The 72,089-nt window shown below is 38.4% G+C and overlaps 1 protein-coding gene, 4 long non-coding RNA genes and 1 pseudogene across 5 annotated transcripts; 1 reads left to right on the plus strand and 5 right to left on the minus strand.

Annotated features, from left to right (window-relative positions):
* Positions 1-16,340: 16,340 nt before the first annotated feature.
* Positions 16,341-18,977, minus strand: LOC113293602 (annotated as a pseudogene).
* An 18,228-nt stretch (positions 18,978-37,205) lies between these two features.
* LOC113293628 lies at positions 37,206-37,981 on the plus strand. Its single transcript, XR_003332409.1, has 3 exons — positions 37,206-37,339; positions 37,461-37,606; positions 37,689-37,981. It is a non-coding gene; the product is annotated as an uncharacterized LOC113293628 (long non-coding RNA).
* A 635-nt stretch (positions 37,982-38,616) lies between these two features.
* Positions 38,617-40,849, minus strand: LOC113293603. The gene is made up of 3 exons (XR_003332389.1): positions 40,550-40,849; positions 40,351-40,445; positions 38,617-38,997 (listed from the first exon to the last, which is right to left on the minus strand). It is a non-coding gene; the product is annotated as an uncharacterized LOC113293603 (long non-coding RNA).
* Positions 40,850-40,896: 47 nt separating this feature from the next.
* Positions 40,897-43,226, minus strand: LOC113293604. Its single transcript, XR_003332390.1, has 6 exons — positions 43,121-43,226; positions 42,964-43,031; positions 42,027-42,319; positions 41,785-41,856; positions 41,615-41,694; positions 40,897-41,352 (listed from the first exon to the last, which is right to left on the minus strand). It is a non-coding gene; the product is annotated as an uncharacterized LOC113293604 (long non-coding RNA).
* A 2,265-nt stretch (positions 43,227-45,491) lies between these two features.
* LOC113297377 lies at positions 45,492-46,221 on the minus strand. Its single transcript, XR_003333456.1, has 3 exons — positions 46,088-46,221; positions 45,822-45,967; positions 45,492-45,739 (listed from the first exon to the last, which is right to left on the minus strand). It is a non-coding gene; the product is annotated as an uncharacterized LOC113297377 (long non-coding RNA).
* Positions 46,222-58,283: 12,062 nt separating this feature from the next.
* LOC113296310 lies at positions 58,284-59,156 on the minus strand. Its single transcript, XM_026544620.1, has one exon. It carries the CDS (start codon positions 59,154-59,156, stop codon positions 58,284-58,286), a length of 873 nt encoding a protein of 290 aa, XP_026400405.1.
* Between the last annotated feature and the right edge of the window lie 12,933 nt (positions 59,157-72,089).

A 72,089-nucleotide genomic window follows, 5' to 3' on the forward strand; every position in this document is an offset into this window, starting at 1 on the left:
TTCATGACCAAAAGAAAAATACATACCAACTTAATTTAGATGCAATCTAATAGCCGAAGCTAACAACATTCATCAAGGAATTTTAAGATACAAGATAACCCCTATAAAATTCCACAGCTGCACTCCCCGCAAGATATTACCATTAAGCACAAGTTCAAAAGAACTCTCCCCCATTTGATGTCATTCCCGAGAGAACAACAAGAGCGACCTTAATTTCGAAAGAAAAGAAGGATTTTTTTATTGGACACCAAAAACCATAGGGATGATTTTCTATATCCAAAGCTCAACCAAATTAATCACAAGTAAACCCATGATTAATTCAATTGGAATATGCAACTAAATCAAACCACAAAAGTGATCAATTTAATTGAAAGTGCTCAACATAAGTAAACTCACGGAGCTACGACTAAGTCAATCACACGGAGATGACTAACTTAACTGTTCAAATACTCAGCATAAGGAAAACCTTACGGAATGTATGACTACATTAACCAAAGAACATGATAGTGTAGCCTTTCATATACTCAACACAAGAACTTGTGAAATATATGAAAAATCAACTAGATTAATTACAATAGAACCTATAATTAATCTAATTGGAATAAAAATAACCAAACTAATCACCGAAGTAATCAATTTAATTATTTTGGGCTCAACATAAGAGAACTTATGGAACCCCGACTAAGTTCATCATAGAATATGACAACCTTAACCGTACATGTACTCGACATAAGAAAGAATACTTTTGGAGTATTAACTAAATAACCAAACTAGTTGATTAATTTAGTTCCTAATGCTCGACATATAGCATCTTATGGAACAACCAACAAAGCCAAGGTAAATCGACTTAGTTGTAAGGTGCTCAACATAAGACACACAATGGAGCCTTCACGGTAAAACATAATAAAATGGATCAATGAAGATCAATATTGTGGATAACATACACGGATCTATTCTATTTTCCATCATAACAACATAATAGACTTTATCCTTGTTGAACAAAAGATTTTATCCTATTTTCCATCAAATACATGATTACATAGGCATAACTTTTGTATATGTCAAAATTCCATTCATCCTTTCATCAATACGAATACCGATTCATGAACGACTTTACTTTTGACTGCAATATGGGACCTTCAAGTTCACGGACGTAAACAATACATATCCCATAAAAATATTGCAATATCACAAACCATTAAAATACTGCAATAAACATCATCCTCAAAATATTTTTAGAATTTAATACCAATAAACCTAAAAATAACATAAGAAGATGAAAACAAAAATAGCTATGTGTAGTCACAATCATTGTTATTCAAAGCACTAGTTATTCTTCCAACTAATCCAAAAAGAAGACTTACTAGGTATTGTAGATCTTTCTCAGGGCATCTACAGAAAACTCCTTCTTGTTATTGAAAAACTCATTGATTATAGACTTCTTCTTTATCATCCTTGAGGAAGTAATTCCTTTGCATAGGTATATGTTGACTGCTTCTACTGCATTACTTTTTTAGAGTGCTTCTAGTTGCAGGATCCATGAAAACGTATGAGAAGAAGGAAGAAGATAAAAATATTTAAAAAGGTCACATTCTAATCCTTGACACAGTCTTCCACAGTTTAAGGATCCACAAACAATATTGTTAGCAGGATATTTAACAAACAAGGGTGATAAAAATACTCATGTAGAAGTATGTGACAGATTATCCATCTAAGAACGATAAGAAAATAGCTAGATAATCACAGATACTATCCACAGAGTATACCTATTCAATTCTCACACAACTAGGATTTTTGGTGGGTGAGATATCAACCTTGTGATTAATTAGCACAAGTATGGGCACTCAGCTCATTAAATGAACATTGATTTTGTTTAGCTTTCCTTCTTTGATTATCACTCAGTTTAGAAAAATAAGACATAGCACGATCTGCATATCCTTCTGAAGGCTTTCTCTGAGGACTAAATCTAGGGCCTCTTGAAATTCAAGGGAATCAGAAAAGATGGGAATCCATTTTATGGATTTAGATTTACCAAGAACCTTCTTATAAGCATTGGAAATACATTCATCAGTAATATGAGAGTTAGAATGTACATGTGTCATGTGATGACTTCTAGGAAGAGTTCCATGTTTATAAGGTTCTTGTTTTTCTGTGGATATACGATTCACTGCGGTAGTCGACTGACTATTTGTTCCATTGATAGTGGATAAAAAAATTACGAAGCTTATAAATTTGTTTATTTCTGGCAAAACAACGGATAGCATAGTGATTTCCTTTTCCACAGAAGGTACAAATTCGTGGTGGGGAAGCAACAACTGGTACTTGTTTAAACTTCATAGCCACCGGAAAAGATTGTAAGTTATGAAAACTTTTCTTGACACAATCTTCTTCTGGAGAAAATTTCATTCTGTACAGTAACTCATGAGAATTAGTTAGTGCAGAAGAATTTTTCTCTAAGACAGAGTTTTCCTTTTCCAAGGATTCGCACTGTCCATGGGCTAAGACAAGCGATGCTTCAAGTTTCTCCTTCTCAACACGAAGTATGTCTAGATCAGATGAATGCGTCTTGATCAAACAATTTTCTCTAATTGAACCTTCTTTGACCAGCTTTTCAAGATCACAAATCTTTTCACGCTGTATATTGTTTTCTTGAAGAAGTTTCTCAATTTCCTTAGAGAATGACCCTATAATGTTGTAGAGTACTTTCTCACGATCAATAGACCTTTCGAATTCATCCATGAGTTGTACATGATCCTTGAGATCAACAAACTCTGTAGAATTTTTTGAAATTCTGGTGAGCTCCATTTCAGCTATTGCCATTATGTCCAAATTCTCATTGGAGGAAGAATGACCAATACATGATGGAACAGTCTTCCTACCTCGGGATTCGGAAGAATAATCTAAGGAGTGACCCTTTGAGGTATTTCCAAGACGCTTGACAAAGTTGACAGCATTAGGAGGCATTTTGGTATGCGTATGAGATCATGTCCACATACTCAGATTGCTAAAAACACAGACTGATGAGGTCTTAAATGTGTTTGCCTGCTCTGATACCAATTGAAAAGGCGGGGGTCTAACAACACCACCCAATATTTTTCTTAGCAATCTGTATGGACTAACTCCGAAATACTTTGCTAGAGAATCAACTAGACAGTCAGACTCAATCTAGATAAAAGTATCTCAAGGAGTTAATATCTCTCTCTTGATTTGATTTTTACTCAAGCTAAAAACAATAACGAGTCTTTATCAAATACAAGGAATACTTGGACGGTACCAAAAACCAATGTCCGAGGATCAATCAATACCAATCAACAACCAAAGGTTGGATTTCCAATTGATGATCACGAACGCACAACCTGTATTATTTCAATTATATAAAATATAATGCGGAAAAGAAATAACACAGACACCAGAAATTTTTTTAACGAGGAAACCACAAATGCATAAAAACCCCAGGACCTAGTCCAGATTGAATACACACTGTATTAAGCCGCTACAGACACTAGCCTACTGCAAACTAACTTCGGACTGGACTATAGTTGAACCCCTATCAATCTCCCACTGATACAAGGTACAGTTGTACTCCTACGCCTCTAATCCCAGCAGGATACTGCGCACTTGATTCCCTTAGATGATCTCACCCACAACCAAGAGTTGTTGTGACCCAAAATCACAGACTTGATAATAAACAGATCTGTCTCACACAGAAAAGTCTATAAAAGGATAAATATGTCTCTCACAGATAAACCCTAGGTTTTGTTCCATCTTTAGATATAAAATCAAGGTAACAGGAACCAATTGATAATTCGGTCTTATATTCCCGAAGAACAACCTAGATTAATCAATCACCTCTCTATAATCCTTCCTGACTACACAAGCGGATTGTCGAGGAATTACAAACAGTGAGACAAAGATGTTTGTGACTTCTTTATCTTTCCTATCGGAGAACTCTCACGATCTCAAGCCAATCAATCGATTGTACTCGTACGGTAGAAGATGCAAGATCAGATCAAACAACTACGATAAAGTAGTATCGGTCTAGCTTCACAATACCAATGAAGTCTTTAAGTCGTTAACCTGATTTTAGAGAAGAAAATCAAAGGTTAATGAAGATCGACTCTAGCGAGCGCACTAGTAGCACACAGACGTGTGGGGATTAGTTTTGCACAATACTAGATGTCTCCTTTATATAGCCTTCAAATCAGGGTTTTGCCTTAGTTACAAAGAAATCCTTATTCACCGTTAGATGAAAACCTGATTTAGATTCAAGCTAATATTTCTCAACCGTTAGATCGAAAACTTAGCTTGTCACACACACTTGGGTAGACGTTTACTGGGTTCGTGAAAACCATGCCCAAACGTGTATTGTATGTTGGTTCAACATAGTAACCCAAAAGGTTAACCATATGATCATTTCATATTAACCTTGTTCTTCTTCACCATAACTAGTTCAATTGACTCAAATGAACTAGTTACAGAGTTGTTCAATTGCTATGAGATCTTATGTAACTACACAAGACACAATTGAAGCAAAGATGATTCGGTTCGATTGAATCGTCTCATGAACATTATAGTCACGGTTTTCATTAAGCATTCCTTAGTAATTTAATGCATCTTTAGATCATAACCTCTTAAGTTCATAAACAAGTTCGCGGACTTAAGTTAATCAGTTGAGTTTTCCAAACTCAGCAGAAATTCTCGGAAAGAGAACTTCCGCCAGTTCGCGGACCGGGCTCGCGTACTGAGTTCGCGGACTAAGCACACAAACTAGTTTTGGAAAATCCAACAGAAATTCTCGGTCGAGCACTTCCGACAGTTCGCGGACTGAGTCTCTGAACTAGGTTCGCGGACTTGGCAAGCCAATTCCACAATCCTCCCGATTTCTCTTTATCAACAAAGTTCGAAAACTTCGGTTCAAGGAATACATGGTTATGTAATCTAAACTCTCATTTCAATCATTGAGACATTCTCAGAGGACGCTATGTATCCGTTATTCACAGACCGATTCACGTCAGAGCAATTCTCAAAGTGATTGAAACTTTTCATGACTTTCGTCACTAGGTGAAGATAAACTTGATCAAAGCGAAACGCTTTACCAACACACGATTTCGAGATAAAAGATAAGCAATGAATGCTCAGCTCGAAATGTCAAATGTGTATGATCTAGTATATATAACATACGACTTTTGTCTCATAAGAAGTAGGAGATAGAAGAGATAGACTTTTGAGTGATATATAAGTTCAAGTCTCCACATACCTTTTTGTTGATGAAGTTCAACGGTTCCTTGTATAGATCTTCGTCGTTGTATGATGAATCGCCATGAAGTCCTTGAGCTCAACTACACTTTTCTATCCTAGTACGAGACTTAGCTATGTAGGCTATAAATCAAGACTTATAGTTTTGATCACTAACATTGACAAACATGCTTGAGATAGCAACGCATGCGAGGTTGACCGAGCTATGATCTAACACTAACCATTGGTTAACTATTTGTGAACCAACTAAGTGTACAAGTTTATGTACGGTTACTCAAACATAAATGAATACATTTCATTTGTGTGTGACAAGCTAAGTTTCGATCTACGGTTGAAAGATATTAGCTTGGTTGAATCAGGTTTTTCATCTAACGGTGAATATTGAATGCTTTGTTACCAAGGTAACTTGGATTGCAAACCCTGATTTGAAAACTATATAAAGGAGACATCTAGCAACTGGAAAAACTAATCCTCACACCTCATGTGTGATACTAGTTGGTTTTTCTAGAGTCGATTCTCCTTTAACCTTAGGTTTCTTCTCGAGACCCTGTAGGTTAACGACTGAAAGACTTCATTGGGATTGTGAAGCCAGACGAAACTACTTCTCTTCTAGTTGAGCTATCTGATCTTACCATTTTCTATCGTACGAGTTCAGTTGAATAATTGACTTGAGATTATATCTCCGATAGGGCAAGATATAAAGAAATCACAAACATCTTCGTCTCATCGTTTGTGATTCCGCAATATCTAGTTTCGCTACCCTACGATTTAGATTATTATGAGGTGATTGATAATACTAGGTTGTTCTTCGGGAAAATAAGTCTGGGTTATCAATTAGTTCCTGTTCACCTTGATTTATCAAAAGATGGAAAAAAAACTCATAGGTTTATCTGTGGGAGACAGATTTATCTATTATCATAGACTTTTCTGTGTGACACAGATTAGTTTATTAAAGTCTTTCGACTTTGGGTCGTAGCAACTCTTAGTTGTGGGTGAGATCAGCTAAGGGAATCAAGTGCGTAGTATCATGCTGGGATCAGAGACGTAAGGAGCGCAATTGTACCTTGAATCAGTATGAGATTGATTAGGGTTCAACTGCAGTCCAGACCGAAGTTAGTTTGTAGTAGGCTAGTGTCTGTAGCGGCTTAATACAATGTGGTGTTCAATCTGGACTAGGTCCCGGGGTTTTTCTGCATTTACGGTTTCCTCGTTAACAAAACTTCTGGTGTCTGTGTTATTTTTATTCCGCATTATATTTTGTTATATAATTGAAATATCACAGGTTTTGCGTTGTATCGATCAATTGTGAAATCCAACCTTTGGTTGTTGATTGGAAATTGATTGATCCTTGGATATTGGTCTTTGGTACCATCCAAGTTTATATCTCTAGTGTTTGATAAAGACTCGCAGATTTACATTTTCTTGAGTAAAGATCAAATCGAGAGATAGAGATATTAACTCCTTGATATACTTTTTATTAAGATTGAGTCTGACTGTCTAGTTGATTCTCTTAAAAGTATATTAGATTTAGTCCATACAGATTGCTAATCGAAATATTGGGTGAGGTTGTTGTACCCCCGCATTTTCAGTATCAACAAGGTGCAATTTTGCTTCCTCAAAATATTTAAGAAAATCATGAACCACTTCAGCAGAAACCATTTCATCATGCTCAACATCTTGATGAGTATGTGCATAATAGCATGAGACATCAGAATAATCATCAGGATTTTGATCTTTGACGTCGTTAGCATCTACTAGGATTCTTTTCTTTTTCCCTTTGGAACTGTAACCATACCTTTATCAAGAAACCCTTTTGTAAAATCACAAGTGTGAGAAGGTGATGACATCCTTGATATGAGAAAAATAACCTAGAGTGAGATAACTCAACTTCAATAGGTTAGGTATATAAACGGTTTCTCAGGGAGTATATTTTTAGGGTTTTTGTAGTCGGTTCGTGACACATCACAAGGTACCCGTACGAACACAATCTTAACCCATAAGAGGAAACTTATAAACAGGGACTGTAAAATTCTTTTCTCCAAGTAAAAGAATACAGTAAAATTTTGCTATATGAAATTTTTCTTTCACAATTCTTAGCTTAATAATTTTTTTTCTCTTAGGAGGAAAATGTAGAGCAAAAGAAAAGCAAGCTCAGCATAACTTAATCTTCCAAAATTTTAAAAGGTGGACACTAGAAGAAATTCTCGACACTACATAAATACTTATGCAAAGATGTCTGAAGACGGTAGTCTAGATATGAACGATAAGAAAATAGGTCAACTAATCGGAGAAAACTTTACGAATAAGTATACCTGATTATTTGCACATCTTACTCAACAGGATTTTTTTTACGAGTAAGGTTTCAAACCTTGTGATTAATTTTACACAAGTATGATCTTTATGCTCATCAAATGAAAACTGTTCATGGTTAACCCTCGTTTTCCTTTTAATTTTTGGAGGAAACCCTTTTTGGTGTGAGAGACTAACGGGGGTTTACTCACTATCATCAAAGTAAGAGACTAACGGGGGTTTACTCAATAAATACTTTTTGTGGTTTCCAGAGATTTTAATGGATTTCCAAAGTATTGTATTACTGGTTATATACTTTATAAAACTCCTTGTATGTATATGTTACTCGTTATATACTTGTAAAATCTCGTTAAAAGTTTGTGTTACTCGTTAGAAACAAGAAAATTTAAAGAATTTGCATACTTACCAATTTTTAAGACTTTGAATGACATTTATGTGTATTTTTGCCTTAGAGAAAGTCTTGCAAAATATGAAAGATTTTGGGAGACTTCTACAAAATATATATATATATATCCTAAACAACATATGATACGATCAAACTCTTTTGATTTTGAAATGAAAATTTCAATTGATGGCTAAAGTGTTTCAGATATGATGGGTGCTCAATTTAATTTGCAATCAACGATTTTCAAGAATTATTTTTGATAGGATAAATTTTATAAAACTCTACAAATCTCTAGATTTGTCATCTTTGGTTGTTATACAATTCTCTAGAAATTTGTTTTTCACAACTTTTTAGAACTCTACAAATCTCTACAGGAATTAGGCCAACTCTGCAAGTATTTTTCCAACTCTGTAGAACTCTCCGAAAGTTGTTATTTTTCATGACTCTTTTCAAGTCTATACAAATCTACAAAAGTATTTATTGAGTAAACCCCCGTAAGTTTGAATCTTTTACAGAAGAAGTTTGTTTGGAGGATTTTGACAGCCTGTTGATAAGATCCTTGTATCCTTCAATTATCAGATTTAGGTTGTCCTTCATATCTCCATTGTGGTTTTCACTTTCTGGTACCTTTCTCACATTTTGAACATCATCCCCTACCTTAATTTGAGGAGGACATTTCTGAAATCTTCTTGACCGATTTGTGTTAACGCTACTATTACAAGTTCGAACGTTAGAAGAGCATATTGAGCTGACTTTCCTGGAAGGATTCACAGTGTGAATACTAAAACCAATTGGTTTAGACGTCCGAATGTCAGTTACACCTTTGAGGATTAAATCTAAGGTGTGTTGAAGTCGACCAAAATGTGTTGAAGTCGACCAAAATAGTTGTCATTCAACCTCAATTTTCCCTTCCGTTGAACACGTCCTTTTGAATCACAAAAGAGACATATTTTCTGATCACCGAAGTGAGTAGAGTGAGTAGGGTTAACAACATTGTTAGAAGATTTATTTCTTCCGTGAGATGTGGTGATTCGTTGATTAGTGGAAGGTGCAACCATATCGTTAGCAATAGGAAGGGTTTGCAATTTAGCTTCTGAAACTGGGTTCAGAGAAACATGATTACATGTAGTCACGTTTTCTAATAACACAGTTGAGTCGGACGCAATTGGTATAGTGGACTCCACAGAACAACCTTTACACTGAATATAGAGATTACTCAAAAAGCGTTCGATTTCCAAGGCATCCTCCTTGAGTTTAGCCTCGAGTAAGGTTCGAGATGAACAAACTACAACATTTTTCTCACAGAGAATTCTTAATTGGTAATCACGATCCTTAACCATACTTATAATCATATTTACTTTGTGTTTCAGCCTATTGATTTTAATTTCCTGGATCCTAACAAGTTTTAAAATCGCCGGACTCTCTTAGGCTGCTTCCCTTTCTACTTCACAGTCAGACTCGTCAGTAAGATAATCAGGGTAACACTTATCAATACTTGTTTGTTTCGTGGGAACAGAATGTTCATCTATATGTGAGATTGACAAGTCTTTCTTTTCAATAGATTTCATAGAAACAGAACTTTTATTTCTGGTGATACGTTTGTCAGAGATAACACTTTTGTCCATAGAATCAGATTGTTACAAACACAGACTTATGAGGTCTTTAACGTGTTTGCCTGTTTTGATACCAATTAAAAAAGCGGGGTATAACAACCACACCCATTAATTCGTTCGGCAATATGTATGGACTAACTCCAATATAATTCCTAGAGCACCAGCTTATAAAGCGAGCTCAATCAAGAAACCAAAGAGTTATATCTCAATTTCTCAATACAATCTACAATCAAACAGATAGAAATATGTGAGCCTGATTGATATGAGAAATAACTTGGACGGTACCAAAGGCCAATGCCCAAGTGTCAATCAATTTATATCAACAACCAAAGGTCGGATTTACCAATTGATTGAACTACGCACAACCTGTGATATTTCAATTATATAAACAAATATAATGCGGAAAAGAAATAACACAGACACCGGAAGTTTTGTTAACGAGAAAACCACAAATGCAGAAAACCCCTGGCATCTAGTCCAGATTTGAACACCACACTGTATTAAGCCGCTACAGACACTATCCTACTACAAGTTAACTTCGGACTGGAATGTAGTTGAGCCCTAATATCACACCGATTAAGGTACAGTCGCGTTCTTACGCCTCTGAATCCCAGCAGGACTCTACGCACTTAATTCCCTTAGCTGATCTCACCCACAACTAAGAGTTGTTACGAACCAAAGTTGAAGACTTATAAACAAATCTGTCTCACACAGATAAGTCTATTCTGATAGATAAATCCATCTCCTACAGAAGTACCTATGAAGTTTTTGTTCCGTCTTTTGATAAATCAAGGTGAACATGAACCAATTGATAAGCCGATCTTATATTCCCGAAAAATAGCCTAGAAATATCAATCACCTCACAATAACTTAACTATATGGTAGTAGAAGAAGTTATTGTGGAATCACAAAGAATAACATGAAGAGATTTGTGATTACTTTTTATATCTTACCTATCGGAGATAAATCTCGAGTTAATCTTAGAGAAGATAGTACTCAATACGATAGAACAATTAAGATCACATCACGCAACTACAGAGAAAATAGTTGGGTCCGGCTTCATGAATCCCAAATGAAGTCTTCAAGTCGTTAACCTATAATGGTTTTGGAAAAACCTAGGTTAAAAGAGAATCGACTCTAGTCGCAACTAGGACACAGGAAAGTGTCGGGATTAGGTTTTCCAGTTGCTAGAGTTCTCCCTTATATAGGCTTTCAAATCAGGATTTGCTTTCAATCAAAGCTAAGATAGCTTAGTAACAAAGCATTCAATATTCACCATTAGATGAAAACTTGATTTAAGATTCAAGCTAAATCTTCTTAAAACCAAAGAAATATATCTCCATTGTTAGATGGTCTTAGCTTGTTACACACAAATGAAATATACTTTCATTTAGATATTGGTAACCCGTACCTAAACGTGTATATTGAGTTGGCTCAATAATAGTTAACCAAAGTTACCCATATGAACACTTTTGTCTTTACCACATTCATCTAACACTTCTAGATCAACTATGATGATCAATCAAACATGAAAGATAATCAAATGAATCTAATTGTGTTTCAAATAGAGTTGTTCAATTCTTCACTATTTCACATAAATACATATGAACCAATTGAATCAAAATCAGATTGATTCATGAGAATCAATTCATGAATATTAAGCCACGGTTTGCAAAGATTGCATTACTTAATTCATAAATGTATTTGTTCATGAGTATGAAAACATACTTATCCGATTTTATAACTTTAACCACTAAGTTTGCAAACGGGTACGCAAACTATAGCTTCCGGACTTTGGTCTTGTCCAGCAGTTTGCAAACTAGTATGCATACTGCTGTCCCGGACCTTAACTCCGGTAGAATTGTTCACATACTGGTATGCAAACTTGGTTCCCGGACTTTAACAGTTAAAACCGTCCGCATACTGGTATGCAGACAAGGTATCCGGACTTGAATCATACCACAACAGTTTGTATATTGGTATGCATACTGTGTTGTATACAGACAAAGGTTAATTTGTTCTAAATTCTCATTTCAATCATTGAAACATCCTTTGAAGACGACAATAGATGTCTCACACAAACTATTAGCTTATAAGTAATTTTTCAAGTGATTGAATGATCAATATGAAACATTCCGAGTCGGCATCAAATGATTGTCTCACACAAATCATGTAAGTTGTTTTAAGGTGATTTTCACATGATCATCTTTTGACTTATTATTTAGTTTCCAGCAAATAAATTATTTCCAACTAAACTCGTCAAGAATATGATGAACGTAGCTAAAGCAAAAATCTTCCAACACATATTTCGAGAAATAGATAACCGAGTTAAACCCAGATCCAAATATGAAACGTGTATAATATAAAAGTCTATATAGCTATACGACTTAGTCTCATTAGGAGACATAATAGAATAAAATTCTGAGTGATAGATAAGTTTTAGTCTCCACATACCTTTTGTTGATGAAGTTCCTCCAAGCTCTCCTCAGTAGATCTTCGTCTTCTATCAATGAACGCTGTGAAGTCTAAATATCAACTACACATTGTATCCTAATCCGGGACATAGCTATAAGTAGACTAGAAATCAAGACTTATAGTTTTGATCACCTAAACTTGACAAACAAGCTTGAGATAGCAACGCTTGCGAGTTCGACTGAGCAATGCTCTAACACCAACACTTGGTGAGTTAAACCGAGCTATGCTCTAACACACGATTTTCAGTACTCTGATTATGTTCACTGGCTAGAACAATAACCTTTCAGTTTACATTGTATGCATACTCTCTATTACTTATTCCAAGTTTAGTCAGGTTTCTTTGATTACGTATAACAAATCTTAGTAATGCCGCCTTTTTGTGATGAGTTTCAACAGTACTGAAAAGAATTTATCGAAGATTAAAGATATCAATCTTAGTATCCAAACAATTTTGGTCAAGAAGATATGTGATTCCAGTACGAGATCAGATAGCTTCTTCTAAACATTTGACTTCTCTCAAATCCTCATATTCAGATTGGTTGATATAATCATCACCATCTGAGACAACCTTACTCATAACTTCTAAAATCTTAGCTTGAGTTATCGTTTGAGGATGCATATTCTTGTACATACTCTGAAACTCAAGAGTCAAATACTTATACTAGACCTAAACTCAGCACATACCAAACATACGTATCAGACTTATATAGAAGTGATTTCCAAGATAAGTCCGATTAGATTCAAAAATATTCTTAAGTGCAGATTTTGTTTCCTTCCACAAAGAATATGTAACCTTTTATTCATTTCGAATTTTGACAAAAGAAAATGAAAATGTTTCATCAGAATGAACATGTGTATAATGGACAAAGTCTAGTAGGAGAAGATAAAATCCTCTGAAGAAGCAGACTCAAACAATTAACTTCAAACAATATTGTACATGAGTACATTATTTAACTTCATATCAAGATTATCCTGGTTACGTAACTATCGCAAGATAGGTAACTGACCTCACTTAAGAAAATACAGAATGTATTCTCTATATTGAATAAGAGATTCTCGAAATGGTATGTGTAATAACTCTATATTGAATAAGAGATTCTGACAGGATTTCAGATGCCCGGTTACTTGTGTTGACTAACATCATATTCGATTGGGCACTTCTTAAGGATGTACATTCCAGAAAATTTTAGTTAGTGTTGGGGTGAGGTAAATTTTTCTCACCAAACATTGCTGGACAATCTTTTTTTATTGTCTTTGAAGGATTAATCTTGAATCCTTGTACATCTTTTGTGAGAAAAGGATTCATCTACCACACCACAATGGTTGCGAGAAGTTATATCTGAGATGACTTTCTTTTTAAAGCATTGCTCGGTTGAACCCACAAGTTTTGCTATCTCAAGCTTGTTGTTAATGCCACGTGATCAAAAATATCTCGATTTCTGGTCTACTAGTCAAGTTCGGATAGGTTAGAATTATACTTGAGTATTAGAGATCACACTTGAAGACTAAGTCAAAAATATCTCGATTTACGTCGCTTAAAATGGAAATTTGGTTCACTTACTAAACTGTGGGTAAACATTTATGAGACACATACTAACGTCTCAAAATTTAATTAAGAGACGTTTATAAGCGTCGTTAAATTCGTCTCAAACCATTCCCTACGCGAAAATTGAGACACTTGTATGTGTCTCAAAAAATCATGGCAATACTTATATATGTCTCAAAACCGTCGTTTTGGTGTAGTGAACTTCTGTATCGGGTATGTGAAGACTGAACTATTCTATTTTACTCACTATATCATCATTCTGTCTATTGAGACTATGTCGTATGACTTATAGTAGATTCACAAAGAAGATGTTTTGAGCCAAGCTTGTCTTGTGAAAAATCTCAAAATATGATTTAGCGATTAGATGTTCAAAGGTCCTTAACAATATTAGTTTTATGAATTAGTTTGTAGATCAATTGAAAATTTCCCATGTAAATGATTATATCACTTGGGAATGTTTCAAGCATCATAAGTGAGAAATATGAACTTACTAAAATTTCTACTCAGGGTAGATTGGCGAACCAGATCACAAACCGTAGATATATGAGATATAGAAATACAGGAAGGTTGGCAAACCAGTTCGCAAACCACAAGTTCAGTTGGGAACAATTCACGAACCCGGTTGGCGTACCATGATGAACTGAATTTTATAAGTTGGATAAATAGGCTAGCAGTTGGCGAATCCGGTTCACGAACTGTGGTCAACTAAGTTCGGTAGTCTAGTAGGGTTGGAAAACTCGGTTCACAAACCGTAGCATCCTGAATCGTAAACAATCCCTACGGTTGGCAAACCATTGTACCAACTGTCCCGATAATATTTAGAAGATGCTTAAAGACTTATTATTTCAATATATTTAGCATTGCTAGAACTCTCTTAAGCACTTCTAAGACTTCATTGATTACATAAACACTTATGTGTTTGTATCATGATTAATTTCTTAAATGTTTAAATGAACATCAAATAGCTTTTAGTTTTTTTTGCTAACTTGCCAAATCGAACAGTCATTATACACAGTTCCGTAACTGAACCTATGTATATAGTCTATTATAGTTTGAAATCCTAATTAAAAAAAAAAGAAAAAAAAAAGTTACAGTTAAATCTCATTAAAAGTGTAAAGGAAAGGAAAGGTCTTAAAGACGAAGAGATAGCACTTGACCAAACTTTATATGTCGGATTCAACTTTCTCAAAAGATTCATTATAAAAAAAAAAAAAAATACTCAAAAGGGTATGCAAATAATTGAAACCTTAGTCATCTTTACTCAAATTGGATCCCAATCACGCATAATCCATTATTAAACACTAGTATTGTCTTAGAATTGATATCTATAATATTTTCTTAACACCATATGTATATTTTGATTATGTTTCCATGAAAACATATAATGCTTGCACTAAAAAAACGGAAAAAGCTGAGATCCCAATGAGTGGACAAAGTAGTTGTTGTTTCGTTTTTTCATTGAAAAAGTTAAGGTTATTATGAGTGGATTTTTTTTAACTGTTTATAGATTGGTGCAATTCTGAGAAGGAAATCACTGCCAGCACCATAACAATCCAAAAGAAAAATGAAGAGAAGAAAGAAAAATAGAGACAGCCTGACACTCTCTTCGTAAGTACAGCTTGTTATCAGTTATGATATTGCAACTCTGCTTGGCTCAGCTTGGCAAACACAGCTTGACAGGGGCGGAACTAGAATTCTCATTTTCCCCAGGCTTGACTGTCATTTGACCCGGGCTTAAGCCTAAAATCTCCAAAGAATTTAAGGTCCAACAAAAATTAGGTAGTCAAAAAATGGCCGATTGGGCTTTCGGGGGTGGCTCCAGCCAGGGGAAGCCTGGCTGTAGTTCCGCCCCTGCAGCTTGACCTAAGACACTCGCCGATTTACTGAAACCTCAAATGCTTCCAATCCATGCACATATGAAGACTTGTTCAACCAAAGCTAGCTAACATCTTGTAGTATACAGTAATGTGAGCCGGGTGATACCGGCTTCACTTGGTCGAGTAATTGGTGTTTCAGAGAACTATACGATAGTGGGTCACTGACGATAAACTAATGAATTAGTTGTTATATGAACGATAGAGTTAGGGATTTAAAGCAAAAAGTAGGTAACATTTTCAATGTTGTCCAGCACCAATAATTCTCAGACTAGTATTTGAGTTTCACTTCTTACATTTATATAAACCCCTCCAAGAATCAAAACTTACTCACTCTTGATGTTATTAGATCTCACTGGATCTAAAATTTACACATCCAAGTACAAGTTTTTTGCTTCTCAAAGAGAATGGAGTTAGTCTGGCAGGAATCTGCGCATGGGTCTTGAGAAGCTTGGAATTTGGAGCGAGGATAGCTAACTCCTTCCTCCAAATTCCTCAGTTTGCTATGGTTAGCCAGTCATTTTCATCTACTTTCAGTGCGTTTCTACTAAGTGTACTGGAGTAACGATTTCGGCTATTTTATAGCGAACCGGCAAGTCACAGTTCGGCAATGGGTATTCGGCTATGGGTCTTTCCAGTTTCCATTATTTTTTTCTTCCTTTTTTGTTTGCTTTCCATTACTGAATGTAGTTTGTTCCTCCATGATTTTCTTGTGTGTGGTGAAATGTGAGCATAATTATCTGGTTTATTTTCATTACAAATCTGTATCTTTGAGTTGGTTCCTTGCTCAGCAACTACTACCTCAGGACCGCGTTTTCATGACAGACAGAAGTAACGCTAAAACATTGGTCCTCCATGACATTAAAATGAAGAATGGAATCTCTATTAATTTCTTTCTTTTGATCGACATGGAATCTCTATTTGTTGATGAAGAAAAACTTAGCATTCATAAACTATGACTCCCTAGCTTTCAGTAGATACTTAAAATGAGTCGCAACAAACAGAGTAAAATGTGGTGAGGAGTGATCAAAGAACTTCAACAGTGTCATACTACTAAACAGTAAACAGTACATTAACCAAGTCATGGTAAGTAGACAAACAATCGTTAACAAAACTATTACGAAATTTGCCGTGGAATTGTTCTTGGTCAGATTTTCCAAGAACTTATACCTGCTTTTAAGAGAGAAGCATAAAGCAACTCATTCCATGTGTCTGGTACCCCAGGCAAACACCAATGACTGCAATCCTGAGACATTTCAGCTGCAACCTTTTCTTCGGATGTATTATATTCTTTTCTGCATCCTTTCGATAGTCTGTGAGCTTACTGATATTTAGATATAAAACAGGTGTATGCATCCGTTGTAACACGCTTTCCAGTACATCCATCTTTGTAGGGTACTTCTCTAAGTAAGTTTCATTCAAAATTGGCTCAGTTTCTTTGTGGCATTGCCCACCCGAATTCCACTGACCACTTCTGCATATTTACACCCATGACAAAATGTATTGTCAGTTATCAGAATTCTACAAACTTCTGGAGAAAAAAAAAGCTACCACAACAATGGACTAGTTAGACTCAAATGGATCCCAATTACCTGAAATGAGTAACTGAATATCCTCTAAATAGAACTAGGGTCCGGTTGACGTCGATATTCTTGTCAATCCATCTAGCCCAGGTAGAGAGAGCCTTGTTGTACGCTTCGATTGCTTGGAGTTTTGGGTATACATGACTGCCTTCTTGGTAATAGTTTTCTCTGTTAAAAAAAAACAAAAAACACCATAATAGCGATAATTATGAGGTATCAAGATGAACAATAACACGGCAAAATCTTGGATTTGAGGTTTTTATGGTCTCAATCTCAGTATCCCAAGATTGGACCTCACCCTCCAACAAGGATTTCGTAATGTTGCCGGCAACACCATACAACGGAATTCTTAATGGTTTCTTCTAGCTACGAGAATGATTATACTCACCCTTTAGAAGTTTTGTCATGAGTCCACCAATGACCTGAATTGAAGACTATAGTATCAGCGTCATAATATACCGACGATATTTGGTCAATTAAATCCAACCGCAATGTCTCCGTCGACACGTTTTATCCTCTACATAAGATTGTCTAACTAGAAATGGTGCATTCACAAAATCTATAGAACAGTTGTAGTCCTGCAATATGCAGACAACATAAAGATTAAAAATTTGGGAATTAACATAACAAGATATTGACAAACCCTTAAGATAGATAGAATTTTCACCTCATATCTGACAGAATAAACACCGTTCTTCTTGAATTCTGTCTTCCCTGAGATTTCAAAAACTCTACTCTTATCTACAATACTATACCTAAGTATACAAACTAGAGACTCCCACATATTTCTATTCAAAGAATCTCCTACAAACACCAGTCTTTTTCCTCTCATTCTTTCTAGAAAATCAATTGCGTTTAATCTGCCACAAAAAGAAAAACTCAATCAAAGAGCTCATCATCATTTTTAACAATACCTCCCTGAGTTGCATAGTTGAGGCCACTGGTTCAAGTCCCTAAGCAGACCCTGCCACCCTGGGGGAAAAAAAATAATTACAAAATGCATGAAAAAATGTATTACCTTAGGATATTGCAACCGCTAGGTTGCCATCTCCATTTCAAGAAGTCATAATCTGGTCTTCCATTAAGATGACAATCAAAATCTTTATCAATATAAGGACAAGAACTCACTGGATAATAAGTAGTATTTTCTTCATCAAACTTAACCCATTTCCCCTCAAAAATATCACAATTACTTAAATCATCCACATCACCATATCTTGGAAATTTATCCTTCTCAGGAAACATTATTCTATGGGTTCCATCTGAAACCCTTTTTTCTGTATCATCATCATCTCCAGCTAAATTGATATTTTGATTAGTTAAAACAAAAACACTTGAATTTTTCTCATGGGTTTTGTCTAAAACTGATAATTCACCACTTGTATGAACGAAAAAGATTGAGTTTTTGTCCTTCTCAGTGAGATTTAATTCATGCGTACTTTGTAAATTCAATTCTATATAATTTGTTTTCTTTTCAGTAGTTTCAGTTGAATTGTGCAATTCTGAAGAATAGGTAGTTGTTGAAAATAAAAATGGCCATGAAGAATTTGAATAATTATTAATAATGGTTCCATCAAAATCTGTAAATGGGTTATTCGAGAAGAAAATAATTAAAACAAAGGCTGAAATTGCAACACCAATACAAAAAACAGAAATTACTTTTCTTTTTGAAGATAAAACAGAACAGAATTTCTCTAATAATCCAGATTTCTTCGAGCCCATGACTATGAAGAATTACACAATACTATATAATTTTGGTAAAGAGTTCGATTTTTATGAGTATTACATTATTTTGCTGAGTAAAATGGAGAAAGAGAGTGAAGAAATGAGAAATGTGTTTTTCCGGAGAAACCGAAGAAAGTGTGAGGATCCCACAAACATTTTTTGTTTTTGAAAATTGGAATCAACGGAAGCGGGAAATTTACAGAAGTTGCAGTGGCTTCCCCTATTTTGTTCATGGAAACGGCTGCACTAGGCGTAAATATGAAATTAACCTTTTTACTAAAATAAGGAGTTCGAAATTAGTTTCGGTGATTGATAGAGGCCGTACGAGTTTATATAAAATAAAATAATCCGGGATATAGACGATGGATATAGACGAAGACCGTGCAGATCCCGGAGATCTACTCAAAGAAAATTATCCCCGAAGGTGGGAAATATTTGTAAGATGGATCCGCAAATAGCGAAGGCAGAGACATTGGGATTGTATTCACCTTTGTAGGAGGAGCAAGGGTAGTATACAACTTCAGGTTAGAGTTCGAAGCCACAAACAATGAGACCGAATACGAAGGAGATGTGATTGGATGATACTGGGTATAGAAAATCATCAATGTTGTCAGGACTGAAATGGGTAATGGAGGGTTTAAAATTAAATTGCAGATGGATGGTGGGAACATGCGAGAATATTTCAGTATGGAAGGATGTGTGGATAAAAGACAACGCATTGGGTGACATTTTCCCCGAGGATGAATACACAAACTAGAACAGTGAAATGAAGGTATCTGATTTAATATGTAATGGTGAATGGAGGATACCACAAAGAATGTTAGAATATTTTACAGTGGAGGAGTTACCAGTGATAGGAGGCAATGAAGATAGGAGGATATGGACTGGTGCATTAAGTGGAGTCTTCACAGTAAATTCAGCAGTGGATGTGTAAGAATTCACTATGATAAAGTGGAATGGGCTAAAAAGATATGGAATCCTGTACTACATCCTACTACTGCTAGTAATGTGTGGAAGATGGTAAGGGGTATATGTGCTACAGATGAGAAAATGCAGGAGAAGGGGTACAACTTATCTTCCAAATGGTATTTGTGTGGTAAAGATAGCGAGAACCTAGATCTTATACCGTGGCAATTACAGTCAAATAATCTGGAAGTGGCTTGACAGTATGTTTTTATTCTTGAACCCTCTTTCATATACAAATATAATGAATTGGGCTAAACACAAGAGTAGTGCAGTTCAGGAAGTCTGTATATTAGCTGCATCAATTACAATGATGGAGCTATGGTTCTTTAGAAATAAAATTGTGTTTGGGGAGGAGAAACCAGATATGAATAGAATCAAAAAAAGGATTATGTAATTTACTAAGGAATGTGCAATAAGGATGAAAGGGGAAATGTAGGAATGTAGTTATGATTTTCAGGTACTCAGAAACTTTGAATTGAAAAGACGACCATTGAGAGTGCAGAAAAAAATGGAGCTGAGATTCTATCTTCCTGCATTGAACCAGATTCTTGTGTGTTATGGTGGAGCTTCCAGGGGGATCCAGGGAATGCTGGTTGTGGTTTTGTGTGTAGAGATAATAAAGGGGAATTTTTATTTGCTGAGGCAAGAGGATTGGGCATAGCTACAAATTTTATAGCAGAAATAATGACAATAATACTGGCTACATAATGGGAAGTTCAAAAGAGTGTGGAGAATCTTTTGGTGCAATCTGACTCTTTTGGCTGCAATGAGTGCTTTTATGATTGGAAACTTGCCGTGGTTTATTCAAACTAGATGGAGTAAGGTAAGAAGTTGTACAATAAGAATTACTTTAGTTAGTGCTACAAGGAAATAAATTTTAGTGCTAATAAAATGGCAAGAAAAGGAGCAGGTCTGGAGAGGGGGATTAGTCAACAATTCCAAAATAAACCTGATTTTTTAAGTGCTTTGGAAAATACAGAGAAAAAGTATTACAGAGTCTGTTAGGAAATGGCCCATCAGTTATGGGCCTAGATTTTTTTTTTCTCTCTGTTTTTGCATTAGCTTTTTTTTTTATTTCTATTTTTTCTTAAGTTGTGGATTCTCTTTAGTAATAAAATTTATATTGATCGAGCAAAAAAAAAACAATTGGATGATACAAGGTTGACCAGTGACTCGCAGCTTGTTATTCATCAAATTCAAGAGATCTATAACGCAAGTGATCCCACCAAGCAAAAGTATTTACAGCTCGTGAAACAGTATTCAACTCGCATACCCAAAATCATCTGGAGGCACATATGTAGGAAGGATAATCGATATGTTGATGTCTTGGCATTCATCTCATCCATGACACTAAATCAAGAAACGAGGTTCATTAAGATTGAACAATTAAAACTTCCATCCATAGACGCATGAGATGAAGATATAAATGTGATGATTTTGGAAAACCAGAAAGAAGAAGAAAAATTGGGAGATTCAGACTGGCAAACTCCAATTTACAAGTATTTCGAGATGGGAGATTTACCTCGTGACAGATTATTAGCGAATAAAATCAAAAGTAAGGAAAACAACTATGAGTTGCAAGAAGGTGTCTTGTATCAAAGATCTTTCTTGGATCCATTATTAAGATGTCTATCAAGAGAAGAAGGTGTCGAAATATTAAAGACAATACATTATGGGGATGCTGGTAACTATAGTGGGACGAGATCACTGGCAAAAAAAACTAAAGGGTGGGGATATTTTTGGCCTCACATGCATGAGAATGCGAAAGATTTCACAATAAGATGCTAAGAATGTCAAAGGTTCGGAAGGAGAATTCATGCACCTGCTACGAGCTTAAATTCAGTATTAAGTGTGTGGCCCTTCGTGATGTGGGTATTGAAATTAACCTTTTTACTACTAAAATGTGGAGTTCGAAATTTTGGTAATTGCCAAAGGTGGGTACCCGTTTTAATGAGGCGGTACCGGTTTATACAAAACAAAATAATCCGGGCCGTTGAATCTTTGGATTGGTATTCGCCTTAGTAATTGTGATTCTCGTCTGTAGCAATCATGGCAACTTCCGTTATTGTCTCAAATTTCATTTTTGCGTTTGACTTTTTATTCAACCCTTCATGACCTTTATCGTTTATTGTTTCTCACTTTTAGATTTTTTGTTCTAGTTGTTGGGGAGTGACACTGAAAATTATCACTTGCAACTCGCCTATTGGAGTTGTATGGCCATTGTTAAAGGCAATGATGAAATGGAGGTATCTGGGGTGCTCGACTGCTGCAAGAAATTCCAATACCTGTTCGAGAGAAAACAAAATGTTAAAAATATATTTTGGAGTTTTTTTTTTGAATTAAAGCTAGACCTTCAGTTACATTACCGTCTCACTTGAAGCTAGAAAGGCATCTAGTGGTGTAGCTTTTAGAGCAAGGACTATGGGGTTGAGAATTCATTTCAAAATGAAAGACTTGATCAACTTTGGTCATATTATGGGTAAAGGGAAATCGTCATTCACGCCAAACTCAAGCAATATCTTTTTCAGCCGATTGAGTGAGTGAAATTTTCCATTACACGACATACTCTTAGTTGTGTGAATTAAACAAAAAAATGGAAAATAGTTTGACGTATGAAACTAAATAGTAAAAAATATATAAAAAGTTAACAGTTTGTCGTATAGTCTAATTATCCCTCTATCCCACTGTGGATTTTACACTCCTTCACCTATATTCTCTTTCATTTTGAATTCTAAAACTGTCTATCGCATGGTCCTTGTTCTTAGGAACTCAAGCAGTCATCAGACCATGGATTTCTTTTTTAAGAACTAGGGAAAAATATACATATACATATATTTATATAAATATACACACCCTTTATAATATCTTCAACAATACGAAGCTTTAATGAAATAAAACAAGACTAAGTATTTATAAAATCAACCTGTTTATCCTGCAACCACCTAGCTAACTTATCTTCATGAGTATCATGGTCTCTATTTATATATGAAACAAACAATTGTAAAAACTATGCATAATCTTTTGTACATCCTTCAATATAGGTTTAGTTCTCCACGAGCAGCTCAAGCTTTAAGAAAAGATACAACATCTTTACAGTCATTTTGCAAAATAAATTCTTCGACATTAAGCTGAACACCTCATTCTATGGCCTTGTTTACTGCGAGAGCTTCTATACTCCAAGACTAGTGATGATTTCTGAGAAAATATGAATGTTGGAAATTATACCATTACGCCACCTGATAATACCTAACCATAGATAGGAAACATCACTTTTTTAAATGAAGCATTAACATAAAAATCATCGGAGATATGATTTCCTAAAACAGATTGACTCTTATCCACAATACAAGTTTTAGCATGTTTTTGTCTAACACTATTAGGCTAACTGACTTGTAACTCTTCCAAAGATTTATTAATACTATATAGATGCAAACTATAGGGTCAACTTTACGATGTTCAAACACAAAATAGTTTACAAATTTCCAGATATGGTAACAAAAAAAATAACCTAACACAAAACCAGAAACCATGACTTCCAGTAGATACTTCAAACTGAGGATAGCTAGAACAAAACATCTCCCTGCTACCCCAAAAGCACAGATTTAGGCTAACATAGATGCTTCAAAAGACAAGTCTTTCATTCCCATCGTTATGGATTTGGAAACAAAAATCTTCTAGCAGTGGTTTATTTTAGGGATTTTCATATGTTCTGTCATTTTGAGTGTCAAAATCAGAAATGCATCGCAATTGGATCTTCCAGTCATGGGTACACGTGATTGTTTGAGGATGAAAACTGTTTCTGCTGATTTTGGTAATTTCGGGTGTGTGGGTGAGAAACAAATCTAAACCCTAAACAATGTACTGCACGGGAGTACTTTTGATTCGAGAGATCAATTTGTACAATCCTGGGCTAAACCAAGAAATAGCCGTTCCAAGCTTGCTTCGGTCACAAAGTGAAGGAGAAGGGCTTAGGGAGGGAAGCGAAGAAAGTGTTGAGACTAGAATAGTTGATTCTGGAAGTGTGGGTGTTTTGTGACTTGTATCAGAAAGTCGGACTGGCTAGCTGAATGAAAAGCCATCAGATGATTTCTGGATGTTGTATTTTTCTTCTGACCAAAACTTGTTGTTTGGTGGAAAATAGGTGAGACCTATTTATACAAGTTGCAACAAAACGTACCCTGGTCTCGTGGGAAGTGGAAACGATTGAGTGGTGGAAGAAGGGAGTAACAGGTAACGCCTGAAATTTATGCTCCCATAATGAAGGATATGTTTACACCATTATTTCTTGTCATTACTAACCGCCCCGCTTTATGACACTTTCTGTAACGGGCATATTGCACGCCGCCTGCTGTAAACCGCCAGACCAATACCCTGATGAGTATCCCCCAGTTTGTGACATGTTTTGATGTCTCGAGTGTTTTCGTGGAAAACATATAGCACTTTGCTACGTGTGGCAAATTTAGAATTGAGAGGTTTGCCGTAGGTAAATAGCATATGTGATGCTAGGCTCTTTTTGGCTAGTCGAAGTGGCGTCAACATTAGTGCATGGTGGCATGCCAGTAGCTGTGGCATGGTGGCATGCCAGGAGCTGCGGCATGGTGGCATGTCAGTGGTTGCGGCATGGTGGCATGCCAGTGGTTGCGGCATGGTGGCAGGCCAGTGGCATGCCAGTGGCTGCGGCATGGTGGCATGACAGTGGATGCCGCATGGTGGCATGCCAGTGGATGCGACACGGTGGCATGCCAGTGGCCGTGGCATGGTGGCGTGCCAGTGGTTGGGGCGTGGTGGCATGCCAATGGCTATGGCATGGCTACATGGCTCGTGCATGCCTTCGGCGCGGCTGTGTAGCCATAGCCATTAAAACCTTGGCACGTCGGTGTGGAAATCTTGCTTAGGGTTTGGCTTGTCGAAACCCTAATTAACATATGTAGCACGTCGCATGGGGTGAGTAGCCATGTTTGGCGCGTTTCCATGTGCATCTGGCATGTGTGCCTGGCGTGTGCGTTTTTTTTTGGGAAACCAATTGGCTTTGCGGCCATCCAGCGCGGTTTCCTTCTTTTCATTGTTGTGGCGAGTTTAAGGTAACCTGGTTGGTTAATGTAAGAGGGCCGGCCAGGCATGGGTGTGGCTACACTTCTGTGTGAGTGTGGCGGATTTAAAGCGACCTTATTGGTCGATGGGAAGTGGGGCCGGAAATCTAGGGGATGGTCACACTTCCAGTGCATTGTGGCGGATTTAATCGCCTTATTTTGGCTAAGCATAGTTTTTCGACCAACAGGGTCTAGTGTACTGCGCGAAGCGCGAATGAGTTATCACAATAATCGGCTGGATTTTGTATGCTGCCACAAAAATCCCTATCTACAGAATGCAGTGTGCTTTCCGTCTGAGCATTTCGTGCGATGGCCTTAACTTTGGTACTTGGAGGTCCATGCCACTCCGCTGCGAGTGAACATAAATCCGTCATGCCATACCGATATTAAGGGTTCTGCCGGGGAACACAGCACAGGAAGGTACTCAGCGAGTCTTGCATTGGCGAGGTGCCAAAATTTACAGAGTGTTTGGGATGGTTGCTACATTCGCCAGTCTGGATAACTTTCATGTAAATATATTGAATGGCTCAATAAATACACCGGTGGAGAGGTTAGCACTCACGGCACCGTTTCCTTGCAGAGTGACGTCAGATGCAAGGTTTTACGATTTTAACCCTAAGCTAAAAACCACCATCAACATTAAGTCCCCTGCTTAGCACGTAACAGTGGCATTGTTGCGGGGTAAGCATGAGATGGTGACAGACAAGAGTAAAATCGAAAGAGTAAAAACGTGAAGAGATCGCCAGGGAAATTCAACTAACCTTTTGGTGGAAGGCATGAGGAATCTGTGACCCTTGTGTTGGCGGCTTTTGTATAAATTCGTCTTGGCCATGGGATGTTGGCACCAGTGCGGCATCTTTGGCTACTAGTTAAGAAATGGTTCACGACGCTGGTGGCTAGGCTTGGCCGCAGAGGTGATGCTGGCTAGCTGGAGTAGCGGATGGCGCGGCTAGATTGGCATAGCGGATGGCGCTTGTCAGGAGCAGAAAAGTTGGTGCTGAGAAGGATGCAAGTGTATCGACTACCGAGCAGAGAAGCTAGCGCTGGGAGGATGCAAGTTGTTGGTGCTGGCTAGAGACGCGGGATGTTGGCGCGGGCTTGGACATGGAATCAGTGGCGTTGCTTGGACGTGGAGCCGTTGGCGTTTCTAGCTTGGCTTGGGCGTGAATGTTGTTGGCGCTGGCTTGACATGGAGCCATTGGCTCGGCTCGAGACGCGCGCTTGGAGTGAAAGGATGGCGCGGGCTAAGTCACAGAATGGTAGGGACGGCTGCTGACTTGGATGTCAAACACTAATTATCTGTATAAGAAAATATCTAATCCAATTGGTATCACGCGTTTGAAGCCTTAATTCACGGCTGGTAAAAGGATTTTCCTTCATCTTCATAAATCCACTGAATATAAGAGGTGATCTTGAATCCTTCGTTCATTCAGATCATCATAAAATCGCGTCCACCCTCTTTACAGGTACTGTCTTGTGTTTCTTCTCCTAGTTCCCATTTTGTCTTCTTCATCATGTAGATTGCTGGTGCGGATATATATAAAAAAAATTGTAGCATATAATGGGATCTTCCAGTGACGATCGTACCTCTGACTCTTCGGAGAGGAATTTTGAAATCGACAAGATCCAACTTTCTTCTCATGAGGAGGTATTACAGAATTGATTCTCTGTTCCGTGAGGCTGACGAGATTATACATGGCATATCTCTCTCCCATCTATGCAAAGTGCGGATGTGTGTTCAGACTCTCATGGCTTCGATGGACATGGAGGAAAAGTGGAGACGTGATGAAACATCTCGGCGGTTTGGGAGATCTCAGAATAATAAAGCTTCTCTACAACCCAGTGCTAGGGCTGAAAGATTCGCCTCTCGGTTGAAACGGCGGAAGACTGAGTCCATGAAACTTTTAGGCGAGAGCCAGTTTAATTACCTTGTCCATGATGGTATCGTAATCCTTGACCTTGATGCGGATGAACCGGGACATCCTCAAGAAACTGCTGGAAAAGCGCCCGAGGAAGATGTCGACACGGTTTACGAGACCGAAGCAGCTTCTGGAGTGGACGCCGAAGCTGCTGTCGGGAACGTTGAAGCGACTGCTGAGGATGTCGTCGAGGCGGACGAGGAGGCGGAGGAAACATATGTTGGATCCATCGGAGAAGCCATGGAAACATACGCTGGGACTAGCGTTGAAACAAATGCGGGATAGGATGTGGAAGTTGTTGTTGCCGAAGCGGCTTCTGGATGGGATGCCGAAGTTGCTGCTGCTGAGGCGGCTTCTGGATGGGATGCCGAAGTTGCTGCTGCTGAGGCGGTTTCTGGATGGAATTCCGAAGTTGTTGCTGCTGAGGCGGCTTCTGGATGGCGTGCTGATAGACGCATTTATGTGTCTAATTTGTCCCAATTGTTTATATTGTTAGTGCTCGATTTTGTACTTATTTGGTTATTTTATGTCTTTGTAGGTGTTTTTGGAGAAATAAGCTTTTGCGGCGAAATTGGCTAAAAAGTGGTTTTTGCGCTCGTGGGAGAAAATTACTATACGGACTCTCACTTTGGATAAGGGGTAACCTAATTACTAAGGGGCACCCCATTTCAGGGCATTTACTAAAGGGACACCGGAACTGGATAGGGGGGGGGTCATCTTCAAAGTTTCAAAACTGGATTTTGGCGGAAAAAAAGGCAGCAGCGTCAACAGTTTTGGATCAAGGATTTGAGCGACCTAGGAGGCGATTCAATGGGCAAATTTGGTACCCACGGACTCTACAAGACATAAGGGACCTGTTAGAAGCGATTAGACCCATCTAATTGGGCTGGATAAGTCAGAAAATCCACACAAAGTCAAGACAGTGCACACGGTTTCTGTTTAGGGTTTGAGATTATTTTGAGAGATTTATGGGATATCTTGCGTGGGATATACATCAAAACAGTTGGGTAAAAGTCCTAGAAGATATTTGAGACGAGAGAATAGCTAGAAACATCCTGTAACGCAACAAGAAGAAGATTATTCTTCAAACAACCCGTAAAGAATAATGGAGATTTCCAAGGGGTTTGATCGAGTTTCAAGGGGATTTAAAGCCTATAAATAGTTGGTTTTATGTCAGAGAAGGAGGATGAAGAGTTAGGGGTCGATTGGGAGGCCAGCAGAGAGGCGCAGGAGGAGTTGCAGGAATTGTACCTGCTGCTGCTGCTGCCATTAACAAAGCTCGAAGAATACGAAGAACAGACTCTCCAGGGCAGACTTATTTTTAGCAGCATCAACAGCAGCAGCGGAGTGTCGTTCTTTTACTGCAGTTCTATGGTATCGTTCTTCTCTGGACGCTTATAGAGGGTCGTAGTTTCACTGTTTTATATTTTCACTCTTTTAATCATATTTTGAGCATCAAGTATGTATTTTGAGAACATGATTATTATGAGTAGCTAAACCCCAATACTGGGATGATGGAGGAAGCTGTTTTTCAGCCATGTGGTTATTTAAATAATTCTTAATTCACTTTTTGCACCGATTTTAATTGATTTATGATTTCAATTAATTACTTGTGATTTTGTTTGATGAAACATGCTTAGTCCTAGGGATTCTTGATGTGCCATGCTTATAATATACAAGTAATATTTTATGGAATCTAATTTGGCAAAGATAGAGTTAATACTTGTTTTATTTTGAGCTATAATCGCCTAGGATTATTTTCTGAGCCACTTGAATATGAAACACATTGGAATCCTGAGTCCTGGTTCCTCTTGATCTTGTGACATATATTCTGTATATATCTTAATTTTTAAATCTTTACAAGTCCGAGCAACGAATCCTTATTTACCGCAATCGAATTACTACAACACGTGCCGAAGTTGCTGCTGCTTAGGCGGTTTCTGGATGGAGCGTTTGCTGCCAGAGAGGGTGCTGGGGAAAGTGCTTGAAAAAGCTATGATAGAGGCGTTATTGGCCCAGGCGTCCGCCATTGACGAACAATTTTTCCACCTTTGCTATTTCTTCTCGGCGTGTAGCCGCTTTTGATATTTCATAGATTTACTTCCACTTCCTTGTTTTCATGGCGGAGTTAGGGTTTCGCCAAGTAAAATTCCGTTCAGTTTTTGTGGTTTCACATCTCTGAATGAATTAATAAAACCTTCATACTGAAAAGATCCAAAACCCTTTATACGAAAATAAGTCGCTCGACCCTCCTGGCCATCCAGTAGACGGGTAGACGCCGTACACAAATAGTGTGGATGGAATTTGCCACAGGTACTAGCCGGCCTGCTGTTTTCGCAGCCAATGCCCCCGAACGATGACATCACCCATAGTAACTCAAAATAGGGGAAAATAACAACAATGGTTAAAGGTTCGACCGACATGTTTCTTGGCCCTCCCTTGTAGTAGCATTGCTGTCACATATCCCAGAAACCAGAGGAGCGTTAAGTGAGATTTGGAGCCGGATATTTTTGAAGAAGATATCTGTTCCGCTGCCTGATGATCATTTTCCTTGCATATTCCATTCTTCAGTATTTTTTGAATAAATGTCTCTTTTTTTGTGGTTTGGTTTCTCTGGTTTTCAATAGACGGGTAATGACTTTGTGAGAGTTTGGGTTTACTTGGTATTTTTCCTTTAGGATGGTTTGAGATTTTTTTTTTTTTAAGGAAAGATGTTCTTTAATTGAAATCGAAAACTCTACTCATGAATGCAAGCAGTGCAATCATTTTTAGAGAAGTTATAAATATTGCATGAAAAGGGAAAATGTTGAAGGAAATGCTGAAAGGGGAATGCTGGAGGTGAAGGTAGCACAGTGTTTTAGGTATCGAGTATCGAATGGTTTGAGCCATCGCGAGTGAATCGTCACACCTTCTAATTTGTCGGTATTGATGAGCTTGAAGTAACCACCCAAGATAACATCTACCACCAGATATGGCTCATCTTCCTTTTATTTAGGCGGATCGGGTCGAGTGGCTATCTTCACTGTTATGTTTCCAACTTGAAACGAGGTCGTCTTGACTACTACATCTCCAATTTGAAACGGGTTTGAGCGTTGCGCAACCACTTGATTTTTGAACTCGTCATCTTTGGCCGTGACAGCTTCTAAATTTTTGACGAAGCATTTGAAAGACCCAACGTCCCATTCACATCTCCTAATGACTCCTGGGTTGGTAATCGGACCGAGTCCCCATGCCTGGCCGAGAGGAGAGGTGACTGGGTGTAGAAGGGTTGTTAAAACAGACTTACTTGTGTTCGGAATCTGTGGATGAACGTCGACGGGCTTTCTCTAGGAAATTAAGTTACATTGGTAAGTTGTTGATACAACAACATGTAGTCTTCAAAGTTGGACGGCTTGTTGGAAATTCTTTCGGGTATCGACATCGGCAGAGGGGATACTCTTAACTTCGCTTTGTTGCCGTGTACCCATGCGCGTCCCAGAATCATGTCGTAATTTGAGAGTTCTTTGACAATGTGGAATTTGCCATGTGTTAGAGTGTCTCCCACCTTGATTTCAAGGTTGATGTAGCCATATGCGTCCATCGCCTCTCCGACCAAGATTTTGACCACGGTTGGGGAGCGGGTAGCCTCCTGCTTCGAAATTCCAGCAGCTCTCAGAGTTTCGATGGTAACGATGTTGAAGTCAGAGGCTGCGTCGATCAATGTGCTGTCAAGTTCGGCGTTCCTTAGATAAACCGTGGTTAGCAGTCCCCAGTTGTATTTTCCAGCACCGCTTCCCGAGGGAGTTTGGGGTTCTGGCGTGATTTCTTCAGTAGGAAAGAGTCACTTGCCCGATACAACACGATTAAGGGCTGTGAAGATATATTGACGCTGTGTCTTGGAGAGATAGAGAATTTCACACATATGTCGCATCATGGATTGCACAGTCTCGTGTACAGAGTCCCCAGAGACCATGCAACTCCTGACTGGAAGCGGATCTCTGTGAACTCTTTCGTTGTCCAGTCGAAGCTTCCCTACTTCTATATTTTCTTTGAAGATATGCTTTAGATTATTGTAGTCATTGGTCGGGTGGTGGACAAATCTGTGGTAGCGGAAATATTTGGGGTTTGTCATTTCCGCTTCGGTTGTTGGGCGCCTGGTGGGAGGTAGCATGATGGCATCATCTTGGATCCATGCTTCCAAGAGTTCAAGTACTTCCTCGATTGGGAACGGGAAATCCAAGATATTTTCTTCAGCTTCTTGATGTCGCATGGGAGCTTTAGAGGCGGTCTTCCATGGCGGAGTTGTCTGTTGTGCTGGTGCTGCACGCTTGGATTGTTGTTCTTCCGCTGGAGCCTTCATCTTTCCTCCTTCGTCTACCACGCTTACAGAGGAGGGACCACTGTTGTATTGCTTATTGATGAGGCCTTTATTTCCTCGATTTTCGCGTGCGTCCTCGCTTCTGGTTGGCCTTGTTCTCTCCAACAACGATGGTGCCGTTGTGGCCGATCGTTTTGCAGCTTCATGAAGTTCATAGAACGTCTGAAATCGCAGATTCTCTAGTAAGGCGCGGTATATAGGAAGCATGTCGTTGATGCAAGAATCCACTATTCGTTGTTCGGTCAAGTTTGGGTTATGACAATCCAGTGCTTGAATTCTGAACCTTTTGACAAAATCATTCGGATACTCGTTGTTTCGTTGGAACATCCTTCCTAAATCTGAGAAGGTAATTTGCTCAGACACAAAGAAGTACTTTATTGTAGAAAGCCGCAACCATGTCAGACCAGTTGGAGATGCTGCCTGGTGTAATGTTGTTGTACCATGTGTATGCTCTTCCAGTAAGTGATTTCGAAAATTCCCTCAAACGGAGAACGTGATTGTATTCGTGTTCCCCCAGGGACTCCAAGAATCGAGAGACATGTTCACGCGCATTACCGGTGTCCTCATATAGAGAGAATTGAGGGGAAGAGTACCCCCTCGGAAGAGGAAATCTTTGGACTTCCGGAGGATACGTGGGTTGATGTTGATGCATGTCCTAGAATCGTTTTTATCTCGGTTTCGGAGAAGTCGTTCCAAATCTTCCCGTGTGACAAAATTGGACGGTTGATTTCTCTCCGCTGGAGTTTCTGGGCGAGTCTCTTCGTCTACAAAGGTGCGCCTTGTTGAGGTGCTGGCGCCAAGGGTACTGGAGGTGTTCCTCGTTGGCTCTGGCAGGCGTGATTCTTGTGGCAGCCGCTTGTAGATGGTGGATTTTCGACAAAGGCTAAAATCGTAAACCCATAATTATACGAACTTCTGATCCAGCAATCAGACGTGAGTATTGAGACACGGGTCTCTCATCAAATCTCTGACTGAGAATACTTTCTCTCAGAGTACATGCAAATATGTAGTCTCTCGGCTGGACAACGGCATATCTCATGAATACTGAACACTTCAGTAATTATTTCTATATAGAATCACGAGATTGGCGGCTCCTAGACAGCTTTCTCTGCTAGTATCGAGCGATAACGTCTTCAGGATACAAACAACAGTTTTTCGTGACTATATAAAGGATATGAAGTTCCAGCAAGCTCATGTCAGAATAATTAATGCTCCTAGACAGCTTGCTCTGCTAGTATAGAGCCATAAGTTAATTATTCCTAAATTCTTGGATTCATCCACTGAATTTCCGAAAATATTCAAATATTTTCGCAATATTTCGTTACTTCAATCTATGGTTCTTCCCAGCAGAATTCCATGGGTTAGTAATAAATATTTAACGCACGGGCGTCTGAGCTACCTCTGAGTAAGCCCCGACTCAAATGGTGTAAGTGTACTCAACGATGATGCACTAACAATCACCGCATGAACGAGTATTTTAAAATACGACGAAATGATGAACCTATGCAAAATAGGAAGGAAAATAATAAATAATTAAATATTGACCAAGGTGCTGAGGGATTGGGCTCACCGGCCGGCCGACCGTGTTGTGGCCAATCCCACGCCAGTTTTATATTTTATCATATTTTTTTGTTATTTTCCTTGATCTTATGAAAATCCTTTCATTTGAATAAATATCCTTCGTTTTGAGGAAACTCCTCAGTTTCATGGTGTTTCCTTCGCACCAAGGAAATAATATAAAATTGGGAAAAACATTGCGGGGCCGTGATTATTGGCCAACCGGCCATGCCTTGATCCCGGACGGCCCCACACCTCATGGTTCCTCATTATTTTATTATTATTTCCCCAATCTCATGAAAACTCCTTAATCTCATGGTATTTTCACAAAACCATGAAAATATAATATAAAATTAGGGAAACTCGTGGGACCGGGCCCCAGCCGGCCGGCCATACCCTAGCCGGTTCCACACGCCCCTTTATTTTATTAATATTATTTTAAGGTTTCCTACTTCCCATGAAACTCCTTGATTTCATGGAATTTCTCTCAAATTAGTAAAATTCCTTCAAATCATGGAAAACTACACGGAAAATACATAAAAATTAGGGAAACTCGTGGGACCGGGCCCAAGCCGGTCGGCCATGCCCTAGCCGGTCCCACACACCCTTATTTTTATTATTTTAATATTATTTGCTTCCTTGATCCCATGGAACTCCTTCACTTCAAGGAAACTCCTTAATTTCAACAAATTCTTTTATTTCATGATATTTTCATAAAATCATGAAAAATAATATAAAATTAGGAAAATGCACCATGGGACCGTGGTCACTAGACGTCTGGCCATGCCTTGGCTTCAGCGGTCTCACGCTTCATCATTCCTTTATTTTATAATTATTTTCCTTCATCTCATGAAGTTTCCTCAGTTTCAGCAAAATCCTGATTTTATTGTATTTTCTCAAATGGTTGCTCAAACGCACGCCAGAAAATATCAAAATTCTCAGGACTGAAACGCGGACGTGAGCATGTTACCTTGACCGACCAGGGTTGTCTCTTTGGTTCGCAATGAGCCGGTCCCACGTATTTTCATGGTTTGACCTAATTTGTGCAATTGCACGTATTAGGTCCAAGACTCTTCCAAATAATTTTGGAATTTCATGAAGTGATCGTCATTCGATCCCACGACCATCCAGGGTTTGTTTCATGACCCCTTGGTCGGTCTCTCACCTCTCCATAATTAATTAGGTTTTATCACCTAAGGCTGAGACGAGCATTTTTCGAATAAATGATTAAACCATCATTTAATCATTCTTTCATCAACAAATCACCAACTCTTCAAGATACCTTGGTGTTTACTCACATGAGAATATGTGCGCTACAGGGTCGATCCATTGTCTCATGTAGCCGACCCCTCTTTCATTCCATGGTTGATTTTGAAATAAACCATCAATTGGTCATCAATTGATCAAATTAGGGTTTCTAAGTCCAAGGATCATAATTCCAGATTCGAACGCTAATAATTTTACGACGATCTCATGATCACCATTTTATTATACTCGGTTCAACTACCAGTATTCTAATTAATGTTTTATTTCGGTCACGCTGCCAATAATTCATCAGACGAGCAACACTTGCTCAGATGAGCAATATTTTCTCAAACCAAGGAATATTGGTTCAACTATCAATATTCAACAATTCATCGAATGAGCAATACTTGCTCACCTCAACGTGAGAATTACACCTCTGTCTCAACGGACACGTTCAATTCATGACTTTGGAACATTTTGCAGAATCATGTTCAACTCAGCAAATACATGGACTCTTCGTCCCATGAAGTCAGCAAATGACTAAATACACGTATTCCCTGCAGACTCCACGTTCACGAGACATCAATCGTGTCACTTGGGGGGATATCAACTAGGGTTTTGGTATGGCGGTCTATGGCACGTGTGTTCATACACACGATAGAATGTGAGCAAGTCGTGCAATCAGTTGAAGGAGTTAACAAAGTAGTGGATGGAAAATCGACCAAGTCTCCGCACGATGAGCAACTGGTTTCAAACACGATTTTCACTTCCCCACTCTTTGATTCCATCAACTATCACACTTCATGGGATCATGATGTCTACAATTCCAGCAATATAAATAAGTCTCTGAATCATGATTGAAGACATAACAAGAATCTTACATCTCACAGACAACACGAGATTAACAACTCATCATCTGAGTAATTACCCTCAACATAGCAAATTCAATCATTCAGAACTTATCTTATTCAGAATTCACAACACACCTACAATCTTTGATTACCATTGATTCCACACATTTCTCAGCTTCCCTCCTATAGATCGACTCATCCTCTCTTATGACCGAATTTACTCTGGAACGACCATTGTCTTGGTTTAGGCTGAAGTACTACAGATTGATCTCTCGAATTTAAAGCACTCCCTTCTTGCAGTGCATCTGTGTGAGGTTGAACATTTCTCTCGGTTCAAGGAGTCTCCTCCGTACGGTCGTCTCCTCAATTCCGTAAAAACCAGCAAATCGTTTTTCCCCATCTACACCGCTCCGTTAGTGTCTTGAGAAAAACAAGTACCTCCTTTTGAGTCGAGTCCATGTACGTTTGGGCTCTAGAGAGAACCTCATGTCTTTCTATCAAATCAGAAATGGTAATATAGGATCGGATTCCTCTGGCTCCTCCAGTTTCTCGTCCTGATGGCGGAGTAGTTGCGGCTCTGGTGACGGTTGGAGGTGTCATACTTGATGAAACATTGGGAGCGGCGGCAGCGTCTCTGGATCTGGTGATTGGGGGTGTAACATCTGAATGAGCATTTTCCGCGGCAGAGGCTCTGGCTCTGGTAACCGAAGGTGTAACGCCTGAAGGAACATTTTCCATATTGCTGGTGTTGACAGGTGGCGTATTAGCACCACCGGAGGGAACGTTAACACCGAGATAATTTCTGCGCCAGTGTTCTCAGGGTTTGTTGCTGATCTGGACCTGAGTTCCACCATCTTGAGATCGGAGTTGAAAGATAAAATTGGGAATTGAGAAATTGATATTGTAACCGAGAGATTAATCTCCCACTGTGGTCGCCAATTGTTTGAGGGTGAAAATTGTATCTGCTGATTTTGGTAATTTTGGGTGTGTGGGTGAGAAACAAATCTAAACCCTAAACAATGTACTGCACGGGAGTACTTTTGATTCGAGAGATCAATCTGTACAATCCTGGCCTAAACCAAGAAATGGTCGTTCTAGGCTTGCTTCGGTCATAAAGTGAAGGAGAAGGGTTGGTCTTAGGGAGGGAAGCGAAGAAAGTTTTGAGACCAGAATAGGTTATTATGGAAGTGTGGGTGTTTCGTGACTTGTATCAGAAAGTCGGACTGGCTAGCTGAATGAAAAGCTATCAGATGATTTCGGATGTTGTATTTTTATCCTGACCAAAACTTGTTGTTTGGTGGAAAATAAGTGAGACCCATTTATACAAGTTGCAACAAAACATACTGGTCTCGTGGGAAGTGGAAACGGTTGAGTGGTGGAAGAAGGGAGTAACGGGTAACGCCTAGAATTTATGTTCCCATAATGAAGGATACGTTTACACCATTATTTCTTGCCATTACTAACCGCCCCGCTTTATGACACTTTCTATAACGGGCGTATTGCACACCGCCTGTTGTAAACCGCCAAACCAATACCATGATGAGTATCCCCCAGTTTGTGACATGTTTTGATGTCTCGAGTGTTTTCGTGGAAAACATATAGCACTTTGCTACATGTGGAAAGTTTAGAATTGAGAGGCTTTCCGTAGGTAAATAGCGTATGTTATGCTAGGCTCGTTTTGGCTAGTCGAAGTGGCGCCAACAATAGTGCATGGTGGCATGCCAGTAGTTGTGGCATGGTGGCATGCCAGGATCTGCGACACGGTGGCATGCCAGGATCTGCGACACGGTGGCATGCCAGGAGATGCGGCACGGTGGGATGCCAGTGGCTGCGGCACGGTTGCATGCCAGTGGTTGCGGCATGGTGGCATGTCAGTGGTTGTGGCATGGATGGCGTTAAATAATAAATTCAGGGGTAAATTTGTCAAATCAAAAGTCATCACTGTTCAATCCTTGGTAGTGATAAATCCAAGCAATCCAACTGGTCCTGGTGTAACAGCAGCTTGCTCTGCCTTACAAATTTGTTGATGTTTGTTACAAGCAATCTTGTTCATGATTGTAGATTCTTGTGGAGGAAAACCAGCGGACAATTGCGGATTTCTGCAAGAAGGAAAGTTTGGTTCTTTCTGCAGATGAGGTAGCTATTTTGTTTATGGTCAGAAATTCAGCTCTAAAGTAGTTTGTATTACTTGAACTTACTAAAGCCAGTAACCTCCATATAACCACACTCGTTGCAATTACCTAGCGTGTGAACAAGAGTTTTCAGTTCTAAAACTTAGATTATTTCATTTTACAACATGAGAACACACACACCTTTAGAAACCGACTGGAAAGATACTAACGAGATGTCCTTATCCCATTGACCTGGCTAGCAACCTTTTTGAATGAGTGGAAACTCTTGTTCTCGACATAAAACATTATCTTGGTGGACCTGTAAATAGCTCAAGTTGGCAAGCCACTTAGTAACTGCTATCTTTGTAATACCCAGTTAGTCTTGAAATTTATAATGAATTGATAGATACTACAAGGTAGAACTGAATTCATAACATTTATGGAATTTGGTCAAATCGATTCATATAGGATTCCAGGTACTAGTTCAACTCCGGCGTTGAATACTTTGCAATATGTTTTACATAATGATTGTCTTGTTTTTTTTATCTACTCTTATGAGGTGTTCAAGGAATAATTACCGGATCAAACTCTGTGCAGGTTGGGGATGGATCTTATGAATCAAGAACATCTACATCTATCTCCCAAGAAGATATGGAAGAACTAATGACTTCCATCAAGAAAGATCCATACCTGAAAACTATTATAGAAGAAATTGAGACTGGTGGTCCAACTGTAATGATGAGGTACGTTTTTGTTAACTTTGTCATTTTCGTAAAAATGACATGCATCAGTTCTAACTTGGCTTGAAAATTCAAATGTTTTTAGAGATTACGCAGAAGTTGGCGCAAGCTATGGGTTTTTGAATTTTAGGAGGGGACAATATGTTTGCTCAGTTGAACATAATGCACCAAATGCTGATGCAGAAGATCAAACTGCCAAACAGGCTTGAAGCAATTGTTCGCAGATGAAGCTAGGGATTGTTTTCTTGAACCATTAGGATGATAACTTGTAGAGAATATGTTACTAATTGCATAGGGATAGTTTTGAATTTTCATAAATCTTAACAATTTGGATCATCCTCAACTTCATCAGAAATTATGAATGATTTCGGTATGGGATACAATTGCTTGAAATTTTCATTCATCTGTCATTATGGTTATTCTTAGTCTTCTACTTCTGTTTGGAATTTACAGAAAATCGGGGCTAGCTAGGTGATGAGACCTATGCACCCCGGTTCATTTTAAATTTAAACGTTGAATCCACGCTAGACTATGCCGTTCAAAAAGCTGATGTTCAGTATGTTTCTCGAAGTGCAGCTGCAATCCGAGTCAAGACCGATTCTCACATGGAAGAAGCTACTGAGCCGGAAAGAATGAGTTTTCCCCGATTCAACTCTGAATTGATAAAATGCGGATGTTGGCATTTGGAATCAAAGACAGGGTGAAAAGAGATGATAAAATGCGGATTTCCCCTGTGAAATCAAAATGGATAATCCATCTTAATCGGATGTTTTTTAAGGTCAATTTACCTTAACATTTTAACTGCCAACAAGCATGTGAAATAATGATTTGTTAAAGAATTATTAGCAAATAATCGGTGACGTAATAAAAAACATCACATTTTAATCTAACCGGTAAAAAATACCACTATAGTATTGTGAGCAATACTGCCAACCCACCAATCATACAAAATTGATTACCCTTAGTTTCATCCATTAAACTACGACCCTAAGCTATAATGAGAACAGCCGGACTACCAGAAAAGAGAACTCGTCCTATTTTAATTAGTGCCAAACAGATAAATACGTTATTGTTTAACTAGATGTTATGCAGAGCTTCCTCAAGTACTTGGAAATTTGTTGCAACAAGGGGTTGAAGAAACTCCTGTCGGTATTAAAAAATACTTGTACAAGAAAATTCAGGAGTAGGTTCACTACATAATATATACAGACCTTGAAAACAGTACTTATTGCGACAAGCTTTGTTTGACACGAGTGCAACCACATCACTCAAGATCGATGTAAAGAACAATTGTCTATAAACCTTTGTAATGTGTATGTTGCTGCTGATCATATTTCTTGAATTTGGGGTAGAAGCTAGGATCATATTTTGTCACAGGTACTACTTCTCTAAACCTACGGCAGAACAGGGAAAAGGAAAGTCAGCTGACGCTTGTATGAAACCTCACAGAGAAGTTAACTCCATATCACATGAAACATATTAAATACACCAAGCAGAGTTTCAAGTATAATCATCGGAACACCTACTAGGGATGCATGCTTTCTGCCAACACTTTATAGAGCTCCATAGTTTTACATAACAACAATCATGCGAAGCACTAACATTTTCTTTGATATATACCTAAACATTCAAGTAAATGGCAATTTTTATAAAAAGGAAAATTTGCAATGGGTATACCATCAATGAAATGTGTAAACCAAGAAAAAACACTACTGAGAACATAAATCAGACAACTACTATACTTATGGATGGATTAAATAGAGGATGGTAATCAAGCTTTAAGTTAGGGATGGGTAGAAACAATCATACGAAACAAGATCCAAAACACAATTCAAGCACATGAATCGAAAATCAAGAATGGATAACCTAATCCCTGGGATATTTGTTACACTTGCCAATCCTAAGCTAAGCCCAACGAATTTTGTGCACATGTACGGCCTAACGATTAACCTAAACCTATTAGTTCCAATTTCAAATCCAAAAATCTGTAGCATATCAAACCCAAGTATTAAACATACAATTTATGTGTTGTTAATGCGCAATTTATGTTCATCTCATATCTCACTGCGTTTTATTTATCTAAACAGGATAATGTTTCTAATTTTCTAAAAACTGTGTTCTCAAATAACAATCTCCAATCATATAAGAGAGAGGGGACAAGGACAGAGACTGCTACTGGGGGACTCTAGAGTGTCTCGTCTTGGTTCAATTGTTCACTCAAGAAATAAAAATAAATAGGCCAAAAGACGATCATCTACTTATCCTTATGGCAATAAAATTACACTTAACATTCCAAAGGAAACTCACGATTAACAAAACAGTTCAAACCCAGCATAAACACCCAAAGAAACCAAAGGAAAATGAGCAAGTCCCAGGACAACCCAGTTAGGCTCTGCCAACAAACAACCATAGAAACCAATGGACTACCAGCAAAGAGAAACTCATGCTAATTTAATTAGGTGCCAAAAAGATAAAAAAACATTGCAAGTAAATGTACTTCTTGGGAAATTAATTAGATGATATGTAGAGCTTCCTCTAGCATGGAAACTTGTTCCAACCAGGGGTTCAAGTGCTCTGCCGGCTTCAGATATACTGGTACGAGAGATTATTAAAATAAGTTCACCATAGAATATATATAACCCCCAAAAAGACAGTACTTAGTTTCATTTTAGATTGGAACAAGCTTGGTTTGAAATGAGTGCAACCACATCACTGAAGATAGATGAGTATAAAGATTGTATGCAAACCTTTGTAATATTTGGGGTCACACAAGCTGCACAGAGAGGATCCTTGAATTAAATATGTGTACTCATTACTGGAATCTCATCAGCTGAAGTTTTATCTGCATTACACGACTATAAAACCTTCATATCTTTAACTAGAACAAGAATATAAAAGGTGCAGAACTGCATTATGACAATGTGATCTGTGAGTTACAGAACTGACCAGACTGTTTTTTCCATCCACCGTTGTAGCCTTCAGTTCATATAAGTTACATGACTGCCTTTGCATTTTGTCTTCCCAGCCTCCAGTTCATAGAACCTCACCAGCATTCTATTTCGACAACCCTCCAAATTGAAAATGTCTAGGCTTGAGAAGGAGAGACCTGCAATAAACAAAAAAGGTACTCCGACGCTCAATTCAGTAGGAAATTTATACAACATAAACATAGAATTGAAGTTAAGAATATTCACCTTTAGATGTGAAACAATGAAACTTGCTGTGTTCCAATAATTTTCCAACAATAAGAAAAAAAAAACACAAAACAAAATAGAAGAGAGAGAGAGAGAGAGAGAGAAGCTCACTTAACTGTGTTACAGTAGTTGTAGCTGAACTACATAGGGATTAGGGAGTATCACTGCCTTGCTATGAACCAAACTTCCAATAAATAAGGAGAATAAAAAAAGAAAGAAGGAGAAGCGCACTTAGCTGTTTTTCGATAGTTTCAGCTGAACCATATAGTATATATCCCGAAGCTGCTCTGGAGAGTGACATGTTCCCCATTAAGCACATAGCTTTGCACCTCTAGTAATCGGAACTATCTGGTGGCCTGCCATTGCACCTCTCAGTTCACGGAACTGAGCAGTGCTCCTCTTAGCTCACGGAACTAAGCCGTGGCCTGCCTTTGCACTGCTCAATTCACGGAACTGAGCAGTGCACCTCTCAGTTCACAGAACTGAGTGGTGGCTTGGATTTGCCTTGTGCTTAATGGAGGACATCAGCACACAAACATAACCGGCGTGCCTTTTCTGTGAACAAACATACACAAAGTTCAATACATGTAGGATGACAGACACTAAAGATCAGTTGATAAACTAGTACAAGATACATGTTAACTAACTGGTTTAACATTCAATCCTATTCCTTATATGACAAAGTAGAAAGTAAAACAGTTCCAAAAGTATAATCATGACCTATTCACACTATTATTAAGATGATGAACAAGCAAATATTTACACGAACAAACATTTGAAGGAGAATTGAAGAAACAAAAGGGTAAAATTTTATTACTAGTCGCCGAGATCTGAAAGTATCTAGAGCTTGGGTTTGCTATATCGCGGCTTCCTTTCCAACAGCAGCAGCAGCAACCCCTGTGAAGTAAAACAAAAAGATAATCATATCCAAAATTAGATGGGGGAATAAAGAGAGAGAGCAGAAGATATAGAGAAATATGAGATCACATTAAAATCCAAACAAGCTAGAGCATAGAGTTTCAAATCCAAGGCCTTCTTTTGCAGCATCAATTCTCTCTCCTGCAAAAGAAACCAGAAGAAGAATAATCAGTGACAACCAAAAGCATATCAAACATTACAATTAGCGCATGTTCTCAAAGGTCAAACGAAATAGTTGTGGCTGAATTATATAGATCAGCAACTGCTTAAATAAAATAAGAAAGGAAATCGAAAGTAGAGAGAGAAGTTACCTTAGCTGTGATCCAATAGTTGCAGCTGAATAATATAGTCCATATCCCAAAGCTGCTCTGGCGACAGACATTCTTCGTTTAGCCCATATCTATGCACCTCTAAGTGTTTGAAACTAAGCGGTGGCCTGCCACTGCACCTCTCAGTTCACGGAACTGAGCAGTGCTCCTCTTAGTTCACGGAACTAAGTCGTGGCCTACCATTGCACCTCTCAGTTCACGGAACTGAGTGGTGGCTTGGCTTTGATTTGTGCTAAATGGAGAATATCAGTACACGAAACTGACCGAAGTGCCATCTGTTAGCAAACATATGCAAAGTTCAATACATATAGGTTGACAGACATTAAACAAGAAAGAAAAGTAGAGAGCCGTGATTCTATGACACCTACAACACCAAAAGTATCAACATGGAAAAGTAAAAATTTGAGATAACATGAAGCAAAAGTCATGTAACACAATTCAAATCAATTACTTTCAGGGTTCAGAAATACAATTTCAGATTTAATAACATGTGAAGTAGTCTAAGAAATCAGTACAAATCAAGCAAAAGCCAATCAGTTCAAATCAAGAAAAAGAAAAAAAATATGGATGAACTCTACAGCACACATCCTAAATTAAGTGAAGTTGTCCAAATCAAGCATAGGTAACATCAGTTCAAATCAAGCAAATACTCAGTAAACCGCAACTTAATTAATTGTTTTATCATTTACTCATACTCTTTATAATCCAAAAGAGAAAGATAAAAGAAGATCTAATATCTAAGAGATCACAAACACATCATGTATACAACAAACCAGATCCACTACAACATGGTATAAAACCCTCATAAAAACTCTAACCCCATGTTTATTACACAAGAAAGAAACATGAAACAAAAAAACAACATTTGAAATGAAGAAGAATTAAAAGAAACAAAAGTGTAAAGTTCAATAGTAGTCACCAAAATCAAAAGTAGAGCTAGGGCTTGCTATATCATCACATTCTATCTAGCACCAGCAGCAGCAAACCCTGGGAAGTAAAAAACCAAAAATACAATCAGATCTGATATTAGATTGGGAATGAAAGAGGAGAAGATAAGATAATTAGAAAGAGATCACCTCAAAATCAAACCAAGCTTTAAGTTTTCATTTTCATAGCTTTCTCTTGCAGCATCTCTCTCTCTCCTGCAAAAGAAATAGGATATCAATGACAATTGAAGATAAGGCCCAAAATTTTGCTTATGTAGAGAGGATGAGTAGAGTGCTATTATTATAACAGGATAAGACTAGTCAAAGTCACAGAAATGTCACCCGTGAGCACAGTACGAATTTTGTTTCACGTTTTACCCTTCAGGTTTCCCGCCAATTTTATCATTTTGAAATTCAAAACATTTGGACATGTGTCACTGGTTTATTGGCTTGTTACCGTTTGATGCGGATTGTACTGCTGTGTGTAATTTGTTACAAAATTCAAAAAATTACAAGAGACTTTGGATTCCAATTAAATTTGATAATTGCTAGGGGAAAGCTACTTTTACTATAGGAAAAACTGATTTTGGTTTAGTCAATTTGACTTCATGTCAATATGGGTGGATTAAAAAAAAAATGCTTCTCTTTTCATTAATAATTTTTTGTTTTTGTTTTGAACGCGAAATTATATATTGGCATTTCTTCTCTAGTCGATTTCAGTCACCAGTGTGGCTGTAGTTTAGTGGTAAGAATTCCAGCTCTGGAGACCTTAGCTCGACTTTTTTTATTTTTTTGCACTTCCAGTTTCTTTTTCCTCATTTCATTATGGAATCTGAGCGTATTGCGTTAGATAAAGCATGAGAGGGGTCTGAGTGCCTAAAATGCTTTTTAGAAGACATTCCTCTCTGGCATAGGCCTATGCCAGTTATATCTATACATTGTGTTAGTCAAGCTATTATAGTTAAAGCTAAGAAATAATTAATATCAATCGGCGTTATTTCCATTGATTGGGTAAAGTCCAAGGAGAATTTCGCGACACCTTTGACGAAAAGTTTGTACAAAGAGATAGTTAAAAATGCATCGAGGAGGTTGGGGCTTACACATATATATAAGTATAGTAGTTATCTGATTTATGTTCTCAGTAGTGTTTTTTCTTGGTTTACACATTTCCTTGATGGTATACCCATTGCAAATTTTCCTTTTTATAAAAATTGCCATTTACTTGAATGTTTAGGTATATATCAAAGAAAACGTTAGTGCTTCGCATGATTGTTGATATGTAAAACTATGGAGCTCTATAAAGTGTTGGCAGAAAGCATGCATTCCTAGTAGGTGTTCCGATGATTATACTTGAAACTCTGCTTGGTGTATTTAATATGTTTCATGTGATATGGAGTTAACTTCTCTGTGAGGTTTCATACAAGCGTCAGCTGACTTTCCTTTTCCCTGTTCTGCCGTAGGTTTAGAGAAGTAGTACCTGTGACAAAATATGATCCTAGCTTCTACCCCAAATTCAAGAAATATGATCAGCAGCAACATACACATTACAAAGGTTTATAGACAATTGTTCTTTACATCGATCTTGAGTGATGTGGTTGCACTCGTGTCAAACAAAGCTTGTCGCAATAAGTACTGTTTTCAAGGGCTGTATATATTATGTAGTGAACCTACTCCTGAATTTTCTTGTACAAGTATTTTTTAATACCGGCAGGAGTTTCTTCAACCCCTTGTTGCAACAAATTTCCAAGTACTTGAGGAAGCTCTGCATAACATCTAGTTAAACAATAACGTATTTATCTGTTTGGCACTAATTAAAATAGGACGAGTTCTCTTTTCTGGTAGTCCGGCTGTTCTCATTATAGCTTAGGGTCGTAGTTTAATGGATGAAACTAAGGGTAATCAATTTTGTATGATTGGTGGGTTGGCAGTATTGCTCACAATACTATAGTGGTATTTTTTACCGGTTAGATTAAAATGTGATGTTTTTTATTACGTCACCGATTATTTGCTAATAATTCTTTAACAAATCATTATTTCACATGCTTGTTGGCAGTTAAAATGTTAAGGTAAATTGACCTTAAAAAACATCCGATTAAGATGGATTATCCATTTTGATTTCACAGGGGAAATCCGCATTTTATCATCTCTTTTCACCCTGTCTTTGATTCCAAATGCCAACATCCGCATTTTATCAATTCAGAGTTGAATCGGGGAAAACTCATTCTTTCCGGCTCAGTAGCTTCTTCCATGTGAGAATCGGTCTTGACTCGGATTGCAGCTGCACTTCGAGAAACATACTGAACATCAGCTTTTTGAACGGCATAGTCTAGCGTGGATTCAACGTTTAAATTTAAAATGAACCGGGGTGCATAGGTCTCATCACCTAGCTAGCCCCGATTTTCTGTAAATTCCAAACAGAAGTAGAAGACTAAGAATAACCATAATGACAGATGAATGAAAATTTCAAGCAATTGTATCCCATACCGAAATCATTCATAATTTCTAATGAAGTTGAGGATGATCCAAATTGTTAAGATTTATGAAAATTCAAAACTATCCCTATGCAATTAGTAACATATTCTCTACAAGTTATCATCCTAATGGTTCAAGAAAACAATCCCTAGCTTCATCTGCGAACAATTGCTTCAAGCCTGTTTGGCAGTTTGATCTTCTGCATCAGCATTTGGTGCGTTATGTTCAACTGAACAAACATATTGTCCCCTCCTAAAATTCAAAAACACATAGCTTGCGCCAACTTCTGCGTAATCTCTAAAAACATTTGAATTTTCAAGCCAAGTTAGAACCGATGCATGCCATTTTTACGAAAATGACAAAGTTAACAAAAACGTACCTCATCATTACAGTTGGACAACCAGTCTCAATTTCTTCTATAGTAGTTTTCAGGTATGGATCTTTCTTGATGGAAGTCATTAGTACTTCCAGATCTTCTAGGGAGATATATGTAGATGTTCTTGATTCATAAGATCCATCCCCAACCTGCACAGAGTTTGATCCGGTAATTATTCCTTGAACACCTCATAAGAGTAGATAAAAAAAAAAGACAATCATTATGTAAAACATATTGCAAAGTATTCAACCCCGGAGTTGAACTAGTACCTGGAATCCTATATGAATCGATTTGACCAAATTCCATAAATGTTATGAATTCAGTTCTACCTTGTAGTATCTATCAATTCATTATAAATTTCAAGACTAACTGGGTATTACAAAGATAGCAGTTACTAAGTGGCTTGCCAACTTGAGCTATTTACAGGTCCACCAAGAAAATGTTTTATGTCGAGAACAAGAGTTTCCACTCATTCAAAAAGGTTGCTAGCCAGGTCAATGGGATAAGGACATCTCGTTAGTATCTTTCCAGTCGGTTTCTAAAGGTATGTGTGTTCTCATGTTGTAAAATGAAATAATCTAAGTTTTAGAACTGAAAACTCTTGTTCACACGCTAGGTAATTGCAGCGAGTGTGGTTATATGGAGGTTACTGGATTTAGTAAGTTCAAGTAATACAAACTACTTTAGAGCTGAATTTCTGAGCATAAACAAAATAGCTACCTCATCTGCAGAAAGAACCAAACTTTCCTTCTTGCAGAAGTCCGCAATTGTCCGCTGGTTTTCCTCCACAAGAATCTACAATCATGAACAAGATTGCTTGTAACAAATGTCAACAAATTTGTAAGGCAGAGCAAGCTGCTGTTACACCAGGACCAGTTGGATTGCCTGGATTTATCATTACCAAGGATTGAACAGTGATGACCTTCGGCGCGGCTGTGTAGCCATAGCCATTGAAACCTTGGCACGACGGTGTGGAAATCTTGCTTAGGGTTTGGCTTGTCGAAACCCTAATTAGCCTATGTAGCACGTCGCATGTGGCGAGTAGCCATGTTTGGCGCGTTTGGAATGTGCATCTGGCATGTGTGCCTGGCTTGTGCGTTTTTTTTGGGAAACCAATTGGCTTTGCGGCCATCCAGCGCGGTTTCCTTCTTTTCATCATTATGACGAGTTTAAGATAACCTGATTGGTTAATGTAAGAGGGCCGGCCCGGCATGGGCGTGGCTACACTTTTGTGTGAGTGTGGAGGATTTAAAGCGACCTGATTGGTCGATGGGAAGTGGGGTCGGCAAGCTAGGGCGTGGTCACACTTCCAGTGCGTTGTGGCGGATTTAATCGCCTTATTTTGGCTAAGCATAGTTTTTCGACCAACGGGGTCTAGTGTACTGCGCGAGGCGCGAAACCCTAATTTTGCAAATTGGTCAGGTTTATGAGTTTTTGTGAGTTATCACAATAATCGGCTGGATTTTGTATGTTTCCACAAAAATCCTTATCTACAGAATGCAGTGTGCTTTCCGTCTGAGCATTTCGTGCGATGGCCTTAACTTTGGTACTTGGAGGTTCATGCCACTCCGCTGCGAGTGAACATAAATTCGTCATGACATACCGATATTAAGGGTTCTGCCGGGGAACACAACACAGGAAGGTACTCAGCGAGTCTTGCATTGGCGAGGTGCCGAAATTTACAGAGTGTTTGGGATGGTTGCTACATTCGCCAGTCTGGATAAATTTCATGTAAATATATTGAATGGCTCAATAAATACGTCGGTGGAGAGGTTATCACTCACGACACCGTTTCCTTGCAGAGCGACGTCAGATACAAGGTTTTACGATTTTAACCCTAAGCTAAAAACCACCATCAACAGTGAGGTAAGTAGAAAACTAATGCAGTATATAAGCATCGAATGCTCATTTTATTTTGCACTCTAGTAGGCTTTTTCTATCCAGAATAAACATTGTAGGTCCGATTTTGTATGACTACCATCAGGGATTACCAAATACCGGGATTATCAAAATATATATGATTGAAGGGTGGTCAACAATGGGGACTGGTAACTCCCCAAGTAACAGCAGAATATTTTTTTTTTTTTTTGTATATATTAACATTAACAACAAGTATAAAAAAAAACCGCCTAAAATATAATTATTGGTCCATTTGTATTTTAGGTTTAGTAAAAAAATGTATATTAGTTAATTTTTCAAATATTAAAATAAGGAAGAACCTTTGAAAAGATTTACTAGGTAATAGTTTTTCTTTTCTTAACACCAAGGCCTTTTCAGCATAATTGGCTATAAAGTTGGTGATCTAGAGATGGTGATTTCCCTCGAAGCTGCTGCTGGATGACCGTTGTGGTTACTGTCGGACAATTACAGAAAAACGACTCCACAAAAACCCAAATCACAAGGTTAGCTAATTAGTCGAGCAAAATCCGACCCAAACTCGTAAATAAAAATAGTGGGTATTACGGGTCGGAAAGAGACTTATGCATACATATTTTTGCTAATTTACTTTTGCACAAAACATAGTTGAAACTTTATATAACATAAACTGAAGCATATAAATCCGTTTATTATCTTAACAACAATTTCAACCAAACATATTATTTCAAATTACATTTTAAGCAATGCAATTAAGCAATTCAATCACTAAACTACTCATTCCTAGCTTTCGCTGCGCCCCTCTGATAAATCTGCAAAGATGTTAATTGGGGTGAGATGACAGCTCAATAGAATGCATTCCCAATCTCAAAACATGCATAACAATGTCAATGATTCAAATAACATACAACATGAGCATACGACATAATTTCGAGAAAATCACTAATATAGATACTCACCCAACATGATCACCACACAAGTACATTTGTTTAATCATGAAGTCACAATACAAATATTGTTTCTAACAAATCATCTTAAGATTTCAAAACAAGACTTCACAATATTAATATTATTTCAACAAATCATCCTTCAATCATGAGTTCATAATACCAATAATACTTTAAATAATTCATCCAATTAGATTTCACAATTGAGTTCATAACACCAATAATAATTTCGACAAATCTACCAATTTAGATTTCAACAATTGAGTTCATGGTACGAATGTCCTTGGTTCGTACACCCACCTATCGTTTATCGGCACGGACAACTTCCATCGATGGTCAGGAACAAAAGTTCCTATGGGGATCATACCCATCTTCTCTCGGGGATCATTACCCGTTTCATTCACGGTACGAAAACCTTTGTTCGTACATCCACCTATCGTTTACCGGCACATACAACCACTATCGATGGTCGGGAAACACAAGAGCCCATGGGGATCATTACCCATTTAACTCTCGGGGATCATTACCCACCGTTAGCATGAGAATAAATTCCATCTAACGGAAAAACATGAACTCATTTCCTTTTATAAATCATTTTCACAAACGACACAAGCAACCATGGCTTAACAACATGAATTTCTTTCAAGCATTTATGCAAACAAGTTAACTGCAGCCATATTACATTGTATGTTCCATGGTAATAACTTTATCTGATCATTCTTAAATTTTACAGGAACATTCTAGATAAATTCATATATAAAATTTCCAAAATTCACACCAAACCAACGGTTCAAACAAAAGATATTCGTTTTATATGATCATTCTAAAATCTGGGCAGATAATATCATATTAGAATATTATTCACAGTAAATTCATATTAATCTCAAATGGAGCAAATCCAAAGCAAAACAAAAGATAAGATATTAATTTACAACTTTTGTTAAGAACTCAAATCATTTTAACATCATTAAGACTTCCTAAGAACCTCAAAACCCCAGCAAAACAAAATTGTTCAGAATTTCAGAAATCCTTATTGAAACTAAAACAAACATTCAACGGTGAATGTACGGTGGATTATTCTCAAATTTTAACTAGTGATATCCAATTATATTATATACTAATAATCAAAGGATGATCATCAATCGAATGCATATAAATATACAGATAAATTTCAGAACCCTAATGATATATAAGATTAAACAAAAGGGTTATTTTGTGGGTTATTTTGTTTTTGGTATTCAGGTTTTGTCCAACTTTTGACTTTGGTCTAACATTTTTCCAGATTGATGTTTGGTACTTGAAAATAACGTTGACCCACGTTGACTCTCGACTTATGTTTGGCATTTATTAAAATTAATAAAATATTTATTAATTGACTGAATTTACTATAATACCCTTCGGTTTAAACCAAAATGGAGTAGCACTCGACTCATCTTCTTTCCTTTCTCTTCTTTCTTTCTCTCCGGCGATTCAGAGATTTGAATTATGGTGAGAGAGTTTTTTTGAAGCATGGAAGAGATTAATCAAGCCGAGATAGAAGATATTCATTGAACATATCTTCTTATCCAAATAAAAATTCATCTATATGTTCTTATCCAAATAGAAATTAGGGTTCGTGGGGCGAAATTACAGAATTTAGGGTTCTTGGGGATGAGATTAAAGATGGGTATTGAGTTAATTGAACATATTAGGTTGAAATTTCAGATGAAGTTAAGTCTCATGCAATGAATTGAAATATCAGTGAGATAGGGTTTGGTTTTGAGGATTTTGGCTAAATAGAGGCAGAAGAAAAGATTCTGGTAAGAGGAGGTTTTCGTTGTGAATGGAATTTTAGAAATTCAAGTGTTGGTATACTGAATTGCTAGTTGGGATGTAGGGAGTTAATGATGATGTTAATGGAATTTTTCCCAATTCTGGATTTAATGAATGGTGGTTGTGTCGATTCATTTCTTCCATTGTTGAGAGAGATTAGAAGACAATTTCAAGGGTACAGATTGAAAGAGCGTTTGAGAAAAATCACGATAGGAATTAATTGGGAGGCGTTTGATGCAAATCTATACTGCTCTTGACATCTCAATTTGGCAGCAACAAAACATGGAAGTGGTTGTTTCTAATGGCTGATTCAATTGAAGTCAGTGGTGGCGTTGCTGGTATATTGAATGGATTTAAATAATATTTTTCAACTGAGAAATAATGATCATCATTATCAATTGAATTTGACAGTTCTCGTATGAATGGTGGTCGAAATTGTGTTGATTTTCTCACTTGTATGCTGAATTATTAGTTGGCAGTGATGGATTATACACGAATTGGTGCAATTAGTAGTGGCTGGAACGAACAAAAGAATGGAGTTGGCTTAAGAGATTTGGACAGACTGAAAATCGTGAAGATTTGTTGCTGCTGAAGAACAGATGGAAAGAAGATGGCGTTGGTTGTCGTCGAGTTTTGTGTGAAGTGGTTACAGTTAGTTAGCACACGAGTTGAGGAGAATGCACTGTGAATGTCAGGGAAGTTAGGAGGAGTAAGTGTTTATGCCGGTTGTGACGTCTAGGAAGATGATAGAAGTGATTCTTTTGAGAGATGTGTGCTTAATGATGGATGAAAATGTTGGGGTTTTTTTCCGTATACAAAACTATATGACTGAAATTGGACTTTAGGTGACAGTTTTGGAAGCAGAAACAGTGATCCAATGCTGTCAAAACCGTGGCTAAAGGGCAGCTTCGGGTCTGGAATGTCTACAAGGTTTAATTGGATTAGGAAACTTGCATGACAGTTTGGAGGAGTGTTTTCCAAGTTTAGGGTTACCTAATTAAGGTGGAAGACTATTCTTAGAAGTTCTAGAAGACTTGGGAAGCAAGGATTTGTCTACTATATAAGAAGGCTTATATTGTGAGTAGAAATCCATTCTCTTGGAGAATCCTCTCTTTATGAGAGTGTTTGGGTCACAACCGTTGTGTCCTACAATGGTTGGTGATGGGGCAAAATCTATGTGAGAAGAGTGACTTATAGTGAGAACGGGTATGGGAGAAATCTAGGGTTTCTAGGGTTCATATGGGGGAAGCTAGAATTCATGATGTTCTTCATGTTCTTGTCTAAAGTCGAAGCAACCATGGCGGTGGAGGTTTATGGAAGAAGAAGAACAAAGGAAGAGGTAAACTCTGCGTAATATGTCTTGTTGTTTCTAATGTTAAGCGCTAGTGGGTTACATAACTAGTTAATTATATAACGTGTCGATGTAATAACTTGTTATGATAATGAAGATTCTCGGGGTGGATTTGGCCGTGGATGTAGCCTACAAAGGTGAACCACGTAATCTTTGTGTCGTGTGTGATTGTTTATTATCGTATTGATTATGTATTCGTGCTAGTATTATCCGATCATGCTAATCTAAAGATGTAAGAGAAGGATTCGAGTTAAGTTATCTAAAGTAGGATGTTTCATGCAACTTACTTTTATGGAAACATGTCGGTTCGAGATTAACGTAACCTCGGTTTCCCGACAAGTGGTGCGGTGAGCGTGGATAAAGATGGCAGTAATTTGGTAATTTGAACAAGAGGTTTCAAACAAGAGAAAATCTTGGTTCGTAGCAGAATGATATAGATCGTGAAGATGATGAGTAAATCAAGACCGAAAAAATAATATGACGACATCAAGAAAGATTCGACAACTTTGCTTGGTGTGACTATGATTCGAGTTGAAGGTGTTTTCTTTGCAAGAGAAAATCGTTTATGGGTTCAACTGGCGTCTGCAAATATTGTCAGGAGAATGTTTTGAATCATGGTGGTGCTTGGTGACGATCGTTCATACACAATATATGAAGATTGTAGCATGTTTTGTCTACATGGAGGATGACTCAAGATTTTTGGTTCTTGGAGTTGGTGAAATCCGTATGGAATTTTTTGAAAGGCTCAGTTCAAATAATGTCAAGTGTTAGACATGCGTCGAAGTAGAAGTATTCTACGAAGGTGGAATTATGAGTGATCATGGCGACGAAGTAGTTTGATACAAGTCATGCAGAAACTTGTATAAAGTATATGAAGAAATTGTTTGTGGTGATGTCGATTTCGGCGGTGCAAGTGCAAAGGAGGAATTTGGCTTAGGTGGTGGTTCAAGCTCAAAGTACAAGACAATTTTGATTCGTGCTAGTGATGATGTCCGCGAGGATGGCCTTGTATAAGGTGGTAAACATTCATGCTTTGTTGGAGTGAAGATGAAGGTTTTGTTCACATCACAAAAGGTGGTGATTGTTGGGGTTTTGTTCCGTATACAAAACTATATGGCTGAAATTGGACTTTAGGTGACAGTTTTGGAAGCAGAAACAGTGATCTAATGCTGTCAAAACCGTCGCTAAAGGGAAGTTTCGGGTTTGGAATGTCTAAAAGTTTTAATTGTATTAGGAAACTTGCATGAAGGTTTGGAGGAGTGTTTTCCAAGTTTAGGGTTACCTAATTAAGGTGGAAGACTATTCTTAGAAGTTCTAGAAGACTTGGGAAGCAAGGATTTGTCTACTATATAAGAAGGCCTATATTGTGAGTAGAAATACATTCTCTTGGAGAATCATCTCTTTATGAGAGTGTTTGGGTCACACAACCGTTGTGTCCTACAATGGTTGGTGATGGGGCAAAAATTATGTGAGAAGAGTGACTTGTAGAGAGAACGGGTATGGGAGAAATATAGGGTTTCTAGGGTTCATATGGGGGAAGCTAGAATTCATGATGTTCTTCATGTTCTTGTCTAAAGTCGAAGCAACCATGGCGGTGGAGGTTTATGGAAGAAGAAGAACAAAGGAAGAGGTAAACTCTTCGTAATATGTCTTGTTGTTTCTAACGTTAAGCGCTAGTGGGTTACATAACTAGTTGATTATATAAAGTGTTGATGTAATAACTTGTTATGATAATGAAGATTCTCGGGGTGGATTTGGCCGTGGATGTATCCTACAAAGGTGAACCACGTAATCTTTGTGTCGTGTGTGAATGTTTATTATCGTATTGATTATGTATTCGTGCTAGTATTATCCGATCATGCTAATCTAAAAATGTAAGAGAAGGATTCGAGTTAAGTTATCTAAAGTAGGATGTTTCATGCAACGTACTTTTATGGAAACATGTCGGTTCGAGATTAACGTAACCTCGATTTCCCGACAGAAAAATATATTAGATCGTGACCGTAGGCTAATGGGTTTACTAAAGCCGTCGGACCTAATGTAAATATTAGCAAAGTGAAGAGTATTATAGTAAACTCATCTAATAATTACATTTTTATCATTTTTTTAATTATTTATTAATTCCTTTAACAAAATTCAATATATAACAGAGTCAACGCGGGCCAACGTTATTTTCAAGTACCAAACACCAAGCTGGACAAATGTTATACCAAACTCAAAAGCTGGACAAAACCTGAGTACCAAAAACAAAATAACCCTAAACAAAATAAAAATCAAAGTATAACAAAGAAACACAAAGAGAAAGGGATTATAGTGTAAACCAAATGAAAAGACCAAATAGAAGAGCAATATAGTAGTCGAAGAAGATAAACTTTGTTGATTTCTTGTTTGTTTACAAAGGAGGAAAAGACCTCTTATATAGGCTTTCTTCCATTAGGGAAATAACTACACCATTAAATCACCAATTACACCTAGAATAAGGGGGTTACAAGAGTTACAAAATTAACACCCATAAAGTGGGTATTAAGAGCCTAATTACTATGAATTAGTGGAGTGGTGGTTCATCTCCATATAATTATTTTATAACACTCCCCCTAGATGTCCACCACGTAAAAACGTTGTCTCGTTAAAACCTTGCTAGGAAAACCCAGTGGGAAAAACCATAGCGAAAGAAAAAGAGTGCAATATGTGGTGAATGTTGATAGAACTACCTCATTAAAACCTTGCTAAGAAAACCCTGTGGTAAAAACCAAAGCGAAGGAAAAAGAGTTTAGATTAGAAAGTTTCCCCCCTCTTTACAGCTTCTATAACACTTTTAACTTGACAGGTATTTGAGTTTCCTAATTCCAATCTTATGAACCAGCTTCTTGAATGTGCAGGTTGGTAATGATTTAGTGAATAAATCAGCAAGATTTCTCACTTGACCGTACCTGCTTTACTTCAACTTCTCCCTCCTTTACAAGTTCATGTGTGAAGAAAAATTTAGGAGAAATGTGCTTTACTCGATCACCCTTGATATAACCATCTTTGAGTTGTGCAATACAAGCGGCATTGTCTTCATATAATACTGTTGGAGTGTTTTTAGTCGAAGAAAGCCCACATGATTCCTGAATATGATGAATCATACTTCGCAGCACACACTCACGACTTGCTTCATGGTACGCCAAAAGTTCAGAATGATTTGAAGAGGTAGCTGCTAGTGTCTGCTTTACTGACGCTAAGATATAGTTGTATCACCATATGTCAACAAACAACCTGTTTGTGATCGACCTTTGTGGGGGTCAGAACGATAACCTGCATCTGCATATCCTACTAATTTTGAATTAGATTCTTTTGAATAAAACAAACCCAAATCAATTGTTCCACTAAGGTAGCGCAAGAGATGCTTAACAGAAAATGCAATGTCAGGTCTTGTGCAATTTGCAAGATACATCAATGCCCCAATTGTACTTAGATATGGCACTTCTGGACCAAGAAGTTCTTCACCATCTTCTTTGGGATGAAATGGATCTTTGTTTTCATCAAGTGATCTAACGACCATTGGAGAGCTTAATGGATGCGCTTTGTCCATATGAAATCGCTCCAAAACTTTCTTTGTATATGTAGATTGATGAACAAAGATACCATTTGACAAATGTTCAATTTGTAGACCAAGACAAAACTTAGTCTTACCAAGATCCTTCATTTCGAATTCCTTTTTCAAATAATTAGCAGTTTTTATGAGCTCTTCAGAAGTCCCAACAAGATTTAAATCATCAACATAAACTGCAATGATAGAAAAACCAGAAGTTGATCTTTTGACGAAAACACATGGACATATAACATTATTAATATAACGTTCCTTCAACAGGTATTCACTAAGATGATTATACCACATTCGCCCCGATTGCTTTAGTCCATACAAAGATCTTTGCATCTTTATTGAGTACATGCCTCTTTCAGCTGATTTGCTTGCGTCAGGCATTTTAAACCCTTCAGGGATTTTCATGTATATGTCACTATCTAGTGAGCCATATAAATATGTTGTGACTACATCCATAAGATGCATGCCCAAATTTTCTGAAACTGCTAAACTTATCAGAAATCGAAAAGTAATTGCATTCATTACCGGAGAATACGTTTCTTGGTAATCAATACCAGGTCTCTGCGAGAAACCTTGCGCAACAAGTCGAGCTTTGTATCTTACAATCTCATTCTTTTCGTTGCATTTTCGTACAAATACCCATTTTTATCCGACGGGTTTTACATTGTTTGGTGTCTGAACAATGGGACCAAAAACTTCACGTTTTGCTAATGACTCGATTTCTGCTTGGATTGCATCCTTCCACTTTGGCCAATCAGTTCTACGTCGACATTGTTCGACACTTAGTGGTTAAGGATCATCAGTAGTTTCAAATACATCCAAGGCAATTGCATAAGAAAATTTATGATCATGAATGATGTTGTTCCGATCCAATAGTCCTTATGTACCTATATGATTTATAGAGATCTCTTTATTTTCAGGTACATCTTCCTCTTCATGTGCAATAATTTTAGATTCATCAATCATTGATTTTGCGGATGTGTTGTTTTCCGGATTCCCAACATCCTTTCTTTTCTTCCGCGGAACTGAATCTTTTGCACCAAGAGGTCTTCCACGCTTCAAGCGTGGTTTAGACACATCATTTTGTTCTTCAGAGTACTCTCGCTGAGTATTTGCAGCAGGTATATATGATTTTGTTACTCTACCCGTGTCTATGAATGCATCGGGCATTCTATTCGCAATGTTTTGCAAATGTATGATCCTTTGGACCTCAAATTCACATTGACTAGTGTGAGGATCAAGGTGATCTAAAGAGGGAGTATTCCATGAAATTTCACGACGTTCCTCAAGCTTTAGCTTTTCTCCCCCTAACGACGGGAAATTTGACTCTTCAAAATGGCAGTCTGCAAAACGTGCCTTAAAAACATCTCTTGTTAATGGTTCCAGGAACCTGATTATTGATGGAGAGTCAAAACCAACGTAAACTCCAAGTCGGCGTTGTGGGCCCATCTTAGTCCTTTGTGGAGGGGCTATTGGGACATATACAACACAACCAAAAATTCTTAAATGTGAAATATTTGGTTGTTGTCCAAATACAATCTATATAGGTGAGTAACTATGATAATTGGTAGCTCGGATACGTACCAACGCTGCCACATGTAAAATTGCATGACCCCAAGCAGAAATTGGTAATTTAGACCGCAAAATTAATGGTCGAGCGATTAATTGTAATTGTTTAATAAAAGATTCTGCTAAACCATTTTTGGTATGTGTGTGAGCAACAGGATGCTCAACGTCAATTCCAATTGACATGCAATAATCATCAAATGATTTAGATGTAAATTCACCAGCATTGTCAAGACGAGTAGTCTTAATGGGGTGATCTGGAAATTGTGCCCTTAGTCGTATGATTTGAGCAAGTAGCCTTGCAAAAGCTACTGTACGACATGAAAGTAGGCAAACATGAGACCATCGGGTTGATGCATCGATTAGGACCATAAAATATCTAAATGGTCCACAAGGAGGATGGATAGGTCCATATATATCTGCTTGAATCCTTTGTAAGAAATTAGGTGCCTCAATGCCAACCTTTGTTGGAGATGGTCTAATTATTAATTTTCCTTGAGAGCATGCATCGCAAGGAAAATCACGACGCGTAAGAATTTTGTGATTCCTTAGAGAATGACCATGTGAGTTTTTTATAACCCGACGCATCATCGTAGATCCCGGATGACCAATACGGTCATGCCAAAGTTTAAAATCTTTGTATCAGATATTGCAAGATGTGTTTCTATTATACTAGTGTGATATAATCCAGATGCAAAAGCCGGGAGCTTTTCCACACATTTCTTGCCTGAGATAATATAATTTATACAAAGATATTCAATATTATCTTCGCTAATAGTCTCAATATGATACCCATTTTGACGAATATCTTTAAAACTAAGCAAATTTCTTGTGGATTTGCTAGAATATAAGGCATCTTGGATATTTAAATTTGTACCATTAGGTAATAATATAAAATCTCTTCCGGAACCGTCAATTATATTTGATATTCCTGAAATGGTACTAACATTAGCATTAGCTAGTTTTAGACGTGAGAAGAATCTCTTATCTTGGAGAATTGTATGTGTTGTTGCACTATCTACAATGCACATAACCTTATCACTTGCATTAAAAGTGCTCAAGTCTTTAACAATATCCATATCTAAAAAAAATATATATATATATATAATTCAAAAATTAATGTAAAATAATAGAAAGTATACCTTAAAAATTAAACTTAAATTCATTAAGAAGCAAAACATCATGAAAGCAAAGTTCAACTAAACAGAAAAATTAAACACATCATTGTAGAAAAACAAATACTAACAATAATCACTGCTAAGAATAGTTAAATTGTCTTTAGGGAAATGGGAAATCCTACTGAAAATGAAATGGAGTGCCAATCCATAATTTCAAGATTCATTGTTATTCTCCTGGAGAAGGAAATCTGAAATGTCGAAGTGGGTAGTCTCCCCATTCTCAAAATTAACAAAATTCATTTCGACATTATTTCCTTGTGTCTTAAGAGATGCCTGGTACAGATCGACCAGATGTTTGGCAGTACGACAGACGTGGGGCCAATGTCCTTGCATGCCACAACGGAAACAAGTAGTCTCTTTGTTTTCCTTAGGCTTGTTTTGTAAACCATTTCCTTTGCTCTTATTCTGGGGGAGGTTGTTGTTGTTTCCCCTTTTGCCGTCATTATGACCACCCTTCTTCTTGTTATTGTGGCGCTTGGGACCATGCCAATGGCCCTTCCCACGTCCATGAGATGAACTGGCATTCACTTCAGGTGTTGCAACAGTACCAGTGAGATGGGACTGATGATTTCTCATCAATAATTCATTGTTTTGCTCAGCCACAAGAAGACAAGAAATTAATTGTGAGTATTTCTCAAACCTCCGCTCGCGGTATTGTTGTTGCAAGAGAACATTTGAAGCATGAAAAGTTGAGCAAGTATTTTCCAAAAGATCATATTCATTTACAACTTCTCCACATAATCTTAAACGAGAAACAATCCAGAAAAGTTCAGAATTATACTCACTAACCGTCTTAAAATCTTGCAAACGCAAGTTCATCCACTCATGTCGAGTTCGAGGGAGTATGACGGTTTTTTGATGGTCATAGCGATCTTTCAAGTCAGACCACAATGAGAATGGATCTTCCACTGTCAAATATTGGGATTTCAATGCCTCGTCACGATGACGACGAACGAAAATCATGGCTTTTGAACGATCCTCCAGGGATTCGTCGTTTCCTTCAACGATAGTGTTTTCCAAATTCATAGCATTGATGAATATTAGCATCAAGAATCCATGACAAGTAGTTCTCCCCCGTCAAGTTAAGAGCAACAAATTCCAATTTTGAGAGGTTCGACATAGTCTGAGAACATGGAAAATATTAGCATTTTTTATTAACATACCACAAATAAAATATATATATATACACATAAAAAATAATAGTAATAATGATAAAAAAATGTTCCAAGCTTTTCATGCTCAAAAAACAGCTAAACAAATATATTAGATTATTTGCGGGTTGAGTGAAAAAATAATAAAATAAAAAATAATAATATTTGAGTAACAAATTAACAACAAAATACATACATATATATATATATATATATGTATCTATATATGTATCTATATTAATTTGAAAATAAGAATTACAAAGAGTTAGTTGGTATCCTAGCCACAAGCTGGGCACCAACGCCTTTTTGAATAACAAGCCATATTATGTGAAACAAATAGTTTCCAACTTTAGAATTAAAATCATGACGCGCTATGCAATTCTTCAATCTCTTAAGAAAAGTCATCATATTCGGACCTAGCTCGTCAAGGGTGGAAAAAGCAAGAACATTGAAATTGTACCCATGTGAGATGCGTTTATCCAAATACTTGTTGTGCTTACGAGAGACAGCGTTAGAAATTGCCTGCCCTGGTTTGAAAGCACGTACCCCTACACTTGTGAAAGGAGACACACCGGTGACATCGAAACAAGTATCATTGCCCCTTTCCCAGTTGCAAATGAGAATATCCGCAGGTCACAAACTAGAGCCAACATCCAAGAGGAAACCCAACTTTACTTCCTTTCTGGCAGGAACACAAGATCTACTGCATACATCCATTAAGGTATCCCGAGCGAGGTCATGGAGAAATTTAATTCCTATATCGCTAGCACAATGTAAGTCGTGATCGCCAAAGATATCCATGTCTCTACTACAACTAGAACATCGGTTGCCAGCTTCGAAAAGTGGAATACCCAACCGATAGCACATGACTGCGCTAAACTGACGTGGACCAATATTCTGATTGAGGCCACTAATAGGACATGCCAAAACATAATCTTGTGCGTGTTTAATTTTGTTACACTGCCATAAAACCGCATCTCGTTCAGTCATGTGAAAAGATGAAGGCATACCTTTCTTAACAACCTCGAAGTAGTTAACTGCCAGGGTATTCATAAGATGGGGGGGAAGTAGCGTCGATGCTGAAGGAAGACGGAAACCCACATTTTTGGATGTATAGGTCCAGCGCTAGTTGAAAAGTGGAGCAAAGCTCAGGAGTGTTGGTATTCCGGAGAATTTTATCCTATAGGGATTTAGTTTGTGCACATGAAGCAAGGAATGCATAATTACTTGTGTCTGACATACAGTAGATGCCCAACCCACCGTCCCTTAGAGGTAAAGATGCTAGGCGTTGTTGCAGAGGCCCAATGCCTGGTCCGTCGCCTGTGATGAGCTATTGCAGATATTTAAAAAGGTGTGAATCAAAAGCCGTCTGCACCTGCTGAACTGCTGCTGGGGATGTGGTACACATAGAGAAATATAGGCGAGAAGCGCCAGTGCATCTACGAAGACGGAGCAATTCGCACTGCGGGTCTCGTCATTTGCGTACTTCTGACATAAGTTGAATGGACATATGTATACGTTCTAGCACAAGTTGGCTACAGAACTGAAGATCAAGACTAACATGGGAGCCCAGTAATTTAACACCATTAGTCGGTCTCCCTATGTTGGAAAGAAATAGGCCTGTTATATCACTGCGAGGGTCGCATGTAGGCCACAAGAGTTCTGTCTTGGCAGTGTTGAGATGTAACCCTCTGTCGGGACCTTCAGCCTGGATAAGTTCTAGGGCTTTGGATACTTCCATAGTATCACCGATGAGGGTACCATCGTCTAGATACCACGCCTGTAGATCGAGATTGCAAGAGCTATGAATTTTCTACACGAGAGGGTGAAGAGTTAAAGCGAATAGTAGTGGCCCTAATGGGTAACCTTGCTGCACTCCCTGTGAAGAAGAAAGTGTATGATTATTGTAGTATAGGCGTGCCGGATTGGAGTAACAGAACTCGATCCATCTAGAAATAGCAGGGCAATGCTGTGGAGCCTCAACTATCATTGCGCTTCTATTAACCAGGTTAAAAGCGTTGCTAAAATCCACCAATACCATGGATGTGGTATTTGTAGATGGTGGATTTTCGAGAAAGGCTAAAATCTTAAACTCATAATCATACGAAGCTCTGATTCAGCAATCAGACGTGAGTATCGAGACACGGGTCTCTCATCGAATTCTCAACGGAGAGTACTTTCTCTCAGAGTACATGTAGATATGTAGTCTCACGACTGGACAACGACATATCTCATGAATACTGAATACTTTCAGTGATTATTTCTATATAGTATCACGAGATGGACGGCTCCTAGACAGCTTGCTCTGCTAGTATAGAGCGATAACGTTTTCAGGAACAAACAACAAGTTTACCCTGACTATATAAAGGATATGACTTACCGACAAGCTCATATCGGGATAATTAATGCTCCTACACAGCTTTCTCTGCTAGTATAGGGCCACAAAGTTAATTATTCCTAATTAAGATTAATTATGTCGTGACATTCACTACTGAATTCCCATAATAATCTATTATCGCTCCTATTCCATGGTCGAATCCACGACTGGTCCCATGGAATGGTAATAAATAATTGTTCTGATTCTATGATCGAATCCACATCTTGATCTCATAGAATAGCAACAACTATATTATCTCATTACTCCGATTTCATGATCGAATCCACAACTGGTCTCATAAATGGTAATGGATAAATATTAATTACTCTGATTCTATGGTTGAATCTACGATCCCACGGAATGGTAATGCTCACTTTATTATTCTGAATTCGTAGTCGAATCCTCATCTGATCTTACGAATTAATAATAAACATCTCATTGCTCAGTTTTGTGAATTATTTTCCACCGAATTCCACAATTAGTAATAAATAATCAACAACCGGGCGTCTGAGCTACTTCTAAGTAAGCCCCGATTCAAATGGTGAAGGTGTATTCAACGACGATACACTAACAGTCACCGCACGAACAAGTATTTCAAAATACAACGAAACGATGAACCTATACAAAATAGAGAAGAAAATAATAAATAATTAAAAATATTGACCAGGGTGCTGGGAGCACGGACACACGACCGACCGACCGTGTCGTGGTCAATCCCACGCCAGTTTTATATTTTTAATGCATTTTTATTATTTTCCATGATTTGATGAAAATTCTCTCATTTTATCAAATCTCCTTCGTCTCGAGGAAACTCCTCGGTTTCATGGTACTTCCATAAATCCATAAAAAATAATATAAAATTAAGGAAAGGAGTGTGGGGCGTGACCGTTGGCCAACCGGCCATGGCTTGGTCCCAACCGGCCCCACACCCCATGGTTCCTTATTATTTTATTATTATTATTATTATTTCTCTAATTTCATGAAAAAACTCCTTGATTTCATGGTATTTTTGCACAAATCATCATATAATAATAAAATAAAATAAAATAACGAAAACTTGTGGGACCGGGCCACTAGCCGGCCGGCCATGCCCTAGACGGCACCACACGCTCTTTGCTTTATTATTTTATTATTATTTATCCTATTTTTCCTTGAATTCATCAAATTCCTTGATTTTATGGTATTTCTCTTAAATTAGGAAAAATTCCTCAAATCATCAAAAATACCTAAAAATATTAAAAAATTAGGGAAACTCGTGAGACCGAGCCCTATCCGGTTGGCCGCGCCTACACGGTCCCACATGCCCTTGTTTTTATTATTTTAATATTTTTTGCTTTCCTGAACTCATGAAAACTCCTTCAATTCATGGAAACTCCCTAAATTCATCAAATTTCTCAAAATTCATGAATTTTTCATAAAATCATCAAAATATTATAAAATTAAGGAAAAGGCACCACGGGACCGTGGTCACGACCGTCCGACCATGCCTTGACCACGGCGGTCCCACGCCTCCTCATTCCTTATTTTATAATTATTTTTCATCATCTCATGGTGTTTTCCTCAGTTTCGTCGAAACCCTAATTTTGGCATATTTTCTCGAATGGATGCTCAATTTCACGCCAGAAAATATCAAAATTCTCAGGACTGAGACGCGGAAGCCTTGGGGATACAAGCACGCTATCTTGACCGACCAAGATTGGCTCTTTGGCTCATGGAAGCCGGTCCCATCAATTTTCACAGTTTTGACCTAATTTGCACAATTGCTCGTATTAGGACCAAAACTCTTCCAAACACTTTGGATTTTCATGAAGTGATCGCCAGGCGGTCACGTGACAACCCAGGGCCGGTTTCATGACTCCATGGTCGGTCCCTCGCCTCGTCATAATTAATTAGGTTTTCTCGCCTAAGGCTCAGACGAGCATTTTTGAATAAATGATAAGCCAACATTTAATCATTCTTCCACCAAAAAATCATCAACTCTTCAGGAGTTCTTCGTATTTGCTCACGTGAGCATATGGACACTACATGGTTGATCCACGGTCCCATGTAGTCGCTCCCTCCTTCGTCCCATGGTTAAACTTCTGACGAACCATGAATTGATCATCAATTGATCAAATTAGGGTTTCTGAATCCAAGGATCATCATTCCAGATTCCAACCTTAATAATTTTACGACGGCCTCATAGTCATTAATTTTATTAATTATGCTCGATTGTACACCAGTGTTCTAATTAATATTTTTGGTACGCTGCCAATAAGCCAGCAACACATGCTCAGACGATCGAATATTCAGCAATTCATCCCATGATCAACACTTACTCAGATGATAAATATTTGCTCAAACCAAGGAATATTGGTTCAACAATCAATATTCAACGATCCATCGAATGAGCAATACTTGCTCACTTCATCGTAATAACTATACCTCTGTCTCATGACATGTTCAATTCATGATTTTCAGAACATCATGTTCAACTCAACAACTACATGGACTCATCGTCCCATCAAACCACGAAGTCATCAATTGACTAACAAACCACGAGACGTCAATCGTGTCACTTGGGGGGTACCACTTAGGGTTTTGGTCTGGAGGTCTACGGCACGTGTGTTCAAACACACGATGGAATGTGAGCAAGTCGTGCAATCAGTTGAAGGAATTCACGAGGTAGTGGGTGGAAAATCGACCAAGTCTCCACACGTTGAGCAACTGGTTTCAAAAACGATCTCCACTTCCCCACTCCTTGATTCCATCAACTGTCACACTTCATGGAATCATGGTGTCTACAATTCCAGCAATATAAATAAGTCTCTGAATCATGATTGAATCATCAACACGAACAGAACATCATCAATCTCATGTCTCATCGACAACACGAGATCATCAACTCATAAATTGAGCAACTACTCTCAATTGAGCAATTTCAATCATTCAAAGCTTATCATATTCAGAATTCACACACCCACAATCTTTGACTACCATTGATTCCACAGATTTCTCAGCTTCCCTCCTACAGATCAACCCATCCTCTCTTGTGACCGAACTTACTCTGGAACGGTCATTGTCTTGATTTAGGCCGGAGTACTACAGATTGATATCTCGAATCTAAAAGCATCTCCTTTGCAGCGGTGCATCTGTGTGAGGTTTAACATTTTGCTCGGTTCGAGGAGTCTCCTCCGCACGGTCGTCTCCTCAATTCATTAAAAACCAGCAAATCGTTTTTCCCCATCTAAAGATTGGCGACCACAGTGGGAGATAATTCTCTTGGTTGCAATCTTACAATTTCACAAGATGGTTGATCTCAGGTCGGGTTCAGTTAGGAATCCTAACACAAACCGTGCTAGCACTAGCAACAACAACAATCAGAATATCCCGGAGATAATTCCGACCTCCAACACTGATGATGGTGACATTACTCCTCCTCACGCCGAAGGTCATCCACTGTCCGGACGACACCCTGAAGAAGTCAGAGGAGATCCACCACCTACCATTGTTGATCTTATCAAAACGCAGGAGACTCTTGCAAAGAATCAGACTGACATGGCTGCTACACAGAAGGAGATGTATAATTATCTCAAAACTCTTACTGACAAGATGTCAGAGAAGACTCAAGAGAAGGGAAAGGAGAATGAGAAATCCTCAGACGACGATCCTGAAGTAATTCCAATCCATACAGTAGAAGACGACGAAGTCCACAAAACTGCTGCAGACAACTCATCAGCGAAGGGATCATCGAATTTCATCACTCGCGAGGATCTGGAGCACAATTTAGAGAACGGTGGAAAAGACAAAATATCGCATGTCCATCGTCATCAACCTCCTTATCTTGCCGCTACGCAGAGGATTCCACTCCCCAAAGGTTACGTTTCTCCAACCTTCACCTTATATGATGGAACTGGCAATGCTCGGGAACATGTCTCTCGTTTTCTCGAAGCCCTGGGAGAACATGAACATAATCATGTCGTTCGTATCAAGGAATTCTCAAAATCTCTGAAAGGCAGAGTATACACCTGGTATAACAACATCGCACCAGGGACTATCAACAATTGGGGAGAAATGGTTAACGCATTCAACAGGAAATACTTCTTCTTGTCAGAACAAGTCACCCTCTCTGACCTTGGAAGGATGTTTCAGAGGGTCAGTGAAAATCTCAATGATTATGTGAAAAGGTTCAGAGTCCAAGCCCTGGATTGTCATGACCCAAACGTCACGGAGCAACAACTGGTGGACTTGTGCATCAATGGCATGCTCCCGGTCTACATGGCCTTGCTGGAAAACCTTCGATTCCAGACTTTCTCAGAGCTTCGCGAAGCTGCGAAGAGGTCGGCAACCACTGCACCCGCTCTTTTGGAAAGAGCAAAGTCTACAAAGACTGAGGATTCAAAAGACACTCGAGGAAGCAGGCGTTTGATCAACAAGCAGTACAACCTGCAACCTTCAACAAATGCTGTCGCAGAAGGGAGTAAGCGAAAAGCAGAACCACAGCACAAGCATACTTCCTCCACCCCTTCAAAGGCACACAAGAAGGAGAATTCGAAAATCCCTCCTCAGCATACGGAATATCCAGAAGCACCTGATTTTCCCTGTTCAATGGAAGAAGTTAATGAACTACTCGATGCCTGGATCCAAGATGGTGCAATCAAATTGCCTTATGTCAAGAAGGAGCCAACTGAAGAGGCCATGGAAAATCCTCGGTATTGCCGCTTCCATAGATACGTCAGCCATCCCACAAGTGATTGCAAAATATTGAAGCGCATATTCAAAGAAAAGGTCGAATCAGGAGAGCTCAACCTGGGGACTGAGGGAGTGCACAAAAAACCCCTCCCAGTCAGAAATTTTACCATCTCTGAACCTCCTGTCAAGGAAGCGGTCCAATATCTGATCGAACATGTCTGCGAGTTGTTGTATCTTTCGAAAGCTCAAAGGAAAGACATGTTTGCTGCACTGAACCACATCGTGTCCGGAAAACGTCTGCTGATCCAAGAAACCACCACCGAACCTTCAGCCACCGACAAAGAAATGTATGACTGGGGACTGCTCACCACAGTGCACATTAAAGGAAATGAGTTCAAAAGGGCATTCGTCGATGTTGGTACCGCTGTCAACATCATCCCTTTGAAAACTCTCAGAGCTGCCGGTATTACTCGACAGGAAGCCACCCACGCTCCCATAGCAATTAGGGACCACGAAGGAATCTCCAGAGACGCATACGGCTTCATCACTCTCAAAGTTACAGAAAGATTGATCTGCACTGAGGCCAAGTTTTTCATAATCCGGGAAGACCCTGGATACGACATGGTCCTTGGAAGAACTTGGATTCATGCTGGAAGAATAACGATGCCTTCAACACATCATGTCATCGACAAGGATTCCGAGTCGGAATACGAAGCAGAGGACGCACCACCGTTTGAGCATCTGGAAGAAGTAAAAACTCTGATGGAACTTACGCAGGAACTTGGAGAAAATCCGCACACCTTTGTCAGAAGGTTTCGAGCTCAGGCAAGTCTTATTCCTCCTCATGCTCCAATATTACCAATGTTCAAATACTCTACTATGGTCCAGGGACTTCTCCCCATGAACAATTTAGCAGTCATCAAAAGCTATGAGTGGATAACTTCACCTCAACAATATTACACTCAATGGTTGGGTTCAGAACTTCTTCAAATCGGTCACTCCATCGAGAGGTTTATTGCTGAAGACCTGGCTAAGCATGATCAACACTATGCTGGATACTCTCTTCCGCGCGAGTGTCCATATGTGCCACAATCGTGGAATTCCGTCAAACAGGGAATTCCAAATCAGCGGAAGATATTCAAGGCACGATCGACCAAGCCTAACAAGTTTCATGAAGGGGACCTGGTTCTCAAAGCAGTTCAGCGCGGTCTTCATTCTACAAGGAACTCCAATTGGGAAGGACCATTCATGGTCGCTAAGTCCGTGACCGGAGGATACAACAAATTGATCAACACAGATGGCAGAACCCTACCAGTAATTCATCAAAATCGGATCAAGGCATTTATCTGAAATTATTGGACATTTAAGGTATTGGGCGTTTGAAGCATTCATGGCGTTTGGATTTAAAATTTAGGATTTTCTTTCATTTGTATTTCAATTCCTCAAAAACATTTGCAATATTCGCAATCAGTATTTGAATTCAGCAATTTATCAAAATTCAGTTCATATTTCGTAAAAGAAAATCTCTATCAAATCTACAAGAAAATCCTTAACCATCAGTCAATCCAAAACCATCTAAATATCAAAACCCAAGTATAAACCTCACATCTCTCAGAAGTTCAGAAGTTCAAGAGATCAGCGAGAAAAGGCTTTCGCTCATCAGTATCCTTCAAGATTTGCAAAGCCGCCCTCTCTTTGTTCAACTCCTCGGTCAGCTTGGCAATCTTGTCCTCCTTCTCCTTCACATCATCATTGGTAAAGGGTATGTTCTTCTCACATGAATCCTTGATAACATTTATTTGCTTACGAAGCCATTTCACGTTGAGGACAAGTCTTTCTGAATTCTCCAAGTTAAACTCCCAATCAAAGAGTATATCTGGAGTCACGGTATTCCTGGGTCTCGTATGCATATCACTCATGACACGCAAGATAACGCCTACTTGCATGGTTAAAGCATAAGCACGCCCAGAGCTCCTGTCAACGATCATGTGGCCAAACTTCTTCCATATCGTCTCGTACAAGCGTGCATATCCAATGGGAACGCTGAATCCACCGACCAGTTCATGATATGGGAGTGAATTGTTAAAGGTAGGATCGAAAGCAAACCCTGCAGTTGGATATTCATACACTATTATACGGTTCTCAGTCACTGGAGCAGCTTCCACGACCAAAGCAACAGTTCCTTCGGTATTCTCCGCTGCTATCTCGGTTTCTTCTATCACTGAGGCAACAACCATCTGGTTTTCCGTAACATCAGAAGCGACCTTCTCATGGGCTCTAAGTGCAGGGATGTCTGTCTCTTCATCAATAACTTCGTAAGGGTTAGAGTTGTCATCATTAGCTCCAGTATCCTCAACTTCGGTATTTAGCACCTAATACGAAGATTACATGAGATTAGAGTCACGAAGACAAAGGAGATTATGAAACACAGTATACCCGCAAGGAAATATCATCAAAGTTCATCATACTACATTCAAGGCACGAGCAAATAACATGAAAGTCATGAAAACACATTTTACGATGAGTCCGTCTGAAGAAAATGAACTCTGCCCTGTACTAAGATACTAACTGGGAGAAATCTACAAGGAACCTGAGGATGGATCATATTCCATTCTCTTCGTATGGATGTCCTCTATGACATGTCAAAATTTCATGACAATCCGATGAACGAGCGAGTAGATGTGGCCAAAATATCAAGTGATGCGCAATCTGAAAAATTCTGGAAGTCTCATGTAAGTTTACTATTTCGCCTTTTTCAGGCTCTGAACGTTCTCAAAACTTAAAAATATTTTCCAAGCTTGAATTTGCACATGCAGATCATCAAAATCCGACTCCGGACAAAGATTCTACAGCGTTTCTACTAAAAAGCTGGGTTTTGAATTTTCTGACGACAAAATTCGACTAAGTTTTCACATATTCACATGGGTTCTCATTCATTCATTTACAAGTCAGAACTTTTATAATTCTATGAAGAATTTACAGGATATATACTTACTTGAGGAGTCTCCAAAGTGTCCAAGGGGTTGGAATTGTCCACATCAACGACAAGAGGAACATCACTTCCATCTGGCTCCGAATCTTGGGAATTACCTCCATTCCCATTCCCAGAGGATGATTGAGTTCCAGAATTCTCCATCTCCATGACAACATCCTCCTTTACACGTCCTTTACAATCAATATTTTCATCTATGAAGCACCCCATTTGGACATGTGAAGAAATACTTACAGTTTCTTCGTCACTCAAATCAGCGATTGCTTGTTCAGTAGCAGAAAATTGAAGACCTTCAAGACTTGATGGAGTAAAATTCTGCAACAAAATTAACAACATTGGCTTCATGATTCTAATGTTAATAGAAATTAAAGTCACGGTGAGAAATATTGGGAACTCACCAAAGAACGAACTGGGGACTTCACGGTATTAGGTAACAGCTTATAACTTCCTTCCTTCTCCGCCGTGAACAACTTCTCCAATATCTGAAAAATATGCATGGATTCGAGGTCTTATGCTACGACCGTCCTGTAAAGAATTCAATAACATGATCAGAATACAATTACCATGGTTTCATAAAAGACATGTGGAGAACCTTACTTGAGAAAATCCTGGAGATAATTTTCGTTTATCACCAGAAAGGTACTTCAGTCTTGGTCGACCAAAGATCATCTCAGCAGATGGAGGAATCTTCACTGGAGGCTGACTAACTGTCACGAATTCATGCAATCTCTCGAATTGTTGATGCCAGAATTCTATATAACCTGGGGTTACATATGCAAATCTATCAGAACCAGGAAACCAGTAACTACTCCCTTCCACGTGAGTGTGATCTAAACGAGACGCAAGCTGATCAACTGATGGTTTCCTTCTCCGGATAGTTGGAACACATTGATCCATACCCATTTGTCGAGCCGCCCTATCAATGTTGTATTCTTCTACGGCCCACTCTCCATGCATAACGGATAACAAGTGACCAGGAGTACAGCTCAACATGAAGGATCTCTCACCATCATCGGGTTCACACCAGATTTTAGAGTCATGCTCTCTCCAGTATTGACAGTCGTTGGTTGGGAAACATAATCAGGAACCGACACCCACGGACGAAAGTCGAACTCCGATTCTTCATCCAACACATCAATGAGGCGTGCTTTAGACCGAGGCTGCTTTGTAGACCAACGCATGATTCGGGCATTATCTTTCTCGACGAAGATGTGACGGGCATCAGTATTTGGTCCTTGCAGGATATTACGTGGGATAGGCGCATAATTTTTGAAGTGCTCCCACATCAAAGCTTGAAGAAACATCGTGTTAACATAACACTCAATCTTCATGAAGCCAGTCGACACTCTGGAATCTAACACCAAGGATTCTAAGTTAGAATACAAGGAACCCAGGAATAAGCTACCTATTGGGAGTTGCTCACCTTGAGCCATCTTAATAGCAAAAGGGATTATGAAAGGCTTCAACAAATGTCCACTGTCTTCGAATATGTCTCTGGATAACCATAAGCATAAGAAAGCGCCAATAGGTAACATACCGGTGATGGGACTATCAGAAACTTCATCTCTTGGCCACCAACGTATCAACCAATGGGCATAACAACCTTTACTACCAGACGCCTTATTCACTTCTTCCATCGCAGCTGTCAGAGTGTCAAAAACCACTTTTTCCCCATCCGAAAGACCTCCAGAGAAATTACCTGTAATCGGGAGATGCATCAAAGCAGCCACATCTTCTAAGGTAACAGTAAATTCTCCCCATCTACATATGAAGGTGTAAGTGGGAACACACCAACGAGCCAACAAAGCCACGATACTTTTCACATCATGATTAACAGATAAGTCTCTGGAAGATTGAATAGCTCTCGTCACTTGTGCCTGGTTGAGCATAGCCCTGACATGAGGGAAACCCAACATATGCCTCGCCCATCCAGAAATTTTTTCCAAAGGGCGTCGAGAAAGCTTAAACTCTATGGTCGATGCAAGGAAAAGCCCTCGTTCGAGACAAAGCCGTATTATCATCTTCGGGGTCACCAATTTCTTCTGAGTCGCAGTCCTAGGGTTGATCAGAAGACGATATACTGGGGATTTGAGATATGCTTCAGCTCCTTTTGGATCCTCCTCAAAGAATGCGTCGTCTATATTAGGAATGTTCTTCACGCCAGTGGCATCCTCCTCTTCCTCACCAATGGATGTATCGTCCATGCATGCATCATCCCTGGAGATGTCATCATCAGTATGTGATTCGTCCCTTGAAGTATCGTTGGCTGAGGAATTGGTCATTTTTGCTAAAACAACTGCAAAGTCCACATTGCATTCTACTTCAGTATGCTGTCCAGACATGAATCAGGAAATACGGAAAAAATGGTAACTCTTAACTCTTACCTTTTATACTTGCACTAACAATAGTGATAGTAATGGTAGAGTTAACACCTCAAAATCGTTCGTCTCTTCGAAAACTGCAAAAACAAACGAAACTTTATTAATTTCGAAACTGATTTTTCATAAAATCACGGACATAATTTTCATAATGTGAACATTCACACAACTGATCCATGAAGTTCATAACAATACAATATTCTATCATAAATATATTGTCTATCTTTGAAGAATCCTCCAAAACCCACGTTTTGATTTTTCGAAAAAACAGCAATTAATGCAACTTGCGTACATAAATTCTCAAGGATTTTATCTAACGAAAAAAAACTCATGCAAATAAAATATATCATCATATTTTGCACAATATATGTCACGGCTGCATATATATAT

This window comes from Papaver somniferum, chromosome 7 (genome assembly GCF_003573695.1).
Source record: "Papaver somniferum cultivar HN1 chromosome 7, ASM357369v1, whole genome shotgun sequence".
Classification (NCBI taxonomy): domain Eukaryota; kingdom Viridiplantae; phylum Streptophyta; class Magnoliopsida; order Ranunculales; family Papaveraceae; genus Papaver; species Papaver somniferum.

Bases quoted from the DNA above. Each gene is read 5' to 3' on its own strand.
- LOC113296310 (XM_026544620.1), bottom strand. From the start codon at position 59,156: ATGAATTTGGAAAACACTATCGTTGAAGGAAACGACGAATCCCTGGAG.